The sequence below is a fragment of the Chenopodium album genome, chromosome 8 (assembly GCF_948465745.1).
Source record: "Chenopodium album chromosome 8, dcCheAlbu1.1, whole genome shotgun sequence".
NCBI classification, from domain to species: Eukaryota; Viridiplantae; Streptophyta; class Magnoliopsida; order Caryophyllales; family Amaranthaceae; genus Chenopodium; species Chenopodium album.
Window position 1 is genome coordinate 71,167,742 of NC_137841.1, and position 72,089 is coordinate 71,239,830.

Consider the following 72,089-nt stretch of genomic DNA (forward strand, 5'->3'; position numbering starts at 1 on the left):
GAAAAATAAATTTAACAACACAAAACACAAATTAAATTAAGATTTTTAAAGAGTTTATCGACAAAAATAAGATTTTTTGGGCTGAATGTCGCCGGAGTTTATTTTTTTTACCAAATTGTCGCATATAGTTAGCTTTTTTTACCAAATTGTCGCCGAAGTAAGTTTTTTTACCAATTTGTCACTAAGGGTCTTTTTTATTTACCAATCTGGTCAATTGGCCTAGATATGTATAACACTTAAAAAAAACATAAGGATCAGAGTAATAGAGACTCATGTATCTCACGGGTTTAAATCTTGTATAAAAGTGTGAAACCCATACTCTCAAATTAAATAGAGCCAAACTTAAGTTTTGACTACTCAAAGTTTCTATCGCAATCCATAAGTATGTGTCTCATATCTGATAGAGTTATGGGAAAGAGAATGTTGGAAAACTTAATTATATTGATGTGATTCCATGAGTATATATAGTACATGATTAAGCAATATAATACGACTAGATACATTGGAGTACTTGTCTAGGAACATTAGCTAAGAATAAGGGATATCTTTGACTATCAATCTAAAGAGTAAATCAAGGGATTGCTAACTATAAACAATATCAATAAATATGATTTGATCAAATCCTTTACACGCCCCCGCAAGATGGACGGCCAAAGGGAAAGTACAATCTTGTAAAATGAATGTTCTTCTTGATTGTTGATTGCCACTTCAAGATGTTGGTGTTTCTTCAATTGAGAGGTGTATGTACCAAATTGATGGGAGGGAAAAAATATAGAGGTTCCGATCCTTCACCACCATTGAAGGCGAGATAGAAAATATTAATGGTGGTGATGGTGGTTTAGAACAGAATGTTATGTTTCTCCATAATGGTTTTGGAGAGAATTTCGTATATGGTAACACATGGTAGGTAAACTACGGGATATCGAAAAAGGTTTGTTTCTCCATGTGAGGGGTTTGGAGAAAAAAAAAATATATCAATGGCATCTCTTGGTATATGAAATACGGGGTGCCAAAAAGAGTTGAGTGAAAAAAGTGATTTTGGTTTGAAGCTTTCCGAGAAGAAAGTTTGATATGGTCACCATCATTTGTCGGCGTCAACAAAAGGTTTTGATAGTGTAACCATGGTAGTAGCGGAAGCAAGAAAAGATGGATCAAAAGCTCATGATACCATGATAGATTTATGGGAAAGAGAATGTTGGAAAGCTTAATTATATTGATGTGATTCCATGAGTATATGTAGTACATGATTAAGCAATATAATACGACTAGATACATTGGAGTACTTGTCTAGGAATATTAGCTAAGAATAAGGGATATCTTTGACCATCAATCTAAAGAGTAAATCAAGGGATTGCTAACTATAAACAATATCAATAAATATGATTTGATCAAATCCTTTACAATATCATAGATAGGAATAATAAAAATCATTTAAAAGAATGGTTAATATGGACTGATAATTTTTCCATGTATACGTATATGATGGGGTCTTGCTAATTCGTGAAACACGATTCGTCAATGGTGCCAAACATTATTCATATGGATGTACTCTTGCTAATTCGTGAAAAACGATTCGTCAAATCCAGATAAGACATGATATTATGACTGAAAGATCAAAATATATATTTAATGGACCCCAAAATGCAATGGCAGAACAACATTAGAACATGGGAGATGTCTCCCCAATTCCAAAAAAAAAAAAATATTGTTGTGTAAAAAGTTTCAGTAATAACGTAATTTCTCAGTTCTTTTTTACTTGATCCGCTTTGACTTATACACTATTCATCACCCTTCTTTTGATCGTTTTTTGTAAATAATATGCAATGAAAAATATATTCATATAAGATCTTTTTGAATTCGTCTCAATAAGTACTATCATAATATGTAAATTTTAAAATTTCTACTTATAAAGAATTAAATTTATTGATCGTTAAAGTTTTGTATTGGCAAGCGTGATAAAAGAAACAGATCAAGTAAAAAAAACAGAGGAAGTATATATTTATTATACATACATTATTATAAGACAAACATATATTAAAAAAAAAAAAAAAAAAAAAAAAAAAAAACATGGCCTGGTGGTTGTTGAGTAGAGATTAAGGTTTTTCCCTCTCTTATTGGACGCTTACCTCATTTTTTTTTCTTTTTTTTTTCCATTTTGATTTTGATAATCTAACTTTAACTTTCTTATTCTTGTTTTGCTTAATTTTTTTAATTAATGTTTTTGGATTTCATTAAATAGTTTATAGTTCATATAAAGTTTTTTTTTTTTTTTTTTTTTTTTTTTTTTTTTTTTTTTTTTTGACGAGAGTTCATAAAAAGTTTTAGTATAAGTCTGTTTTCCAAATATATATATATATATATATATATATATATATATATATATATATATATATATATATATATATATATATATATATATATATATATATATATAATTTTTTAGGTCCCTATTTGACGGTCATTTATCTATCTTTTTTTTTTTTTTTCTTGAAGCCGGCATTTATCTATCTAATTAAGTATCACTTTTTTTTTTTTTTTTTTTTTTTTTTATCAATCTTTTTAATTATGTGTGCCTTAATTATATATACTTTTTTTTTATTATTATTAATAATATATTACCACAAATTACTTTGAGACTAAATTTCAAATTTCATTAATATAAATTACATTATAATAATTTCATTAGCTAGTTAGTTGCATAATTTTTTTTTTTTCAAAGGTAATCCAAAAACCCCTCATACCTATCATTATTTTGTTCAAAAAACAATTATTATTTGATTTTATGATAGGGTAATTGATTCATACTTATCAATTATTGGATTACATACATAACCTAGAATTGGGGTTTACAAACAAACATCTATTCCTTTTGTTGGGTAATTTTCTTGATATGCAATGAAACTCATATCAACTCTTCTTTTGTTATGCATGTAGGAATAGTTGTCAAATGCGATTCAAATATATACTCAGTAATAAACAAATCATGCGAGCAATTTTTGTCTTAAAATTTGTCGAATTATAAACAATTGAAATTTGTCTCCCCGAATTCAAAATCCTGGCTCCGCCACTGCCAAAATGTGTGTGTGTGTTTTTTTTCCTTTCTAATAACTGGTCCTGCTCCCTCTTGTTTGAACGAAAATAATTGGTCCTCCCTTTATGAAACACATCCCGTGAAATAAAAAATAAATAAATAAAACATTCAAAATTCAATGCTAGTGCTAGCTAATGTAGGGGCAATAAATAAAAAAATTCACTCTTGACTATAAATACAACTGATTAAGAGCCTACTCTGATTTATTGAGATGAGCTGTGCTGAAAACAGCACAGGTCCTAAATTAAGCCATAGAGTACTATAATACTGTTGTAGGCACACAGTACTTGTAAGAGATTTTTTTATTAGCTAAGCCCTGGGAAGTCTTAGCCACTGTGTCATTACAAAGCAAGTACATATTGATGGATTGGTATTTCTAATTTCTATGATCATCGTATTTGTACCGAACACGCAATAAACACTGGTATTCCTATTGATATTGAGTACTTTGATATATATTTTGATTACTTTAGTTTTTTAATTTTTAAACAAACTTTGCTTCAAATTTATTATATTGATAAATTTTTGAATAATTTTTTCGTCTTTTAAAAATGTATAAATAAAGTAAGATTTAATTATCAAATTCTACTAAAAATTTCATATAATATATATTTTTTTGGAATATATATGTATTATACTCGGTGCCGTAGATACTAAATTAGCCATACTCATCCCCCCCAAAAAAAAAAAAAAATTAGCCATACTCGTAAAACAAAAGAGATATTATAAACGACAGATTCACGCTTGTACCATTATGAAAAAACAAAAGGCAAATCTGTAAAAAAAAAAATTACAAAGGAAGCAAAAAATAACTCTTGGATGGAAAACAAACACAATACAAATATTATCGATACAAGATACAAATCTCTCACAAGGAAATTATGAAAGAACTTATTCATCTAAGCAAAATCCAGGAAATAAAAACATAATACTGCATCTGTTAAGCATTAGTTATAATTTTGAAATATTTTATATTTCACAAATAATACCTAAAGTTGCATTTGTAACTAATAACTTAACGAAACCATTTAACATATCCGCTCACATAATACTAATGTATTCTTGAAATTTTAAATTAGATTGCACGCACACTCTAACAACCACAGTTCCATCGTCTTTTTGAGTAATAAGAACATCACCATCGCTTGCATAAACTAAAGGAGGCCCCATATGAAACTCCTTTCCCCATCCAAAGTCGATGCCAAAACCTCCAAGATTCAACCAACTCACAACCTCTACAGTTTGGTCGTCATCAAGTATCGAAAGACATTCAACTTTTCCTAGATCATCCATGAATTGATACTTGGTTAAACTCTCTTGATTCTTGAAGAACTTTATGTAATCCATCACATACTCGTTATTCACCTTGCTCGTTTCTTCCCTTATCTTATCACAAGCATAGCTTAGAGGTTCCGAAATTAGGTCCTTCACGGTACTTGTTACCTCTACGTGAATCGCACCATTTCCGAAGTAACTGTATTTCATAATCAAGAATAAAAATTGTTATAATTATAGCTAATATGTAAAAATAAATTGCATCCGTCCAATAGACAAGACCTGACCTAAGGTGTCATGTTTTTACAGCGGTCATTTGACTATATTATTTTAATGATATATAATATGATCATTTTATTTTTTCACGTTATAAAAGGATCACAATTAGTCTTTTAGATCTACAATGCAAATATAATTTTGAAAATTTTAATCCAGATAAAATAATTATTTTTCAAAAAACTATAAAATAACAATAAAAAATTACATAAATGAAACTAAAAATTTGATAAATCGCTTTTAAAAAAATTGATAGATCAAAAAAATATTGATAATAATATTTTATATAAATAAAATAATACTAAGTATAATTCATTACTTGGAGAAAAACAAGTTAATTATATGGTTTCAAAAAAAAAAAAAAAGTCAATTATATATAAACTACATAATCATTAAAACATTAGAAAAGTCATATTTTAAACGACTAATTATTTATGAAACAAAAGAAGTATTAAATTTTCCTTAATAAATTAAAAAGAAGAGGATACCGAATGTACGTACCTTGATGGTAATGGCGGATCCAAACGAGGTCGCGTATCAACGGAAACTACTAAGGTAGTAATGTCCTCATCGTCAAGCTCCCGCGCCTTGGTCACACATCTCCAAACATGAGAGCTAATAACTTCAAATCGACTATATGGACGCTTATTATTTCCATTTTCTATGATTTTCTTATTAGTAGCAACCTTTTTGAGCCGTTCAATTTCATCCTTTGTTAAAAATAATAAAGTAGGAGTAACCTTTTTATAAGTGTCAACCTTGTTATAATTACTATTAGTGTTATCACCCTTTTCGTTTACACAAAGCTGACTAAAAATGCTCAAGTTTTGGCCTTGTAAAACTTGTGCTTTTGTTGTGCACTCATCATCCACATTTTCAGCTTGTAGGACTCGACGGTCTAGCAAAGGTTGCTTCTCTAGTGGCTCGCCTCGAGCAAGCCTAGCCCATTCCTCGGTGAAATAGAATGCACTCTTCCCGTCTGCAACTACGTGGGACATGCATATCCCTACACTAAGCCCGCCACAAGCAAACCTAGTGACTTGTACCGCAAGTACGGGGAGTTCTTGTATTGGTTTTTTATAGTAATCTAAATGAGGTTGTAGATATCGGAATTTTTCACTACAAGAATATAAATCGCCTAAGTCGGCTATTTTCTCACTAGACTCAACCTCAATGAACTCCGCGCCCATGCCATTACACTCAAGCTTGAGTCTTCCTCCCCCGACCCAACTCAACCGCCCGGCTAAAGGGTAAAATGGGACTAACACACGGCTTAAGGACTCTTTAAGGGTGTCAATTATTTTGTTGTTTGATGGATTTACCCATTTTTCTTGGGTTGGTTTATTATAGAAATATATATGTGATGAACTAGTAACTTCAGCTATTTGATCAAGTACTGATAGAGGCATAATGCCTCTCCATGTTTCTTCAGCCGGTTTCACTATTTGCTTAGAGATTATTTTCATGGTAATATTTTTTTCCCCTCTTTGTACTAATAAACTCGCATTCCATCTACTGGTATTTATAATACTCATGATATGGTTTCATTGGGAAGGAGGGATATCTTAGTTGATAATTATAAGAGTCTTTCTTCCGGTTTCAGGGGATCCTAGGATTGATTATTATAATTGGCTCGATATAAAATAAAAAGAAAAGTGTTACAAGTATATAAGGACAGCCACATATAAATGAGAAAATGTGTTTTAATTGAATAGAAATATAGAATATACTAGTTTGGTGCTCCGATACGTGCGATGCCCGGGTTAAACGTAGTGTTGCTGTCTCGTGGTCTTGCTAAACTTATAATTTATTTTAATTTGTACTAATAAATAATAATATTTTATCAGAAATAAGGACATGTTCACATTTACTGATTGGAGCTGAACTGAACTGAGCTGAAATGAATATTTTATGAGAGAGGGAAGTTAGCAGTTGAATTGAACTGAATACATTTGAGCTGAACTGAACTGAACCAAAACATGCCTTAAAACTCTAAACAAATAATTTTATCATATAAATCTATCTAAATTTTATTGGAAATAAAACTCTAAACTAATTTTTTTTATCCTATAAAATTTATCCAATTTTTTATCCTAATAAATAAAAAAATATATTTACAAAAATCTTATGTGTCATAGTAACGTTTAATTATTACCTACTTAACGGGACACTTGACGTTTCATACAATATGATTTTACATATATCATACATACAAATTCTTAAATGGACCTGGTTCACACTAATTTATTGTGGACCACTAACATTAGAGAAAGTATGGTTGTTTTATTAACAAAAAAAAAAGGTCACTATAATTTTAAAAAAGGTCACTATGTTGAAATAAAAATCATTTTGGTAATATATAGGCCTAAGTGGTTATTTTTGTAATGAAATATTTTATATACTGATCAATATGAATAATAAAGGCCACTATGCTAAAATTAGGGTAATAGCGTCGTATTTCAAGTTCACAATATTATTAAACGTTGTAGTAGTTTTAATAAAGGTTACTATATTAAAAATAAGGTTACTATGTTAAAAATAATGGTCACTATGTTTAATATAATGTCAGTTGCGTGTGTATAGACTTCGGGTCCACAATAATATTATTGTGAACCAGGTCCACGCAAGTCTTTTTGTATCATACAACCTGTAAATGTGTAAAATAATAAATACGAAGTATATAAATTCGGAGTATGTAATAATCGTACGGAGTCAAGCATTTTGTATGGTCCATAATCTGTCGCGTAGTGTGCCTCTATTTCCATCTAAAAGCTGTTAAGAAACCCAAAAAATCTTGTGTGTCATATTAACGTTTAATTGTTACCTACATGACACTTGACGTTTCATACAATATGATTTTACATGTATCATACATACAACCGGTAAATATGTAAAATAATAAATACTCCGTATATAAATTCGGAGTATGTAATAATCGTACCGAGTCAAGCATTTTGTACGGTCCATAATCTGTCGCGTAGTGTGCCTCTATTTCCATCTAAAAGCTGTTAAGAAACCCAAAAAGAAATGGACCAACATGTTGGGTTATTGTTTAAAAAAAAAAAAAAAAAAAAAACACTACAAGAAAATAATCTTTTCGTAGCGATTATTTTAACCTTTAGTATCGATTGTAATTGCAACAAAAAACTTTCCCAACGAATGGTCATTCGATACAATATCTCCCGTTGCCTTACCCTTTAGTAGTGATTTTCAATATCGTTGGGGTTGGCCTCAATAGTCGATACGAAAAAAAAAAAAACATGTGTATGATCTTTACAAGATTCAAATATGCAACCTCAAACTCTTATATTAAATGTTTCACCAATAAGTTATGACATATTTTATGTATTCTTTGTCAAACAATATTTATATATCTAGTGTTGAAAAGGCTTTTCGTATCGATTTTTAGGATTTAGTGGCGATTGTAAATGATGCGATTTCTCAAAACTATATAAATGTGTAAAAATAGTTTTGATATGTATTATTATGTTTTCCGTATCGATTTTATATGGGAAAACCATGGCGATTGTAAAAATGATACGATTTCTCAAAATTATATAAATGTGTAAAAATAGTGTTGATATGTATTATTATGTTTTCCGTATCGTTTTTATATGGAAAACCATGGCGATTGTAAAAATGATACCACATCCTTAATTATTTCACAAACATACTTCCATATTATAGCGAATGTACAATCGCTACGAAATAATCCCTACGAAAAGAGATTTTTCTTGTAGTGCATGTTGGGTTATCATTTTATCATAATTTTATCACAGCCATATATCTATCTATTATACTATACTAAACCCAAGTATATCTATCTATGATAAAATTATGATAAAATGATAACCTATACCAACATGTTGGGTTATCATCTTCCGGTTTCAGGGGATCCTAAGATTGATTATCATAATTGGCTCATAAATGAGTTATAACGTTGTAGATCCTATTGTAAACATAATTTTTCCTAGGTTTGCTCATTTGGCGAGGCTGCATTTTTGTTATATTCTAACCATATATCTATCTATCTAATCTATCTATTTATTAACGTATACTAAAAGCGAACCTAAGATAACACATGTCACAATGCTATCAACATCAGTAGCAGAATCGGATAATATAAATAAGGAAATTTGCAAAAAACTACCTTTTGTAAGCATTTTGTTTGCAAGAAACCACCTTATAATTTATTTTTGGCAAAGACACACCTTTATCAAATTTTTTTTTGCAAAACCATACCTTTATGCCGGAAAATAGAGTCAAACCCTGTTTCCCGGCGTTGACTACGCCATCTGCACCCATGAAACTGACAGTGGAGGGGAGAAGGGTGGCTAGGGCTATAGAGGAGGGTGGTCAACGTCATTAAAGTGGTGTGTTTAAGGTGGTCAACGCCGTGAGAGGGGGTGTGTTTATGGTGGTCAATGCCATGAAAGGGTGGTTTTGTGGGTGGGGCTGGGGAGAGAGGTGGTTTCGTGGGGGGGAGGGGGGCTGGGGAGAGAGATGGTTTCGTGGGTAGATTGGGGTAGTCAACGCCGGAAAATGGGGTCAAATCTCATTTTTCGACATAAAGGTATTGATTTGCAAAAATAAAAATTGATTAAGGCGTGTCATTGCAAAAAAAAAAAATCTATAAGATGGTTTATTACAAAAATATGCTTATAAAAGATGGTTTTTTTTCAAAATTTCCAATAAATAACACTTTGTATGAAATTACCTTCTCAAAGATCGATCCTATCAACTACATACTTTAAACAAAAATAATTTTGCGAAAACAATCTTACCATACATTCTAGCTTAGCATTGACCCACCCGTTCTAGTCACGTGACCTTTATAAATTCGATTTCCACCCTTTCTTCTAGTAATTCTCCATTAATTTCCAATGCAAGTTTCAATTAAAGTATAAGTTCAATTTTTATCTTTGGATAACTTTTTTCTTGCTTCACTCTACCTCCTTCCCAAATTCACACACTCTCTTCATCTTATACTCTATGATCCTCCCATCAATTCTTAGTTGGATAAATAAAATATCAAACCTACCAACATTGCATAACAAAACTTATAGGAGAATTAGTAAGGTGGGCAATAATAAAATAAGGGTATTATTTATTTATTGTTCAAGTAGGCAAAAGAATAAGACTCTTATTAATACTAATTGAAGAATAGTAAGGGGGTGTTGGTATCCTATTTTGTAGGCAAAGGAAGGACCCTTGGTAGGATTTAAGCAACTTCTCTTCTATTTACTTCTTCCACCCTTTTTTTTCCTTTATTAAATATTGGAGTAAACAATATTTTTGGTACGAGCACCAATCGACACATGCAAGTCAACGTCTAAAAATTGTCGTTTAAGAAAGTCAACCAATACACGAGACCATTTTTTAAACCATACACGAGACCATTTTAGGCAATAGTGTTAATAGTCTTAGTCATGCATTCCACTCATGTGTGCACAACAACACTGTTGGGTGGCCTGGGCCTTGCTAAATGTCGATTCGCATCGTGATTGTGCGGCTGCTATCGTGGAATGTTGGTGCACACTATGACACAAGGTTTGTGGCATTGCTATGGTATGATGTTGCCTCGATTGGGCCTATGAGAGCACCTCTAATGGCAAGCTAATTGTCAAATTAGCTTTGCCATGTCACATAAGCTTTTAAGCTACTTGTCATTTTAGCTCCAATGGCTAGCTGCTAAAATATTTATGAGAGAATAGCTTGAATTGTATTGATGATCTTGACTATTATTTATAGCCTACAAAAGATAACCTACACAATATAAACTCTATCATATAAACTAGGGCTGGCAAAAGCTGACCCGACCCGACAACCCGACCCGAACCCAACCCGAAATAAATGGGTTTTGAGAAGGATTTTCAACCCATTTATGTAATTGGGTCAACCCGAACCCGACCTGAAGTTAAACGGGTCGGGTTCAGGTTAAAAATCCCAACCCGAAACCAACCCGCCTAAACCCGTTTAAGTAATCGGGTCAGTTTCAGGTCGGGTCAACCCGAACCCAACCCGCCTAACCCTTTTATCAGCCAATAAGTTTACATAACCTAATTTTTAAATATGGGCCAAGCCCAATTCATCAAATGACAAAAAGTAAAAAACCCTAGCTAATTTTACACCCTCATTCACGCCGCTTCAATGCTTCACCTCATTCTCTTTCTCTCTCCTCTCTCTTTCCAGTTTCCAGCCTTTCCTCTCTCTTCTCCTCTTGTTTTTCATTTTTTTTTCATCAAAAATCCCTAATTTTACACCCTAATCTGCTAGTGAATCTTCCATCTCCACATTGTCTAAGGTAATTTACTTGCTAATCTATTCACTTTACCTAACTTTGCTTTGTATTTAGGCGTTTAAATTCTTTGATGTCATCTTAACTTGTTTGCGATTTGAGTTCTTGAATTTCATATTATTTAATCTCGTGTTTTTGTTTGAAAAGATCTGATTTAAGTTCATTTGTTATTATGTGTTTTGTGTATGCAATTATAATCTGAATTTTTCAATTTACTTCTTTTAATCTGAATTAATTATGCGTGAGATATTTGCTTATGAGTTCATGAGTGCTTATGTGACCAAATGTGCACCAAATTTGCGTTTTGTTCTAATAAATCTGATTTTATGAGTGAGGTTATGCTAATTTATTTGATTTCTTCATCAATTACAACTTTCTAAGTCGCATAAACAACCCGAAAGTCCAATATATGGATTTTATATATAATAAGTCTGATCTAATAAGTCGCATGTTAATTTTGTATATAATGTTTTGGTTGTAGCTAATTTATTTGATTTCTTCATCAATTACAACTTTCTAATATTTCTTCTATAATTACATGCGTTTTATTTCAGCTTGTTTATGAGTTTATTTCATTCTCTAATCTTTACTTAGTTTTGTTGTGTTTATGTGTTTTGTTTAGTTTCTGCAATTAGAAGATCTATGTGGAAAAGTTATGGGATGAAGATGAATAATGAAGCCGCCGATACACCGGAGAGTCTACCTTAAGTCCAGCAGCATTGCAACAGCCAAACATGTTCTTTTAGTTTATATTTTTAAAATTAGTTGATGTTGGAACTTTTAGGAAGTATTCTGGACATTATTTTGAGTTTATCCTAGCTTAATTATTTATTTGACACCTAATTAGGACTATTGGAAGTATTTTGGACATGTTTCCTACTTTTTATTGTTGTATGAACTATGCAGTAGGATTCTACTTTGACTATGCTTTGATTTTGAAGTGGAAATATGTTTGCTAATGTTGATTACACTTAAATATTCACAAGATTTAATGTTTGCAGAATTTAACAAATTACAAGTTTATTAATAAAAAATAAAAAAAATAATAAAAAAAAAACAGGTCAAATCAGGTCGGGTTCAGGTTGAATTTTTTGACCTGTTTAAGTAAACAGGTCGGGTTCAGGTTGGGGGGGTCCTGACCTGTTTAAGTAAACAGGTCGACCTGAACCCGACCCGACCCGACCTGTTTGCCAGCCCTAATATAAACTTCCATAAATCTATCTTAGAATATCACTAAGATATATTATTATCCTAAATATAATATCATAAGATCTATATGGAAAATATATCACAATAATATATTTTTCTATATTCCTAACACCCTCCCGCAATCGTAACGGCAGTAACACGAACGTTACGATTGGAAATTCGCACTTTGTTAAAGTCGATCGAGTTGCACCTCTCTTTTGATGTTGCCTTCAATTTTTTTTTTATTATTATTAAAAAAAACGAACTTTTGAATTGCTACCACGGCCCTTTGCTGGTGTCCATGGTCTTCTGTCACGACCCTTTGCTGGTGTCCATGGTCTTCTGTCACGGCCCTTTGTTGGTGTCCATGGTCTTTTTTTCACGGTCCTTTGCTGGTGTCCATGGTCTTTTTTTTCCATGGCCCTTTATTGATGTCCGTAATCTTCTTCTGCCACGGCCCTTCGCTGGTGTCCGTAATCTTCTTCTGCCACGGCCCTTCGCTGGTGTCCGTAATCTTCTTCTGCCAGGCCCTTCGCTGGTGTCCGTAATCTTCTTATGTTAGGCCCTTTGCTGGTGTCCGTGGTCTTCTGCAAAACTTTTTTTTTTTATATAATAAAAAATACGCCAAACGTGGCTTTTCTTCATCTCCATGGAGATGCAATAATGGAGGAAGCACACTCAAACACTACAACCTAACCAAATCACATATGATCATTCATATTGATCACATACACCAATAATAACCCACGTATCACATGGTTATTCCATAAAAAAAAAAAAAAGATTAAACCAAAAATAGAAATTTCAAAGAGTAATACTATTGCATAGCGGAAGCAAATTTATGAATCCCACCGGTGGGTTTAATAAACTAACCCACCGGTAGGGGGAGTATTTGTGTGAATGGTCCCAAGATTTTAACCTGCTCTTGATACCATGCTAAAATATTTATGAGAGAATAGCTTGAATTGTATTGATGATCTTGACTATTATTTATAGCCTACAAAAGATAACCTACACAATATAAACTCTATCATATAAACTTCCATAAATCTATCTTAGAATATCACTAAGATATATTATTATCCTAAATATAATATCATAAGATCTATATGGAAAATATATCACAATAATATATTTTCCTATATTCCTAACACTAGCTAATAGCTTACTGTTTAAATGGACCACACCTCCATATACGTTGATAAATTTCATTTTATTATTCTAATTTGTTTTATTTTAGCAATTCGCAAGTTTTTTTTCCAAGCTATTAGCTTGACAAAGCTAATTTGCTTGACCAAGCTAATTACATTTTCAAACTCCAATAATAAAGCTAGTAGCTAGAGATTATTTAATATTGCAAGCAAGTTCCTAGCTACAACCATTGGAGTTGCTCTCAAAGGCCTTACCTTGGCATCTAGCCTATGATGCGAGGCTATAAGCCATCGTTTGTGGCTGTGTGTGTCATCAAGCCATACGATCTCTCGACTCGTATTTTGACATTGGGATTTTACTTGGAACATCTAAGCCCAACGTCCAATGCTTTGCTCATGATATTATTGAACAAAGTATTTGCCTAATCCGTTTAATTGATCAATTTGTGCTTTAGATGTGATTCAATAGGTTGAATTAAGATTACATAAGTTGTGATGAGACTAACTAAATAATGTTCTCATGCATCAAAAGTGGTCGCCAACTAGGCATTTGGATAAATTGATCTCATTGAACAATTAGCTCCATAAACATTTTAACCAACTATTAATCTATTATGCCGAAGGGCACATTGTCTTCACTCCCTATGTTTATTTCTATTAACATTATTCATAGTTTTCGATGCGCATATAAATGAAAAAATATTTTAAATACATGTTATTATAACTCGTTTATTTAAGGTCATATTGTGAAACTGCACTATGAGGCAGATTAAACGATGTCACACATAATAATATATTTTATGTACTTTGGATTAATGTATTTTAATTTGTTGTGGAATATATATAAAGATTTTTAAAAATAAGACAACAAAAAAGAATGGCATAATTAATGTTAAACAATACAAAATTGGTGTAAAATTGATATTTTTGTGAATTGATAATCTCATTTATAAGAAATAGGTACGTAACATGTATTTATCAGTAAACATCAAACTATAGCTCATTCATAACCTATTATATGATTTTCCTAAATATAGCGTATAAAGGTGAACATTGTTATGCATGCATTGAGTTTTACGGGGCGTTTTTGTATCAAATTAGTATAGGTAACGGATAAGGTGCACCTAATAAGTCGGGCTTTTAGAGTCACTTGTACATGAGGTGCGACTTACAAACCTATCAAGTCGCCTCATACTTATTAGGTGACTTGTTAAGTTGGGGGTAAAATCAACAAAGCACCTAACGAGTTGCCTAGTATATATGAGGCGACTTGATAGGCTAACAAGTCGCTCCATTTATCCATGCGACTCTATAACCCAACTTATTTGGTGGTTTAAATTAGATATTCAAAGTCACTTGTATGTAAGGTGCGACTCGAAAACCTGTCGAGTCGCCTTATACATAGTAGGCGACTTAATAGGTGAGCTTTGATAGCTATAAATCTCACCTAATGAGTTGCCTAATATGTATAAAGCGACTGAATAGGTTAATGAGTTGCACCTTATATACAAGTGACTTTGAAAATCTAATTTAAGCCACCAAATAAGTCAGATTATAGAGTCACATGCATATATGATGCGACTTAACCTATCAACTCACCTCATGTATATTAGGTGACTCGTTAGGTGCTTTGTTGATTTTAACTCCAACTTAACAAGTCGCTTTATTAGTATGAGGCGACTCGATATGTTTACAAGTCGCACCTTATATACAGGCGACTCTGAAAAGTCCGACTTGTTAGGTGCTTTATTATATGGCCACTACCTAATAAGTCGCCTAATACGTAAGACACGACTCGATAGGTTGATTCTTATAATATATTAAAAATAGTTACAATATCATATATACATATAAAGTAACTTTGGCACAATGGCAAGAACTTCAACCTTCCAGGCAAAGAACCAGAGATCAATCATGTTAAGGCCCTGTTATTTTGAGCTTCTGGGCAGAGCAGAGCAGGGGTCAGCAGAACAGAGCAGATATTTCAACATTATTATTATTATTATTATTATTATTATTATTATTATTATTATTATTATTATTATTATTATTATTATTATTATTATTATTATATCTCAAAAACAAAAGTCATACGACCTACAATAAATTAGTGGGAAGCCGAGATACAATCTGGGCCCCCACTCCTCTAGCTATTGCAAATCCTACCCTATTATTATTATTATTATTATTATTATTATTATTATTATTATTATTATTATTATTATTATTATTATTATTATTATTATTATTATTATTATTATTATTATTATTATTATTATTATTATTACTACTACTACTACTACTATTACTACTACTATTACTACTACTATTACTATTATTATTATTAATGTTGTTGTTGTTGTTGTTGTTGTTGTTGTTGTTTTTGTTGTTGTTGTTGTTGTTGTTATTATTATTATTATCAATGTTATTATTATTAATGTTGTTGTTATTACTATTACTATTACTAAGTGCATATACCATTGATTTAGGTGAGTGAAAACATAAATATATGTATACCATATTTAACATATGTTAATAGTAGAAAGATAAAAGACAACGGTTTACTTTTATTTATTTCACCAAAGTTTTAAAATAAAATGATTTAATGAGTAATAATGATTTTACTTATAAATTTGTTTTAATAACATATTTTTAACCATAAAAATAATAATGATATACAAAGTACTACTTGAAAACAACCTCTGATTTTTTTTTTTAATTCTTGAATTGTATGGAAAGATTTGAAAAATAATTCAACTCAATGAAATAACAATCAATACCCACATACATATAATGTTTCTACACATTGTGAATATAATATCAAATGTTTATAAAAGAAATTGTTATTAATTGTTATTATTATTATTTATTTATTTGAAAGAATTGTTATAATTATTAGAAATTATTAATAAATAATATTATTAAATATTAATTCTTAATAGTTTGAATTATTAAATATTTATAATGATAACTATTATTATTAATTATTATTATGATTAATAAATATTAATTATTATTAATATTAATAATTATTAAAATTATTTTTAATATTAATAATTATTCAAAATAATAAATTATTATCATCAATACAATACTAATTATTATTGTTATTATTAATTATTATTTGAAAATAGAGCAGAGCAGTACATAACAGAGCAGATTTCTTTTGAGCAGAGCAGATCAGATTTGATTTGAGCAGAGCAGAGCAACTTTAAAGAACGGGGCCTAAGTGTCATAAATATTGACATTATATGAGCTAATAAAAGTATGTAGTTGGAAAAAATTGTTGATTTTTTACGTGTGGCCTCTTTCAACACAAGCGACACCATAGATTAACCTATTAAATCGCCTCCTTAACCACAAGTGACACAATAACTTAACCTATAGAGTCACCTAACAACTAATAGGCGACTTATATAAAAGCTATCGAGTCGCCTTTGAGGCGACTCCTAAAGTTGGAAGCTATCGTGTCGGTGGCTGTAGAGTCGACTCGTTAGGTCATTTACAGGCGACTCAATAGGGATTTTTTGCAGTAGTGATGCTCATACAAGGTCTTTGTTTAAGGTTATTATCAAATCATCAAGTCAAGTCAAACAATCACTCACAATCTATTATTGTGTTGATTGTAATACAAGGTCTTAGGGTTATCAAATCACTAAGAGTCTTATTTTAGGATCGGATTTTGAAAAACTATTTTTCTTTAACAATCGCCTAAGACATGTAACCTTCTTTATACGAGTATAATGACAAAAATGTACTAATTAACAAAAAGACCGGACCATATGTCTAAACTTATAGTGATTTATTAGTGATTGTAATTTTGTTTATTTTTAGACGTGATTGTTAATTTTTTAGGGAAAATTATGATATTTTTTGTAGACAAATAATGCATACAATAGAGTGCCAGGCCAATTTTTGTTTTAAGCAGAAATTTGATTGATAATGGTGGATTTTATTTTGTTTCATCATTTGAACAAATTGAAGTGAAGACAAAACTTACCTTTAAATAATATCTTGGCCTAAAATTCATCTAACAAACAAAAAAGGCTGGAATTCATCAATCGATAAGATTCATGTTCATTGTAATAATACAATAGAATTAAAAAAAAAAAAAAAAAAAAAAAAAAAAAAAAGGTTTGATAAAATAGTGGTATTGAACTATTATTTAGGGCTGGCAATCGGATCAGGTCGGGTCGGGTTCGTGTTCGGGTCAGTTGATTTCGGGTCAGCTACCCCCTGACCTGAACCTGATCCATTTAACATTTCGGGTTGAAAACCTCAACCTGAACCTGGTTTTTTCGGGTTCGGGTCAACCCGAAAATGACCTGATTTGACCCAAAACTTTTTTAAGAACTTAAAAAAGGTTGATTTTATTTGGGTTGGGTCACCCAGCCAATCTGATTTTTATTCATTCAAAAGGTTTTTTTTTTTTTTTTTTTTTTTTTTTTGCAGTTCATTCAATTGCATTTTAAATTCTCAAGCAAAACAGCTATTCAAACCCAAACAAAATTGTCTAACAAAACTACTTAATAGATTACAAACCAAGTAGTCTACTTAACAAATTACAAATTGAATTTCAAAAGCTATAGCGATTTAAATAAAATCTTCAATTCTCTTGATTATGCCCACCCTCCCTAGTGGAATGAATCTTCTCCTCTCTGAAAGAAAGATGGATTTGAGTGGCCGCAACTCGCTGCCATTAAAAATAACACAAACAATAATTAAGAACAAAATTTCAGTTTGTAAAACCGTATAAACACAACAACTATTAATATTAATTAGCATGATAAATTCGTATAAAAACATGCAAAACAACAATTAACAACAGAAATCATAACAAATCAACAACAATTTAACAGAAAATAACAACTATTATTAGCATATAAAACTATACTTTAGCATGACCAAACCGTATTTCTCATAAAACAAATACATATAAAACAAAAAATACCTTGGAATGATGAAGTAGATGTTGAGAAGAAGGTGAAGTGTTTAGCAGGAAACATAGATTGATGAAAATCCAAGGATTAGAGAGGAATTTAGGGGTTGAAAAAGATTAGAGAGGAGTTTAGGGATTAAAGAGAGAGAAATTTTAAGAGGGGGGAAATTTTAAAAGAGAGAAATGGTGAGAAGCGACTGAGTGAAGGAAAAAAGAAAGGAGGAGTTTAGGGTTTTTGGTTTTATTAGGATGGCTCATTTTGATTTGGGTTGGGCTAAAGGTTTTCTTTGGGGTTTTTTTTTTTTTTTTGGTTATTTTTTTTAATAATGATCTGTTTTCGGGTTATATGGGTCAATTTCGGGTTAGGATTTCCAACCTTAACCTAACCCATTTAAATTTCAGGTCGGGTTCGTGTCGACCCATTTAAGTTTTCGGGTCGAAAACCTCAACCCTAACCCGCTATTTTCAGGTCGGGTTCGGGTCGTGTTTTCGGGTCGGGTCAGCTTTTGCCAGCCCTACTATTATTGGTTAATAATTGGGTCGAAAATATCAAAATTAACAAGTCTATCAATATAAGTGTCTAACTTGTTAATTACTCCGGCTATATTTCATTTAGTAACTCTACAAGTATATAAATATCAACTACAAAATATCAAATCGTGTATGCACTCCAAGTGGTTAAAACTTCTTTTCTGATTTTGGAAGATTCTAGGATCAATTCTCATCATCCATCTTTGTGTCTCTCTCACCAAATAAAAATAGAAATAAAATTAAAACAAAAAAGTATGTTATATTGATACCTCTTTGTCGATCTTTACTCTTTAAATTTGTGATGTGTCTAAATTATTGTAATTGTTAATCTTCTTAAAAGCATACAAGTAAATCACTTTCAGTATTTTTTTTCATTTGAATCACTTTGTCATTATACTATTAGGTGATGAAAATTCTTTTTCTTTTTTAAAATAAAAAGGCTAACAATCAACTCCAATCGATCTCGAGATTAAGGAAAAAAAATCATCTACCTCATTATTTCCTTGATTTTTAATCAAAAAAATGTGCTAATATATCTATCAATAATAATGTTGATCTATTTATCCAAGCATTAAGTCGCTAATTAAGCTAGAAACTGAATCTTAAACTTGAACAAGCTGCTGGATATTCATAGGAACGCAAACATCAGAGCCACTAATACAATGAGATGCAATAACAGAATATGTTGCTTGAGTTAGATGATAGCCATCCCAAAAGTAGTTTTCGTCAGGGGCTGAGCATGGTGCTTCCACCGGTATGCACGAGAATGTACCATTTCCCCATGCTTTGCAACACGGATTGCTACTATCACTTAGCCCTGCAACATTATTTGTACATGAGTCACTTCGAGGTCCATATATTTTAAATTAGTTGTCAATTATAAGGATTGGTCTATTGGACACGTTAAAACTTATTGCATACGAAATATATGAAAAGGCTTAGGGCCTGTTCACATTTACTGAATTGAATTGAACTGAACTGAACTTAACCGAACTGATTGAAGCTGAACTGAACTGATTGGAGCTGCACTGAACTGAACTGAATATTTTATGAGAGAGTGAAATTAGGAGCTGAACTGAACTGAATGGAGTTGAATTGAATTGAACTAATTTGAGCTGAACTAAAATTAAGTAAATGTGAACAGACCCTTAGAAAAATAGTGGTGAGTTTGGATGGAAAGGATTTGACCATGAGTGAATGTTTTAAGTACCTAGGGTCGATCATCCAGAAGAATGGTGACATTGATCAAGACGTGACCCACAGGATTAAGTCAGGGTGGCTTAAATGGAGAGCGGCCACGGGAGTGCTATGCGACCGCAGCATTCCCTTAAAGTTGAAGGGAAAATTCTACAGGACTGCCATAAGACCAGTGTTGCTCTATGGTACAGAATGTTGGGCTTCTAAGAAAGAGCATATTAAAAAGATGGAGGTTACGGAAATGCGCATGTTAAGGTGGATGTGTGGAAACACTTTAAGAGATAGAATCAGAAATGAGGTTATTCGCAAGAAAGTAGGTGTGGCGGGCATTGTAGATAAATTAAGGGAAAATCGTCTGCGTTGGTTTGGACATGTAAGACGGAGACCCGAGGGTGCACCGGTGCGAAGAGTGGAAGAGTGGGACCATGGAGGGATTAAACGAGGAAGAGGGAGACCAAAGATGACTTGGTTGGAAGGAGTGAGGAAGGATATGAAGTGCATGGATTTACGTGAGGATGAAGTTTTGGATCGTAAGGGATGGAGGAGAAAGATTTATGTTGATGACTACACGGAATAATCAAATTTGGTTCATGTTAGCCGACCCCACTTTTGGGATTAAGGCTTTGATTGATTGATTGATTGATTGATGACAGCATCATATCCTAGTCCATGTGCTTTTCCGATAATAAAATGTGAGTCTTGGAGAGTAGAAGTTAAATTCTTGAGCAATAATGCAAGCTTAGTGTTGAACATATTAACGATTTCATTTTTATTTTCATCGCATTTTCCATTTAGCTTTGAACTCCTTACAATTGATGGAATGCAACCAATTGGACCTAGCTCAAACACCACAATCTTCCTTGCTCCGAAATTATAAAGTTTCTGCAATTTTAACAAGAAAATTGTACGTATCAAATACTATTAATAATCAAAAGCTAATTTTTAAAATGATGCAACAGTTTTTCCATACATTCAGATTCACTTACAGCATACATTCATTTATAATGTTAGTTAGTGAAATTTAAACTATAATTTGATAATAAGTAAATAAAGATTATTCTAGACTTTGGTAAATATGTACACAATGTTGTTCTCAATTATAATCTCATTATAACACAAATTAAATGAAAATAACAAATCTATATAAAAATTGATAAAATAAATACCTGTAATTTTAGTGATAATGTATCAACAAGGAGTTGTGCGAATTGTTGAGGATTATACTGTTTTCTTGTCTGAAAAGGACCAAAATAAGTGTTGATGTAATCATTATTTCCCACTGAGAAAATGAAAATGGACTTGGCCATGTATTGGGAAAGCTCAGCCGAGTTTTTGTATTTTGAAGACAACTGTTTTTCCACTGTCTCTTTGAACATTCTCATTTGTTCATCCAAATTCAAGCATTCACCCTGCAAAATAATATATCTAGGGGTGTCAAAAACTTAACCGACCCGAAAGGTTTACTTGAAACCGAACTGTTTTCGAACTTGTTGGACCCGGATATATTTTATCCGAATTCGATCTGGAGTCGACTCGACGTTATCTCGAAACCGACTCCACCTGGTAATTTATGATCCAAACCCAATTTGAAATCGACTCATATTAAAACCGAAACCAATAAGACCCGATAATATAAGATCTGAATTCGATCTAGCCCGAAATGAAATCTACCTGTAACCATTTAGACCCGAAAAAATACAACTTTTTACCCGATCTTTAATTATCCGATTTAAAACTTCCTATGACCCAATTAAAACCGACACGAAATTACTCATAATTCAATTAAACCCAGCTTGCTTTTAAACATATATAACTTTTTGTTCTATCTTGAAATCAAATTCTTTACCACTATACATTTGTGGTAGAGAATGGTTGATGGCTCAACCTTAGAATCATATATCCTTACATTTGATTTACGTTGTTTGATGAAGTCTTTCTTAAGTCAACATTCAAGTTGTGAATTATAGAATTTGTAGAGAGAACAAAGAAGGGAGTCATAAAAAAAAAATGATAATTGATTAATTGATACGGAGTACTATAATAAAATGGTAAAAGAATAAATAAACAAATGAATAGTAACAATTGAGATACCACAAAAGTAACGCAAAGCAATAAGTATATGTTTGAATCGAGTCAACATTATAGGAATAGTACATTGATCGATATATTAGTGAATTAATCCATGATTTTAGCACTCTAAAGTAAAAAAATCCAATATTATCATTATATACCATAAAATATACTTCCAATGTATAAAATTTGAAATTTATAATATAAATATATATTTATGATATATTAATGTAATTTGGTGTGTTATATTCACCTGATTTTGACGAATATGTATTTATTTCAGCTTAATTGAACTTCTAAATTTATATAAAACAATTCTAAATTTATTTGAATTTATATAAACGTATCTAAATTTATCTAAACTCATACTCTGTATCAATTTGAAACTATCTGAATTTATTGAAGTTAGCTGAAATTATTTGAATTTATAAGAAAATATCATAATTATATGAAATAATCTGAACATATATTAATTCATCTTAATATATATGAAATTATTCAAACTTATCTGAATTTATTTAAACTAATGTGAATTTATCTGAACTAATATGAATTTGTATAAAATTATCTAAAATTATATGATATAATCGATCTGAACTTAGCTAGGGCCTGTTCACTTCAGATTAATTTCAGTTCAGTTCAGGTCTAATCAGTTCAGCTCCTAATTTCCCAAATTTAAATTATTCGACCCAAAACCAAAACTAAAGTATTATAACTGAGATTGAGCTAATAATCGAAGCAACCACATTCAAATTTTAATCAGAACTGAAGTGATTTGAACCAAGATCTAATCGAATTCGAAATAACCCGATCCAAAGTCAAATAAATTCACTTTGACCCAAATAAACCCAATAAAATCCGGATCCGAGTTCATCTTAACTCGATATGACTCGACTTGAATTTGACTCGACCCAATTCGATTTGTATCCGACCATACTTGAACTCAACTTTAACCCGAATCTGATGAAGCTCAACCCGATTTGATTTGGTTTGTAAGATTAAAATGACCCATCATTACCCGACCCAAACGTCCCGACCCATCGTGGGTCAACCCAAACTCCATCTGGGTACCCGATTTGACACCTCTGAATATATCTGTGTTTAAACATAAATATCTTTGTCTATATGTTACGGAGTTATAAAATTTAATACTCGTATTATACTTCCTCCGTTTTTCTTTAGATGCAACACAACCTTTAGCGCGGTAATTAAAAAAGGCGGGGTTTACATGAAATAATAAAATAGGATTAGTGGTTATCAGGAGTGTAATTTAGTGGGCCATGTGCTTTAAACAAGGTAAATAGTATATTTTTTCCCTAAATTTCCTTTTATAGTGTGTTGCAAGTATTGTGACATTTCCTTTTTAGGGAAGTATTGCAAGTAAAAGAAAACGGAGGAAGTAAAAACCAATTTGATTAATTATCTTGCAATTATATTTATTTCTTTGTGTATTAACAAATATAAAAGTTTTAAACGAGACAAACGATGGATTTTTTTTTTACTACCTTCGTTTTATATTATTTATGATATAATTTATGAGATATAGATATTCTAAAGTTGTAAATAATAAAAAATAAATAAAAAAATGGAGGTAGTATTTAAAAAAATAATAATAATAAAAATAAAATAAACTTTTAAAAAGTCAGATTTACAAATTCTATGATAATCATGGGCCATGGTCCCATGGACATTAGAGATTGAGAGACACTACACTTATATCATCAGAACTTTCTTTTACACTTTTTTCGCTCTTATTTTTTTGTTACTTTGGAAAACGTGTGGGCCTCACTTTCTTGTAGCCCATATGAACACTCTTTGGGTCAAGTTTGACTTAAGTAGTTCACTTTACTTCTATAGCACTTCCCAAATTCCAACCCAAATCCAATTGGACTATTAGTCTTGCAACACATACACACTTTATCCCCAAATAGGCACATACATGGCTTGAGTAAACAAAATTTAAAAACTAAATGAAGAAAAAGCTTACATACATTCGGGTATATTTAAATGTAAAATATTTAAAATAAGCAGGACATAAAAAATTTGGTTAGGACTTACGAGTCTATCCTGCCTATCTATTTGGAGTACCGATAATTAGAGACTATAAGTCACTTATAGCTTAGCTATTTGGGATGGAAGAAGTAGCTAAATCGATTAATCATATAGAATTCATGTTTATGAACAAACATATAATCCATGGTATATGTAGGGCGCAAAAAAGTGAATAACAATTGCCCTTCAATTTCGATGTCAACTAAGTAAATTCTTGAACATATGATCTCCAATAAAAATTATGATGTCGGAAGATCAAAAGGTATGATTTTTTTACTTTATTTGTTTGATTTACTGTCATAATTATATCACCACTAAGCCACTAATCGAGTAGGATAAGAGGTGGTATTATACATGTATGTGTACAATAGTTGAAAAATGAAAATTAGCCAAAAAATAAAGTAATAAAGTATATTACAATGAAGATAAGTTGGGCCTAAATGGCAATAATATATACATACAAGATACAACATACCCATATGCGTGTCAATGTTCCATATCAGTATATCACATTGAAATGCACAAAAATATTTCTAAGACACAATCAATGGCACCATATATTCAGCCTATATACTCCATATTATATTTTAACTCTTATTTTGTTGTATAGAGAGATCATCGATCCAAAATTATCTAGAATCGGGAGGGAAGTATTAACTAATTAAACTAATGCATCATATTGAACGTGTATAATGTACTGATGTACATGTATGTGGAGTTTCACAAAATCTAACATAATGAAAATTTTAAAAGCGACAATTTGAGTTTAAATTAGTATTGCTTACGATAAACTTTCCGGTTTCAGGAAGAATTCCGCAAGATCCAGAGGCATAGTTGTATCCCGTGTACGACGTTGGCCGGAATACGCTAACTCGCGGTGGAGGATATGGCACTCCAAGATAATCAGCTACATACATAGCAATATAGCAAACTCAAACCAATCAATTGAAGCTCAACCGCAAGAATTCCAAGGGAGCAAGAACTAAGAAATTAATGTTAAAAATTTCACTACGTAACATTAATTTGTACACGTTTATAAACTAAAAAAATAACCGAACAATAAGAATAAGTGTGCTATATAAAATAGAACATACGTACCTATAAAATCGACAACAGTTTTTCCATTAGTAAATCTTCCCGTAGGTAAACTTCCAGGAAAATTGAGACCATACGGAAAATAATTAGCCTTAGCCAACGTAGGCAATAAATTATTATTTCCACTATCGAATAATGAATCACCAAAGACATAAAACGCAGGAACAAGAGGTTGTGGTGAACTACATTTTGTGGACAGAAAATTTGAGAAAAATAAGAATAATATGTGCAAGAATATATTTCTTGGAACCATTATTTTCTGTATTTTTGGTAGAAATATGGAGCTTTTTTTATGTATTTATATGGAAAAAGATGAGTGTTCCGTAAAGCCTGGTGAAAAGATAGAAGGGGTTATCAAATACAAACAGTCGAACATGAAAGCCACATTTATATACGAAAATTAGTGGGAATTTATAAATTATGTTGCTTTTTAATTTAATTAAAGAATAAAGAGGGAAGAATATGAAAAGAAAAGGGGTTCAAGATTTAATGATGCAATCCGCGTCAATCGTCACGTTGCTTTCTTGCTAATATGGGAAATAATCATTTTTATTTTATTTGTTGACAATTTTGAGAGATTGTGTACTGTCTTTTCCATGAGAATGTCGTTTAATTTGGATAGATGATTAAGTAATATCGTTCTCTTGATACATGGCCTAAACTGTCTATCTAACAACTTGACGTACGATTGGTAAGTGTCTAATTGTATATGTAATTTTATTTGCATTAAGGTGTACTAGTTTCACTTAAAGAAAAACGTTGTAAAAATGGTTTATAATTAGGAAATGGCCGATGGTGAAATTTGATATTACGCATCATTTTGGATGGACGATTAAATGATTTTTATCTATACATGGCCTAAACTGACTATTTTATGAATAGATAAATGACGATTGTCAACCTTTCAAAAAAAAAAATAGACGATTGCCAAATGTCTAATTACATATGCATTATTAGTTTCATTTGTATAAAGTATTTTAAAATTGGAAAATGGTGAATTTAAGGGAATTTGTTTATAATTGACTTTTGAAATGATCAAGCATGGAAAGATTTTATTCTTATTTATTTCTCCATGTACTAATTCCCTCCCTAAAGTATAAGTTAGCTTAGGAAGTGTCCATATACACCCATCATTAGAAAAATCTATACCAGCTGAATAGTGTATATCATTAGTTTAATAAGTGCACGTCTATTCGTTATTCATTAGAAAACCAAACAATGATTAAAATAATCACTTTATAACAGATGTACCATTTATACATCTGATTTATTTAAAAGTTTGTCTTTATAATGTACAATGTGAAATTTGCAACATATATGAACATTCAAACATAAAGATAACTAATGCATACAGTAGAGTACAACATATCCAGTAGTTTTCTGTATTATATATAGAAAAATTATATTGATTCAAGATAATGATGGATTTTTTGTATTTTTATCATCAAGACAAATTCAAGTGGAGACATATCTCACCTTGAATAATATCTTACCCTAAAATAGTAAAGTATATCCTCGAATCTTCGCTTCAATATAAACTTCAATGTTCCATCAATAATTGATGGATTCAAAAATTTACAGATAGTGGTATGTGGTGGCTGGGTGTGAATTAGTTCAATGTTCCTCGAATCTTCGCTTCAATATAAGCTTGATTTAATGGAAAAGATTGCACCTTCCAATCTTGAGGTTGGGGGTTTAATTCCAATAAAAGACACTTTAAAGTTGGAGATCCCTTACCCTCTCGGCCTTACCTTAAATTTTTTAAAAAATATACTTTATTAATTTTAACTTTGTCTAATTTACCTTAAATCATCAACATAGCGACACTTTCCAATTCCCATCTAACACCCCCCCCCCCCCTCCTCCTTTTTTATAACTCTTTAGTCTTTACGCAGGCTCCATTCATTCTATGAGAAAGAGGCAAAAAGTCCTTTATTCCAGCTAGACAACTCACACTTTTAAGGTTTCTCAAGATATCCGCTATTGTTCAACGGTATTCTTAATCCTTTTGTTGCAAAAGTTTGCAACAGAAACTTTCCAGTCACTTAGGCCCCGTCTCTTCACCTTATTTTTTGCTTAAACTGAAATTATTTTTACTGAAATAAAATTATATTTGCTGAAATTAATTTATTTTTACTGAACTTAAATTAATTTTACTAAACTGAAATTATTTTTACTGAATTGAAATTATTTTTACTGATTTCCTATTATAATTCTTCTTTAAGAAAACTGAATTTTACTGAACTTATTTTTACAGAACTGAAATTATTTTTACTGAACTGAACTTAATTTTACTGAACTGAACTTATTTTTACTTAATATTATTTTTTTTAAGGTGAAGACGTCTTAGTATTAATTAGTTAATTTTCTTTATTTTCTATTTTATTTTTCAATATATTATATGGGGTATTTGAAAATAATCTAACGTCCAACTTTGTTATAACTTTGCACTTATACTATACATGAAGTACATAGAATGACATTTGTAAGATACACTCTTAAAATTAGCCTAAAGGGTGAACTGTAAGATACACTCTTAAAATTAGCCTAAAGGGTGAACTGGGTAGTACACCCAAAAAAAATACTACGTATATGAAATACTATTTTTATATATTACTCTCTCCATTTTTAAATACTTGCTTCATTTCTCCATGCGCGGAGTTTTAGAAGAAAGTGGAGAAAGTAATAAAATAATAAAATATGGAGTTTTAAATACTTGCTCCATTTCTCCATGCGCGAAGTGATAGAAGAAAGTGGAGAAAGTGATAAAATATGGAGGTAGTGGGGTAGTTGAGAGAATAAAATATTGTAAAAAGCAAAAGTAGTGGAAGAATATGAGGAGAGAGAGTATTATGTTGGGTTCATTAAGTGTGAGAAATGATTTAAATATTGTAAAAGCTTTCCAAAAAAAAAAATGGAGCAAGTATTTAAAAACGGCCGAAAAAAAAAAAAAGTGGAGCAAATATTTAAAAACGGAGGGAGTATATGGTTGGATGGAATATTCACATGGCAGCTGATTTTGTTGATTTGAACCTAAATTTCAGTATGATGGACTAATGAAGAAGTATCAATTCTTGGAAAACTGTATGATGGGTATTTTATTGGGCTTCTTGTTAATGGGCTTTATTGATTGGCTTGTCATAGCATGTTTTGGGCTCAGTACAAGGCTTACAATCCATGGTGTCATCCAGGACAGCCACATTGTGTTTTCAAGCTTATTAAGTTATAAGTAGGGCTGGCAATCGGATCAGGTCGGGTCGGGTTCGTGTTCGGGTCAGCTGATTTCGGGTCAGCTATCCCCTGACCTGAACCTGATCCATTTAACATTTCGGGTTGAAAACCTCAACCTGAACCTGAATTTTTCGGGTTCGGGTCAACCCGAAAATGACCTGATTTGACCCAAAACTTTTTTAGGTCTTAAAAAAGGATGATTTATTTGGGTTGGGTCAACCCAGCCAATCTGATTTATTCACTCAAAATAATATTTTTTTTGCAGTTCATTCAATTGCATTTTAAATTCTCAAGCAAAACAGAGATTCAAACCCAAACAAAATTGTCTAACAAAACTACTTAATAGATTACAAACTAAGTAGTCTACTTGACAAATTACAAATTGAATTTTAAAAGCTATACTGATTTAAATAAAATCTTCAATTCTCTTGGTTATGCCCACCCTCCATAGTGGAATGAATCTTCTCCTCTTTGTAAGAAAGATGGATTTGAGTAGCTGCAACTTGCTGCCATAAAAAATAACACAAACAATAATTAAGAACAAAATTTCGTATGTAAAACCGTATAAATACAACAACTATTAATATTAATTAGCATGATAAATTCGTATAAAAACATGCAAAACAACAATTAACAACAGAAATCATAACAAATCAACAACAATTTAATATAAAATAAAAACTATTATTAGCATATAAAACTGTACTTTAGCATGACCAAACCGTATTTTTCATAAAACAAATACATATAAAACAACAAATACCTTGAAATGATGAAGTAGATGTTGAGAAGAAGGTGAAGTGTTTAGCAGGAAGCATAGATTGACGAAAATCCAAGGATTAGAGAGGAATTTAGGGGTTGAAAAAGATTAGAGAGTAGTTTAGGGATTTAAGAGAGAGAAATTTTAAGAGAGAGAAAGGGTGAGAAGCGGCTGAGTTAAGTGAAAAAGAAAGAAGGAGTTTAGGGTTTTTGGTTTTATTAGGATGGCTCATTTCGATTTGGGCTGGGCTAAAGGTTTTCTTTGGGTTTTTTTATATATAAATAGATATTTTTGTTAACTTAAATGAGTTTGGGTTACCTATAATGATCTGAATTTTTTTTTTTCGGGTTATATGGGTTATTTTCGGGTTAGGATTTCCAACCTTAACCTAACCCATTTAAAAATCAGGTCGGGTTCGTGTCGACCCATTTAAGTTTTCGGGTCGAAAACCTCAACCCTAATCCGCTATTTTCAGGTCGGGTTCGGGTCGTGTTTTCGGGTCGGGTCAGATTTTGCCAGCCCTAGTTATAAGTAAGTAAAAACACATACGAAGTAGATTTTCAGTTATGCTTCAATTGAAATTATTGTCCATTATAAATTCGTAATACAATGTCACTAGAACTTGTATGTAAGTTAATATACATCTTTGAAATTTGTATATAGCTCTATGATAAGACCCTAAATGTTCTATGATACTAGCAAAATAATAAATGTTTAGTAGCAAATGTTCTATGATAAGACCCTAAGCTTGTAAATGTTCTATGATAAGACCCTAAATTTGTATATAGTTCTATGATAAAGCCCTAAATTCACAATTTACTAATTAAGGGTTCGTTTGGCATCACTGTAGTTTTCTGTTTTTTGATTTTTTGTTTCTTTAAATCATATGATATATATCATATAATGAATAAAAAATTAGTTAAACTTATTAATATCATAATAATTTTGAAAACTGACAACCAAAAAATGGAAACACCTTTTTCCTGTTTCCTGTTTTTGGTTTTTAGTTTTCAAAAATACAAAAAACTGAAAACAAAAAACGATACCAAACAAGCCCTAAGTTCTATGATTATAAGACCTTAAATGTTTAAACAGTTTATGATTTTGAGGCTAATTCATTTTTTTCTTTTCAAAATTGTGGTTTTGAAGGGAAAGATTAACCTAAACTATATTTAGTATTGATATCATACGTTAAGCTAAGGCTAGGAACGACAGTGTTAGCAAATTTGTATCCTACCAATACAGTGATACACATACACCCACTCCTCACGGCGGTTCACTGCTTGCTTGCTGCCTCGGTGAATGATCAAGCCGGTCACAATTAAGTGTACAAGTCCTATGTAGGAGTTCATGTACTTGTGATGCTTTACATCAGTTATTGCCTATTGGTGCACTGGTAGTATCAGAAAACAAACAACAATTAGACTTAGATCTCTGACACTAAACCATAGATTTATCCCCATTCTAAATCAGTAACTTAAAATATTTAAGAAGTGTCAGTCAAATGTAAGGAATTAATCATATATGCTAGAGGTATATGGTATGATGGTACATGATCTATTGATCTGTCATCAACAAGTACATAAATAGAAAATTGAAGATTAGACAAAGTTGAAATTTGTTGAACTATAAATGAATCACATCCAATACATAGCTTCTAAGATTAGACATTATTAATTATGTAATTACTAATATGAACTTTTATCTCTAAAGCACGAAGATGAGGAATTCGGGTTTCCATCAACAACTTCAATAATCACTTCCCATGTTAAAACATTGAATCGGACTTACTTTATTTACTACTCCGTATAAACCTCTTGTCCCTTAAATATACGATATCTAAAATATCGTATTTTCAAATTCGGATAATATATGATGCACGGGTCCATTCCATTCCATTATGGACTATTACCCCTCCTCCACTTGGACTAATTAACACAAGCGCGTCAATTTAGTTGTAACTTGTATGAGTTGTTTGTCTCCTAAAGCAAACATCACTTAGCCAATTCCCTCTTTTTCTTGCTCTATATAATTATTCCTCTTTCATTTTTGTATTCTTTATTAAAAACAAATAAATACTCCGTATTTTCTACCAACTCCATCAAGAATCAGTCCAAGTCTTCTCTCTTTAATCGTCTAAACAACTACTACTAAACCCACTATAATTTTGATTTTTGGGTTTGCAAAGCTACAATCTTTCTGGGTTTTCATCTTGTTGCAATAAAAGGGTAAGTTCTCTTTAGTGATCAACGATTATATTTTTGAAAATTATGCAATTTTTCATAATTTCTGTTGCAATTTGATGTTAATTTTGTTGTTTGCGCAAAACCCAGTTCATGAATTTATCATAAAGCTTCAGGATTTCCATTAATTGTTTGTTTTATGATATTTGTTTGTTGTGTTTATTTGTGAGATTTTGTTGTCTTGGTTTAATTGTATGATATGGCAAAATGGTGAATGATAATTGCAAACCCTAATTTTATTTGTATGATTGTTTATGTAAATAGTTCCAATGAGAAGAATTTGTTGGTATTTTTAGGAATAGCATTGTCATGTTAAGCAGTGAATAACTATTTTAGGGTGTTTTTAAAAATCTCTGTTATGCAAATGCAATCAGGGCTCACCTTTGAATCTTAAGAATAAGGAAATTTTAGGATTTGCTTTGTTCTTCCACATTTGTTTGTATTGACTCTAAGGTTAAAGAAAAAAAATGTTAGAAGGGGATTTTGCTTTTTTGAAGGGAAAATTGCTGATGCAAAGCTGTGCCTACATCGGTGCACATTAGGCCATCATGATGATAGTCATTGATTCATCGCGTGTTGTCCGGTCCATGTTAGGCAATCTTATAGATTACGAATTTAGGTTCAGGTTATGACAACTTGGTAAGGCCGTGTCAAAATTCAAAATTTTGTATGCAAGGACATTATAGATCATCTATAGACTATTTTAGCTAGTGCTATACTTTATTTAGGGCTGACATTGCCCTTTTTTTCCGCTGTTTTCTTTGATTTAAGTCCATTTGAAAGTTTTATGACTTGTCACTTAATCCTAATCAGAGTAATTCAATAGATGAGTTAAGTGCCCTTGAGAGTTGAGACTATAATTGGGGCATGTGGAGGCAGACTGTCTAGGTAAAAAACATCGGGTTTCAAGTAATACTAAGTTTCCTTCCCCGGACAAAATTGTACAATATGTAATGTTTAGAATTTATGTATGGAACCATTTGCATAGTGCAACTCAAATTTGTTGTTTAATTCTCTTTGTATGGATACATAGTGGTCAACAAGATTAGCTAGCTGCAACCTGATAGATTATAGAGTTTCCCATTCATATGACAGTAGATGTAAGGGCAAAAGTTTCACAAGATTTATGTGTTTTGCTTGCTCAGTTATTAGTGTTGTTATCCTGGCTCTTCTTGACGGTATTAGTTTTCGTAGCTCAATGATTATAAGGCTTGGGCAGTCATGTAAGAATAGAGGCAATCTGGTTTTATATTTCAAGGAATTGATGTTCAGTTAAACACTACCTAGGTTGTATGTTTTGTTTTCAATCAATTATTTGTAATTCACCTCTTATCTAACTTTGTTATGCAGTCAGCTCAAAAGAAGTTTAAGATGCTCTCATTGCCTACATACATAAAGAAATCAAAGCATGGTTAACAAAACTGAGTTGGCCATTATATGCTCCTCTGCAGGAGTTTTGTTAGGCATTTTCATATCGTCAGTGGTATTTTTCTGTTTTAGATGGTACAAGAGGCGCTCAGATTTAGAGAATCTTGGTATATCAAATCGCCCGATCCGCAAGAATGGCTGTGGCCTGGGACTAGACTCGAGTGCCTCGATGTCAGAATCTGTTGTTGTCCCTCTACCAGATCTCCCAGCCAAAAGCTTGCCACCCTTATGGTTGAATCATCATAATAAGGATCGAACAACTTCAGTTTCAGGCATACCAAAATACTTGTACAAGTAGGTTTTCTATGGCCTCAATTGGTGCTTTACGATGTTCTGCCTCTTGATGCTTCTCTCATTGAGTCATAGGGTATATAGAGAAATACTAGTATAATATATCAGGAAGGGAGGGTGGGGGTAGGTTTTTTTTTTACCTTGGTCATTTATTTGATTTCTGCCTATCTATCTGAAAAAAAAAAAAAGAAGAAGAAAAAAAAAAAAAAAACTCCTATATTGTTCCCTTATTTTTTTATTTTAATCAAGTAAATGCAAATTTCAAGTCCTGAAATCATGATTATTTCAAGATGACCATGCCATAGTGTTGATGGGGTAGAAAATGAGCCAATGGCAAATACCTTGGTTCTAGTTGTTCATCATTTTGACATAGGTTTTATGCATATTATTTTGCAGTTGTGATTAAAATATTGTTGGTCAAGCTACTTAACTTGTTTCTTGCTGGGTCAATGCATCTACAATTTATAGGTCAACTCGCAACTTGTTTTGCCTGTATAAAAATATTGGGGGACAAGTGGACAATGGTTGCTTACTGTCATTTCATAATGAAACAAACGAACATGGAGAACCATCTTTAGTGACATATGTTGTGATAAATTTTTACAACACTTTTGAATATTTGTAGAGAAAGGTACCTATCATCTATTTAATATCTTGTACTATTGAGTATTGACAAGATGTTAGTGATGATGCAATTATGCAAATGAACATCTAAGAAAATATAAATGGATAGTCTTTGGGCTGATTTGGAAATTAAGTTACTCTGACACTTTCTCTATTATGATACTTGGTTCTGATTCAGGATTATCTGAAATGTGTCTTTGATGTCTTCAATTTAAATTAAACAGACTCTTCTCTTCCTTTGTCCAACTAAAGAGTAAGGCGATTCTACCAAAACAATGTTAGGTCATATGTTGACCTTATCACTCTGCTAGCAACAGAATAAATACTGGCTTATTGTTGTAATAAGACAAGTTTAGGTGTTGTTTTGGTTTACATGGTCAGTGTCTCTTGTTTCTGACTTTATTGATGATTTGGTGTCAAAGTAGTCTTATGATAGTGATTCATACTAAGGAGATGTTTGCAATTGCTATTCTAACAGGTCTATTCTAATGCCAGGGATATTCAGAAGGCTACTCAAAATTTCACAAACATATTGGGAGAGGGATCGTTTGGCCCAGTATACAAGGCAACAATGCCTGCGGGTGGAGTGGCAGCCATCAAAGTACTAGCTTCCAACTCTAGGCAGGGTGAGAAAGAGTTCCAGACCGAGGTAAAGATTCGATCTATGACTTTACCTTAAAAGCATTCAGGCCTATTCTTTAATCTAAATAGACAGAACAATGTATAGCATTTGTCTGCAGCCTAATGTGCAAATATTTGATAACAATATTATCTAAAAAATGCAGGTATCTTTGTTAGGTAGACTGCATCACCGAAATTTAGTGAATTTGGTGGGCTACTGTGTGGATAAAGGGCAATACATGTTAATTTACGAGTACATGAGCAATGGCAGTTTGGAAAAAAGATTATACAGTATGTGCTGGTCCTTCCATCTACTCTCTTTTTCAAGTTTTTTATCATCCCAAATTGGGCTCTTGCATTATTTACTTATGTTGAAGGCCTTAAAGCTAAGGTTTTGTATCAATTTTTTTTTTTTTTTTTTCAGCAGACGTTATTCTTGCTATATACAAAGTATATATTTTTAATTTTGAAACCATATACGAAGTATTTTTTTTCTTCTAAAAATTAATTGATGGATTTAAATAATGGCAGGTGAAGATGATACATTGACTTGGGATGAGAGACTTCAAATTGCTCTTGATATTTCTCATGGAATTGAGTATCTTCATGAGGGGGTATGTTATGTGATATCTACCAATTTCTGTAATAGGCTGATTTTCTAGCTTAGTATTCTGATTTAACAAAGCAAACGAATAAAGATGAATAAATGATAGCTTGATGTTTTGATTGATAATGGCGGAAAGCTTACAAAGGTAGTAGGTTTAGCCTACAAATCTCCTATACAACTTGATGTTGCTATGTTCCATTTCCAATAACCCTATTCATGCCTACTCTTTTCTTTCCCCTCCCTCTCTATATATACTAAGGACTATTAACCTAGTGAACTAATACTACTAGAATACTCATACTACCCCTCCTTAGGTTAGTCTATTACAATTTCTAGTTCTACCATACTCTTTTTGCTCAAGTTTTCTGATTATGACAGAGTGTTGTGCAACAGGCAGTTCCACCAGTTGTACATCGGGACTTGAAGAGTGCTAATATATTACTGGATCACTCTATGAGAGCAAAGGTAAGCATAAAAGCTAAGAAAAAAAGTACTCTCTGGCACTATATATTGGATTTGTATTCCATTGATCCCTTATTGAATAAACATGTGAGTTTACTCTACAAAACAAACATAAGCAGTTTCCTGAAAAATGACTATGTTTCCATCAAGCAACGGGCCAATGCATGAGATATGTTCATATGAGATTTTGGACTGCATGCTGTGGTGGCTATGTTTACAGTGCATAATTAACAAAATTTGTTTGAAGTCATTAAACAAATGACTTCAGGCTTTATTCAAAGTATGTACAAGAATTCTAGAAACAATTACTCTCATTCGCTTGATACAAATTGTGCATTTGTTGTTAGGTCGCTGATTTTGGGCTTTCAAAGGAAGAGGTTTTTGATGGGCGTAAATCAAGCCTGAAAGGTACATATGGTTACATGGATCCTGCATATATCTCTACAAGCAAGTCCAGTTTAAAGAGTGATATCTACAGCTTAGGGGTTATCTTTTTTGAGCTTATAACTGCCATACATCCACACCAAAACTTGATGGATTATGTCAATCTTGTGAGTCTTTTCCTTCCACGTCTCTGAAACACTTGATATTCTGCTAGTTCTTTGACAGAATTTCTTATTAGAGGAATCAAATTCTATTTTAGAATCTTGTAATCTTGACAGAAATTGTCTTTTATTTTCTTGTAAAGGCGACAATGGACCCAGATGGAGGAGTTGACGAGATACTTGACAAGCGACTGATCGGGAAATGCAGCTCGGAAGAAGCGAAGAGTTTGGCTAAAATTGCTTTCAGATGTTTACATAAGACACCAAGGAAGCGCCCTAGTAGCGGAGAAATCTCTCAGGCTATAGTAAAGATAAAACAGAGACGTCTGCCTAAAGTTGGAACAATGTCATTTGCTGGGGATGATCTTAACCGATTAACAAGTATGATCGAAGACCAACAAGTGGAGTTGAGTAAAATTTTGAGCCGGAATGAAAATTAAGTTCATCCTAGTCCCTTTTTTTTTATCCCACAAAGCACAGTTGTAAATACTAAATACAATCCCTAAATTGGTTCGACATAGAATATATATAAGCAGCAAATTTCAGGAAGAAAAATTGTGTTAAATTTGTACTATGTACAATGTACATCGTAGTGAATGTAAATACATGGAACATAAGAAACTAATGCAGGTAGGACTTACAACTCCTCTGCGATAACTATACTCACGGTGCTTGGTTGTCATGAGCTCTGAGCGAGGACAGAAAGAATGCCCACAGGATACTACATCACACCATGTTTGGTTCTCAAACGAGAAACAATAAAGAATTCAAGACGTACAAGATGATACAAATATTGTATATTCATAAAACAGTAGCAAAGATCTACTAAGTATGTATGTAGTATGACTGTATAGGACGTTACGTAAAATACGAAGTATACTGCATACATACTATAGTTGCAACTAAATACACAAGTATAAAACAACATTATCCCACTGTATTTGATACTCCACCCATCCCTTAAAGATTGCGAGGGACAGAGAGGAGTAATGAACATAGTCATCCCTTGGCACAACCGCACAAGGAAGATCTACAAAAGGAAACACTAGAGGTGTTGTTTCCATAGGATTGACAACTAGAACTCGCAAGCAAGCAAAAATATTTACAACAGCCCTGTTTTCAGTGACATATACGAAGCTGAAAAAGAACCTAAGATCTATATAGCTCACTCTAGATTCTTATTTTTAAACCTCGTACCCATAACTTCCGCAAAGTAGGGCTTATTAGAACTTGCATGAAGTTCCAAACCTCGGCATAAGCCTTTGACCCGCCCTCCCTGCTTTGTGATTCACAAATGTCGGGCGCAGGAACTTCTGGAAGTTATCAAGAAACGCCAGCCATTCTTCTTCATTCATATCTGCCAGATTTACAAAACTTGAACTTGAGGAGAAAAGCTCATTTGCACTTTTGTTCATTGGTGTACCATTAAAGCATCTTTCTTGTTGTATTGCTTGTTGTTGTATCCAAGTGTTGTCCCCCACATCGCCGATTCTGCCTTCTTTGTTCTTGGTACCAGTAGCTGTGTCTATCCTCTTCCCTTCTTCAGAGCCCTCTTCAACTTCGAAAAGAAAATCCATACCATTTTTCCCAGAAGTCTTTTGAAATGATAGTTTGTCTTCTAAAGTTCTGCTTAAATTCCCATTAGAAGCCTCACATTCCAAATCAAATAGAAACCCATCCTCATCTTTTGGACTAGTATTTATCCCCATCTCACTCCTTTGCAAGAGTGATCTGGCGTCGATGCATAGGAGCTCTAGCTTACTTGGCTCCTCTGCATGGCCTTTAAACTCCCTACTCATCATCTCACCAACCTCAGCAAGACAAAGCCCAAAAGATGCCGCTTCCTTGAGGAAAATTGTACAAAGGATCAACACCCGGAGGCAAGCCTCATGAATCATCGGTAACTCCACCCTGAGCAACTCGGAATCATAAAAAGGATCAAGATTTTCTATATACTGAAGTTCATCTTCAGAAAAAGGGATTGATGCCTGGGGCCAGTGGATCCATTCAAAATAAGGGTCTTCCAAACTTTCTGGGAGGCTAAGGCCATGATCAATAGGAACCAAATCTACCTTGTTGAAACGCCCATCCCCATCATCAAGCTTCCTGACCAGAAGGTTTCCAGCATGTCTGTCTGTATTTAGCATGCGAATATCAAGAATTCCTATCCGATGCACAACAGAAACAGGAAAGCTAGAGGTCCCATAATCACTAGCATCACAGTCATGATGAATATACTGCTGAAATGAAGCAATTTTGCTTATATGCTCTCTTTGCTGGTGGCCATTCCCATTTACCCCGTCATTGTTTACATTGAAAATTGGATGAGTTACCTTCACAAGAGCAGTTAAAGGCACATTGGCAAAACCATCATAGTCAAGAAGGTAAGCTGCTACTTCTCTGAAACCCGTTTCCCCCACCCGAACTGAACATTTGAGTCCCGGTTGACCAAGAGCTTTTCCGATAAAACCTTTAGGGTTATTTGGAGCAAAAGGCTCCTCATCAGTTGGCTTAATGATTGCAGCATTTTCACCATTAGAATCCCGGAAAAAGTAAGCACCGCCAAGACCACTACGCACAGGCATAGGATCAATGCCATTCTTCAAGGCCTCCACAATATCACTCACCAGTTGCTTTATCCCAAAGAAGTTACTTGAGCAACCAATGACTTCTATTGGGCTGCTTTGATCTCTTTGACAAAGATCCTTAACAGAAGGAGAAAGACATGGTGTAGATGAACTTCGGTGCAAGCAGTTTCTAGTCAAAAGAAGCGGTGAATGGTTTCTGACGGTGCTAAGATCATTTTTTAAAACTGTATCCCCACATGTCAATGACGTCTCCTCAGTCGGGACATTGAGAGAAAGCTGCAGTTTTTTCTTCACAGTACGAGCATTTTCACATCCATCCAACTCAATTCCCATGACACAACCACTTTCAGTCTGGACAAAGACACGTCTTCTTCCTGCCTGATCACCTTCCATTGTCTTACTGTTAAGGCATGATTCCCCCCTCAGAGGCCCTCTCACTGATGCTGCAGCCATTTAGTTCTGTACAAAGCTTACTAATTTAAGAAACATGAAAGGAAGAAAGAAATGGGAACCTTTCAGCTTCTGCTGTGGCAACTGCAGAAAGTTCTCCGGAGCACAGACCAAGCCCCCGTGCTGGCACTGACTTTGTAGATTTGATGATTGGAATCCAAATGATCATAGTTAACATAGCCAGAATCAACTTGCATCCATGGATCTCAGTTATGACTGATTCAGTGTCAAGACTGAGTCTGAACTACATTGACAAAGCTGACCACTACGCTGGGATACGCAAAGTTCAAACATTTGTAGACAGATTAATATTTTTTTTAGCATTTAAAAATAAACGGACAATTATGTTACTTAACGACAAGAAACAAACAATATCAAGAATGCACATACATATCCTGATCAGAAAACATAAGACATTTCTCTGTATTCATAAACTCAACATAAGTGCAACAGCTTGCAACTTCTAGCAAAAACCAAAATTTAGATTAATCTGGAAACAGCCGCCTTAAGCTAGTTCATAATAGGTCCTGAGGATAGTGAGGCAATACTGATATACATTTAAAGAACCAATTCTATGAAGTACAAATCCATATATATTATATAAACTTCAAGAAAGTTTTAACATACAATAAGAAATGGCCATAATATAGTTGCACAAAAACTTTTAGGTTTCTCATGGGGGGTATGGTTTAGATGTGTAAGCATTGTTTCCTACATAGGCAAATATTAACATCTTCTGATTACTAACAATTTTGAAGCACTAGAAGCGCAAACTCATCATGGCAAACTTATAATTGATTTTCACTACATTTGTGGCAGAATCCTTTCCCGCACAGGCATTAAAAAATATTGTCTAACTAGATTAGAAAAAATCATTAAAAGTGTAAATCAATAAACATAAAAGGTTTTTTAATATAAAATTGTGCAAGAACGCCACACTAATTTCTAATAAATTAAAACCCAACATAAATTATCCCCACACCTAAAATATGTTAATATAATGAAAGGAAAATAATCCCACTCTTCAAATCTCCTAGTCCTCAAATACATTTAGTGGTACAGTACGAGAATTTGGAAGTATAGTCATTTGATTAAGATTGCATTTATACTAGTTATGGTTGATAGGCTAATACAGGATTTACAAATTGACTTGTGGTCCTTATTAGACCCCAGGGAAAATAAAAAAGCATCCAACGTGGAAAATCAAGATGTATGTAAAAGCCTAAACAATGAATTCATTTGTTCTGACTTTGACATGCAGAGAAGCTATATGGACACGAGCCTAACATTAAAACCATATACACATATCGCAATCATGGCCAAACATACAACTATAAAAGTCCCAAATTTGAAAACAATATCACCAATGGTCACCGCTTTCATTCATACTTTTCAAACAAACATACATCAACAGTCGTCTCTTTCTATAACACATTCAAACAAACAGACATACTAGTGCAAGGCCACCAGTCTCTTCAATTCCTGAGGTGACGGCATGACCTCTTAACTACCAACTTGGTCACTCCAATTTTCGACTAATTTCATAATATATGTAATATGTGTTTTATACATACTAATATCTGTCCAACAACATCCAGCTATGCAAGCAAGAATAACACAAAACTAAGTACCAGAGCCAGACTTTATTCTTCTTCACCAACAACAAAAGAATCATATGAAACATATGATAAATACTCTATGTCCTAACTCAAACAGCAAAAGTAAACATTCTAATTTTATCCATTTTTTCAATCTATTTTATCTCTAAAAGTTGAGTCCGTTTCCAACCAAAAAAACACCCTTGCCAAACATCATCGGCATTAAACAAAAGCCGTGACCAATTGAGTATAACCTAAACCAATACGGCGACATTTAAGCCTACTTTTATGTAATTACACAACAAGGGGTGTCGCGTATTTTGTATACCACAATTGCAAATGTGCAATCTTTAAATAAATCCTTGGTGCAAAATAAAATAAAAAGGGTGTGCATTCTTTAATACACTCCATTATCCGTAACAATGTCCTTTTTCTGTGTGTGCGTGTAAGGGACGTTGCCAAATATTCTTGAAAGTGGTGTAACAATCACAAAAACTCCTAAAAGCCTAAAATCAATAATGAATTAATCATACATCAATCCTTTCAAAGTATGAATAGTGCATGTAACAAAATTTTGTACATCAAACAATTTTTAGAAACATTAGGTGCACTCGGGGATATAATAAAATGTCTAAAAGTATATACGAGTAACAAAGATTTTTAGCTTGAGAAAAATCCTAGATCATGCAATTTTTCTACCAAAACACACCGTATTAACAGGGGAAGATCAGCTACATTTTTCATACCATATAAATTTTTTAACCAAACTTGTAAAAATTACACCAAATCAATGAAATTTACATAATAAACATCAAATATGAACATATGATCAACATTGCAAAAAATGGGACTTATGAAAATAAAATCAAACATGATCAAAGAAAATATCACATAAATTCTGAAAACCCAAATCACCCAATTCCATAAAAACTTCAAAAAAAATGATATTTGATTCCAGAAATTCAATAACAACTAGAAATAGAAACTCACCGCCGGAAAACTGACTGCCGGCAACAAAACACGGCAACCGGGGAAAATCAGCGCAATGAGAGGAGAGAGATCAGCAACGGACGGTTGAGATTTAAGGGGTTTGAAGGAAATCAATGCTGATCTTCCGATTAATCCGTAGATTTGCCACTCTCTCTCCTCTCTTCTCTCTCCCGCGAATCAAATGCGAGTTCCAAACGCCCCTTTTCAAAAAAGGAAAATCTAAAGGTTATTATTGTAATTTCGCAATTTATGGGAATATTGCAAAAACTCGGATTAGTGTATTTGTAACAGAATTATTTATTACGTGGCATTTGTGAGAGCTCCACGTGGAAGTGGTTCCGTGATTTAAGGTGTTTTTAGTGACGTGGCATTAAATGTTGCAAAATTTTGGAAGATTTTTTTAAAAAAAAATTATATAAAAGATTTTTTTTATAAAATTTTATTGTGTCTAGCTCTTGACCTAATTGAAGGTTTGGTTTGATTTTCCTATTTTGCCCCTTCATTGCTACTATTGAGAAAGTTCTGGAGAGAATAAAAGCTTTAATTTACCATATTGTCCTAAGGTAAATTTCATGTCTTCATTTTTCCTTGATTTTGGAAAACTAGGCCCAATGAAATAAACCATGATAGGCCCATTGAATTGACTTTTAAAGGGATAGTTCTAGTCAATTCAATGGCTAATTAGCCAATTAGGTCAATGAAAGTCAAGATGGGTAATTTATATGTTAATTAAAGGTCGATAATTTATTGTGTTTTATACGGAGTATTATTCAAATAACAAGGCGCTTAAATGAGTGACAGCTTTCTTAATCTTTAAAGGGACTCAAATTAAAGAATACATCAGCAAAAATTCAAGGCTATTTATCGTCAACCAAGCAACAAGCACATAGTATCTTACTCTTTTCGTCTTCTTCTCATCAATCTAGGCTTAACAACATCATAGGCTTTGAATAGTAGTCTAATAACTTATTGTCGGTTATATTTAATTTCTGCAACGGTTCTAAAGTATTTACAATTATACATAATGGATGCATTGGCTGACCGTACAAGATTTGATCAATCATACTCTAAGTTAGGTACATGATGGAAGCACTAACTTCAAATCTTCAATACAACAAGGTCTCATTTCAAGATTAAACATACAAGATTTAATTTTGTGACTACAACTCTACAAGCACTAAGAGGATCATACTCTTCTAATTCTAAAATGCACAATGAGAAACTTATGTAACCTTAAAACGTTACTCCCCATTTAAACCCACATAATTATACTAATATAGAGCAATTAGCACTATCATAATAATGAAGCACTAATAGAAGATAAAAGTGGTGTTAGTTTTAAACCTATACGTTTTGCTTAATAAAGTAGAAATTGAATTTCATGTTTGCTGAAAGGGAAACTAAAAATAGTGTTCCCAATAAAAATGTGTGGTACAGTAATTACTTTCCACCTACAATCTGCAGCTAAGTTGATGCAATTGGAGAAAAACTATGAAAAAGTAGGTGGATTATTTTCAAACTTATGAACCAAATATTCTGCACCAAATTTATGGCAAATGCAACATTTACGGACTATTCTCTCCATTTGGCTTAATCTATTACACCACTCATTTCTACTATAGTCTATAGCTAGATTAGCTACATCCTATATCTTCGGGTGGTAGTCTTGTAGATACCCCGTATACACATATGTAGTACTCCGTGTGTAATTATGTATAATACTTCCTTGGTCTCGGTAAGTCGATCCCGTTCCCTAAGGCTCCAAGTATCCTCACTTGACAAGATTTGAACCCCAAAGCTATTTAAAATCTGAGATAAGAAGTCATGATTTGTGTTACGTAAGAGATTACGGCCTTGCAAAGTATTTATTGATAAAAAAAATTGATTGAATGATTTATTTTAGATTGAATGCCAATACAAAAATAAAGGTATTAACAATTGAATAACATTGTAGAGCATGGGGGAGTAGGGCTGAGCAAAACTACCTGAAAAACTGAAAACCCAATGCGTAACCATTCTGAAAATTAGGGAACCCGATTCAATAACGGTTCGGGTACTCGTTTTGATAATTTGTTATCCCGTATGGTTATTGGGTATCATTTTAAAATTAACAGTTATCCGATAAGCAATTTTTTGTTTATTTATCCTATTTAAATCTATTTTTCCAAAATCTAATCTTATATGTCTCTTCATAATCACTTTATAATTTCAATGATTAGTAGCTTTATTAATAATTTGGTCAAAATCATGTGGTATTGATGTTAGGTTAAATAATATTTTATAATATAACTACATTATTAAGTTTAGTTATCATCGCTGAAAATCTTATTGGGTACCCGATAACCGATCCGAAAATTTGGGTACTTGAAATTCGGATACATAAACTCATTGGTTCAGTTTTATGGATATCACTTATACTGATATTGGTTATAACCGTTAGTACTAACTAATAGAGTATAAAACATGTACTCTGTATTTGGAGTTCAACCATCAGCCTAAACTTTTAGCTGAGATGGTCCACTGTCATGGTACCGAAGCTATGTAACACAAAATGACCTTTCAATATAGAATATTAAGGGTCTGTTCTCTTCCGTTAAAATTCAATTCAGTTCAGTTCAGTTCAGTTCAGCTCTTAATTTACGTCTAATGATATTGCTAATGATATAAAGCCAAATTTCATTCTTTTAAGCTCTTATTACAACGACGACGACGACGACAACAACAACAACAACAACAACAATAATAATAATAATATTAATATTAATAATCAATAAGTAATAAATAATAATAATAATCATCAATAAATAATAATAATAATAATAATAATAATAATAACAATAATAATACTAATAATAATACTAATAATAATAATAATCAATAAATAATAATAATAATCATCAATAAATAATAATAATAATAATAATAACAATAATAATTGAAATAATAATAATAATAATCAATAAATAATAATAATAATAATCAATAATAAATAATAATAATATTATTATTATTATTATTAATATGTACATTTGTATATACACATATGTATAGTAATAAATAATCAATAAATAATCAAAGATCACTAATTCGTAGTTAAAAATCACTAATTAATAAGTTCAGTTCAGTTCAGTTCATTTCAGTTCAGTTCAGCTGAGTTCAGTCAATCGAAACAGCCCTAAAATCCGTTTTACCATTTTGTGACCATCTTGACGGGGGGGAAGAAATAATTTAAACCCAACTTTATTACTTTACTTCACCTCCTTAGATGTCAGAGTGTTGCTAAAGTGTTATTTACTTTCCCTTTTTTTTAATCAGAAAAAATCCACCCACTCCACCTTTACTAATTATTTTTTCATTTTATTTGAATTAAATTACCAAGTATAAATACTACTGACATCCTGTACTTGTATTTCTGTATAAGTTTCTTCTCCTAGATTCATTTTCTCTTACCACCGATCTACCGAACTTTACAACTTGTTATACATCTGTACTTAGAAGTTTTCGTTTTTTTTTTGGGAGGGAATAGTACTTGCAAGTTTTTATTTATTTTTTTTATTTATTATTTTTTTTTTAACGAGGAATAGTACTTACAAGTTATTCCTATAAGTACAAAACTGTGGTAATATTTTTTTTTTTTACTTTTTTTTCCAAATTATACTGTAACAGTATAACATCAGTAAAAAAAAAAGAAAAGAAAAAAGAAAACTACATGATTTGAACTTAGGTAATTGCTAGTTATGCAAGTGAGGCCTTAAGGTTGGGGGGAAAGAATAAGGAATAAAAGCAAATTACTCCATAGTAATTGAATTACTCCTAATCCTAAAAATAAACAATAAAAAAATTATTGTATTACTTGTATGAATTATGGAGTATGATTTATGAAGTATCTATAGTCTCCCACTATTAAATTAGCATTGTAAAGTTTTTTTTTAAAAAAAAAACACTATTCATATATTAACTAATGTGTAGTCAGGGCGTTAACTCCGCCAGTGGGTTTCCCGCTGCCAGTCCCAAGCCTGGATAAAGGAGGAGGGTTACGGTAGGCCAGTGACAGCCAGTCTAAAACTTCGTCACATCCCATGACATGAGCCAAACAGATATTTTCGTGGGGGCGTTCCCTACTCAGCGACGCGCTGCACTTCCTAGACCCGGGTGTAGTGATAAGTATGCAAGGGTTGCTAGGTCGTCGCCCAGAAGCGACGCGCCACATTGCCCGAGTGTGGTGTCAAATGAGCAAGGGCGTGCCATTGGGGCGTTCCCTACTGAGCGACGCGCTGCACTTCCCAGACCCGGGTGCAGTGATAAGTATGTAAGGGTTGCTAGGTCGTCGCCCAGAAGCGACGCGCCATATTGCCCAATTGTGGTGTCAAATAATCAAGGACTTGGAGTTGGGATCAGGAGGGAGCGTGGGAGAAAAGAATTTAGTTTGCGGATTGGTTCTTGGAATGTGGGGTCTCTTACGGGAAAATCAGCAGAATTGGTAGAAGTAATGAAAAGACGACGCGTGAACATCATGTGCCTCCAAGAGACAAGATGGACAGGAGAAGGAGCTCGAGGCTTGGTTTTGGGGTATAAGGTATGGTATGTTGGGCAAGAAACGAGCCACAGAACAAGGAATGGTGGAGCTAGGAACGGAGTTGGTGTGGTTCTCGATGAGAGGTTGGCAAAAGAGGTGATCGAGGTCTATCGGAAGAACGATAGGTTGATAAGGCTGAAGTTGCTATGTGGCAAGGAGATTGTGAATGTTATCAGTGCTTATGCTCCCCAAGTGGGTTTAGATGCAGAAGAGAAACGACAATTTTGGGAGGACCTAGACGAGGTGGTGCAGGGTGTCCACCACTCAGAGAAGTTATATATTGGAGGGGATCTAAATGGGCACGTTGGGGCGAGCCGAGATGGCTATGAGAGTGTCCATGGAGGCTTTGGGTATGGGCAGAGGGACGCCGGTGGTGAAGCTATTATGGATTTTGCCCAATCATATGATTTAATTTTGGCTAATACTTGGTTTAAGAAGAGGGATTCACACTTGATAACTTTTCGGAATGGAGCAAATGCAACTCAAATAGACTTCCTGCTCACAAGGAGCATAGATAGACAAAGTTGCATAAACTGTAAGGTTATCCCAGGGGAGAGTGTGGTCACCCAACACCGGCTATTGGTAATGACTATTCGTCTGAAAGAGAAGACGAAGAAAAAAGTTAGACAAGAAGAACCAAGGATAAGATGGTGGACCCTAAGGGATGCAAAAGCTAAGGTTTTTACAGAAAAGGTAATTGAAGAAGCGGATTGGGATGGAGAGGTGGATCCGGACATGACCTGGTTACGAATGAAGAACTGTTTCCTAAGAGTGGCCAAAGAGGTCTTAGGGGAAGTAAGGGGAAGAACTTCGGTACAGAGAGATACTTCGTGGTGGAATGAAGAGGTGAAAGCAGTAATTAAGCAAAAAAGGGAATGCTATCAAGCCTTAGGAAAATGTAGGAGTGATGAAACCTTTGCAGCGTATAAGGAGGCTAAGAGTAAGGCAAAGGCAGCTGTTCGCCAAGCAAAAGAAAAGGCATATCAGGAGGTTTATGAAAAGCTTGATTCCAAGGAGGGAGAAAGGATCATTTATAAGATGGCAAAGAGAAGACAAGAGGCAAGGAAGGATATTGGCATGGTGAAGTGTGTCAAAGATAAGAACCAAATGGTCCTAGTGCAAGAGGAGGGCATCAAGGACAGGTGGAAGGGGTACTTCGATGAATTATTTAATGGAAGTAATGGAGTTGTGATAGGAGATACCTCTATGAGTGATGAAGAAATCAACATGGAGTATGTGCGAAGGATTAGGAGAGTAGAGGTGGAGATTGCACTGAGGAAGATGAAACCTAAGAAGGCGGTTGGCCCTGATGGGGTACCGATAGAGGTGTGGAGGTGTTTGGGTAAGATTGGTATTGATTGGTTAACAAACCTTTTCAACAAGATATGGACGGCTACAAGGATCCCACAAGATTGGAGGAAGAGCACCTTGGTCCCGGTTTATAAAAACAAAGGAGACGCTCAAGATTGTTCTAACTATCGAGGAATTAAGCTTATGAGCCATACTATGAAGTTGTGGGAAAGGGTGATTGAACAAAGGTTGAGGGCATGCACAAGCATTTCAGATAACCAATTTGGTTTTATGCCTGGGAGATCTACTATGGACGCAATCCATTTGATAAGACAAATGATGGAGTTTTATAGGGTAAAGAAGAAAGATCTTCATATGGTCTTTATTGATTTAGAGAAGGCATATGACAAGGTGCCAAGAGAGATACTTTGGTGGGCAATGTTGAAGAAAGGTATCCCACGAAGGTATGTAGACCTAGTTAAGGATATGTATCGGGATGTGTCAACAAATGTGAGGACATGCGGAGGGTTGACAAAAGATTTCCCTATTACAATCGGATTGCATCAAGGGTCTGCATTAAGCCCTTTTCTTTTTGCAACGGTTCTAGACGAATTAACTAGACCAATTCAAGATGAGGTTCCATGGTGTATGCTGTTCGCAGATGATATCGTTTTGGTGGATGAGACTAAGGATGGGGTTAATGTCAAGTTGGAGCAATGGAGGCAAAGGTTGGAATCTAGAGGGTTTAAGCTAAGTCGGAGTAAGACTGAATATTTGGTATGTCGTTTTGGCACTCAGAGGGGGACAAGCAATGAAGTGGTGAGTTTGGATGGAAAGGATTTGACCATGAGTGAATGTTTTAAGTACCTAGGGTCGATCATCCAGAAGAATGGTGACATTGATCAAGACGTGACCCACAGGATTAAGTCAGGGTGGCTTAAATGGAGAGCGGCCACGGGAGTGCTATGCGACCGCAGCATTCCCTTAAAGTTGAAGGGAAAATTCTACAGGACTGCCATAAGACCAGTGTTGCTCTATGGTACAGAATGTTGGGCTTCTAAGAAAGAGCATATTAAAAAGATGGAGGTTACGGAAATGCGCATGTTAAGGTGGATGTGTGGAAACACTTTAAGAGATAGAATCAGAAATGAGGTTATTCGCAAGAAAGTAGGTGTGGCGGGCATTGTAGATAAATTAAGGGAAAATCGTCTGCGTTGGTTTGGACATGTAAGACGGAGACCCGAGGGTGCACCGGTGCGAAGAGTGGAAGAGTGGGACCATGGAGGGATTAAACGAGGAAGAGGGAGACCAAAGATGACTTGGTTGGAAGGAGTGAGGAAGGATATGAAGTGCATGGATTTACGTGAGGATGAAGTTTTGGATCGTAAGGGATGGAGGAGAAAGATTTATGTTGATGACTACACGGAATAATCAAATTTGGTTCATGTTAGCCGACCCCACTTTTGGGATTAAGGCTTTGATTGATTGATTGATTGATTGTAGTCAGGGCGTTGCACCAGTTGCTATCTTAATTAGACCTTGTGATTATTAATTATATTCATTTATTTTCATTTTTTTTTTAGTGTTTAGAGAGCCACAAGGGCGGGGTGAAAATCGATCCCAAGATCTTTTCGAATTGGGAGGGAAGCTCTAACCACTTGAGTTATTCCTCACTCTCTTATTTTCATGTTTATTACATAGCTTATGATTGGCTTAGATGGTTAAGTAACTATCTTTCTTATAAAAGGTTGGATGTTCAAATCCCCTTATAATTCAAGAGGTGGTCAAATTTCAGTGTTTGATATGTGTGTGAGTGTTGTTGATATATGTATCACTCAAACTGATATTTGTGCGTAGATACATATGTCAGTTCAGTTGCTAATTTTTTTCTCTCATAAACAATTCAGTCAGTTTAGTTCAGCTTCAATAAGGGTCTGTTCTCTTACGTTGAAATTCAGTTCAGTTCAGTTCATCTCCTATTTTCCTTCTCTTATAAAATATTCATTTCAGTTCAGTTCAGTTCAGCTCAGTTCAGTTCAGTTCAGTTCAGTTCAGTTCAGCTGAGTTCAGTCAATGAGAACAGACCCTAAGTTCAGTTCAGTAAATCAGAACAGACCCTTAATGACGTAAATAAACCAAGATTCAATTACAAAAAATCTCAAACCAACAACCTAAATCTCATACTCGTATAGTCGTATCACATTCGATCATTCTAGAAGTTGATCTCGAGTTGAACAACTTTCAAAACCCTAATTTGTACACAAAATGATTATTTTTACTGATTACGACTTAAATCGATTTTCTTTATACAACCAATATCTCCAAGTACTTTAACCCAAGGAACACCCATAAATTAGCAATGAGACATTAAAGACGTATCATCTCACGTGGCAAATCTTCTCACTTGATTACCCCTTTGACTCCTCTCTCTCTTTCTTCCAACCCAAAACTCACCAACTCTTTATTTTTTCAATTTTCTTCTTTCCCCATTTTTTTATTTTAAAAAAACCTTAAAATTAATCTAGTACTATACTGTCTTTGCTTGTACTACTGTTACTTCTTCAAGTAGATTTTAGAGAGAGAATTAACGAGATCATCGATCAAAGATTTAGCCTTTCTTTCTTGCTTAATTTGCAAGAACAAAATCTGGGTTTTTAAAGAAAACAAACAAAACAGAGGAACCCATATTTATTGGGAACAGAGAAGAAGAAAGTTTTCTTCTTTTTTCTTTTACAAATATTTTATTTTTATATACTTATTAATTTCTTGCTTTCCAATTTTATAATATGATATAAATTTGAAATACAGAAACCCAAAATCAGACACCAGACAAAGAGACAGCCAGAGTGTTAAATTCTCCGTATTATTATACAGTAATAATTTATAATTTCTGGGTTTTTTGATGCAAATTGAAGGAATTTAGAGAGAGAAAATGGGGGATCAAGTAAAAATGGTGATGAAGATGAGATGGGTATCGAATTGGAAAGGTGCAGGAGAATCAAAGAAAGGAAGAATGAAATGGGGTGGTTTTGTAATGATTCTCTCTCTAACTATTTTCTCTCTCTTCACTCTTTTATTGCTTGCTAGATATACTGCTAAACAACATCACTCTGGTTTTGATAATTGTGGTGGATCTTCTTCTTTTTCAATTTTTGCTTGGAAACCCATTTTTCGTACTTCAGATCTTCCCAGAAATGTAATGTTCTTTCTTTACTCTTAATTTTATTGATTTTTCGTACTATTTTATTGCTTGAATCTGATGTATTTTTGTTTCAATTGTTTGCATTTTGTGTTTATGTATGTTTGATTAATGTCGTGTTCGAGTATGGAGGAAGAGATGGTCGTAAAATGTTGGTTCATGTAGTCGACCCCATCGAATTTGGGATTAAGGGTTTTACATTGTTGATTATATTAATTTTGATTAGGGATGGATTTTGAGGGTTAATTAAGTAAATATGGTAGCTTTTTAGCTTTAATCCAATTTTTTGAAAAAATTATTGAATTTTCAACGTAATGATGAATATTTGAACCTTAAAGTAATCCCCTTTTTGTGTCTGGTAGTTTGAGTTTTCAACTTGCAAGTAGTTTCGTTTTCATGTTTTGTACCTTTAGATGGACCGACCCTATACTTTAGATAATCTTTAGCAAAATAAGCTAATTCTTCAAGATGATTGGTTTTACGGGTATTATAAATTTATAACCATCGGCCTTAAAGTAGGGCCGATGATTAATACCCACAAAGGGTAGTAATGTACCCGCGATTAATCTCAGGTCATGAGTACCACCCTTCAAGATATTATCCAACTTAAGTAATAGTATTAAGATCATAAATGAAATTCATGTTAATTGTCCTTGTTTGTTTGGGTATTAAACAGAGTCCCCTGCATAAAAGGCTATGGGGCCCAGTGAGGGAGTTGGGATCTCTGTATCCACATGCAAATCCTCGAGGACCCTATTCTGGTCAGTGAATTCTTCTCTTTCTTTGCCTTTTTTTTCTTTGCTTACTATTCTATGGTGTGGTATGGTCTGTTCTTCATTTAGTATTGGTTCTGAAAATCAGATAAGAGTTAGGTGACTTCTTTAATTACATAATTTGCTGTTACTAGTATCTTTTGTGTTTTGTTGTTGAAAAATGTGTGTATGATTGACTTCGTAGGGGTATGACTTGTTCGGTTGTAGAAAATGTGTTTGAAATGAGCGTATGATCTATGATGGGTTGTAATTTCTTGTTTTAAATGTCTAAGCTATCGTAGGAGGTATGACTTGTTCGGTTGTAGAAAATGTGTTTGAAATGAGCGTATGATGGGTTGTAATTTCTTGTTTAAAATGTCTAAGCTATCGTAGGGGGTATGACTTGTTCGGTTGTAGAAAATGTGTTTGAAATGAGCGTATGATGGGTTGTAATTTCTTGTTTAAAATGTCTAAGCTATCGTAGGGGGTATGACTTGTTCGGTTGTAGAAAATGTGTTTGAAATGAGCGTATGATGGGTTGTAATTTCTTGTTTTAAATGTCTAAGTTATCCATGTTCCGTAAGAAAAGTTAACCCCTCGGGCGTTTGCTAGAGGTCACTTACACGTTATAACTGTCGCCTGAAATTTCATAATACTCCATCGAATCTTATTGTACTACGGGCTTGGCGGTCAAGTAATGGTATGGTTTGGATGTTGATCTAAGGATTTACTATGAAGCATTTGAGTATAGGCTTGGCAAAATTGATCCGACCTAGATATGGACTATATTTGAAACTAGATAACCTGATTTTGACTCGGTGTAGAAATTAACAATGTTAATATTGAATGATTTTTTCATGCTAAATTATTTTTTTTTAACAAATACTCCTTGTGATGTGATTGAAATAAATGCCTCATTTCTCGAATTGAACATAGACTAATCTCGGTCAAAACAATCCATTGCCACTTTTAAGTCTACACTATCCGGGTATCATATTGCTATAAGTCTATACTCTCTAAAGATTCTCAAACGAGTGATGATAAAGGGTTCAAGTAAGATAACAATGCAGTGTATGAAGATATATATGGTTCAATTCCATCCCCTTAGTAGTATTAACATGCTAACAGGCCTAGTCATTTTAATTTTAGATTTGAGTTTGGCTTGCCTACATCTGCTTCTCTTTTCAAGTTGTACAGTTCTTGACTTGGTATGCTGTCTTGAGATTGTATTGTCTTCCTAACTTGTTACAGCTCCCAGCTTGCAATCAACGGGCTTCCTTTTTGTCAGGATTCGAGGTGGTTTCCATGAGATCCGGAATGCAGTAAGACCACCACTTCATTTGGTATATTTATTCGAGCCCTTTTTTTTTTTTTCTCTATCTTTTCTAATGGCTCATGGTTGGTTGTAGATCGCGGATGCTGTTGCAATAGCACGGCTGATCAATGCTACTCTCGTGATTCCTGAAATCCTCTCAACCACCAGTAGCAAGGGAATTAGGTGATTGATATTCTTTATGGCCCTTTCCAATCACACCCGTGTCTTTTGTTTCTTGCCAAGAATGGTTTTTGAAAAACATTCATCACTTAACTTGATTGGGTGATTCAATATTTGCAGCTCCGAGTTTAAAAGTTTTGCTTACTTGTACAATGAAGATCAGTTCATGGCAGCATTAGCTAAAGATGTCAATATTGTTAAGACTCTTCCTAAGAATCTTAAGGAGGCAAGGAGGAAGAAGGCGATCCCTTTATATAAGGTACCGAGCTCAGCATCTCCTTATTTCTATATGCATCAAGTTTTGCCAACGTTGAGGAAGCACTCAGTTGTCGAACTTGTTGTCTCAGACGGTGGATGCTTGCAGGTGATCGCCTTTCCCCTCTCCTATATCAATTTCTTACTTGTATTTCTTAAAATTCTTGCAATGCAAATATTTGTTTGAATTCTTGTCAAGTGTATTATGATTGTTGGAATATATGCATGCTTGTGTTCAAATACACAAGATTTGTGAGAATGTATTTATGGGAGCACATTTCTTTTGCTGATGATCTCACATCTCAATTTACGAAAAAACTGCATTTTGATTTTCTAAATCACTTGACATCGTCTCGTTGTATCTGGTGCAGTCAAACCTTCTTCCTGATCTTGAAGAACTTCAGAGGTTGAGATGCAGGGTTGCATTTCATGCCCTACAATTTCGGCATGAGGTCCAAGAGCTTGCCACCAAGATATTAAGAAGGTTCAAGTTCTCTAGCTAATAGCCTCCCTTTTTTTTAATAAATGTGAAACGTCGCTTATATTTAACTCTCCTTCTAGGTTACGGTCACCTGGTAGGCCGTTCATTGCATATGAACCAGGGATGACCAGAGAGGCTTTGGCATACTATGGCTGTGCAGAGCTTTTCCAGGTAATGACTCAAAAACTTGGTCAGTGCTTAATAGTAGATCCACGCAGAAGCAAGTTGATTGATGTCAAGGTTGTCTTAAACTTCTGAAGGATGTGCATACCGAGCTTATTCAACACAAAAGGTCGTGGATGTTGAAGCGGGGAATTGTGAAAGGAAAGCTTTCTGTGGATTCAGCTCAACAAAGGCTCAATGGTTCTTGCCCCCTCATGCCAGAAGAGGTTAGATATTTGTCAAGTGTCAACATATGTTGTAATCCAAAATTACTCAATTATATCTTAGTTTTATTTGCCGCTCTTTCATCATGATTGTGCAACTGCGATTTTTAAAAAAGTAGAAGATGTACACGTTTACATGGACCATGTCCTGGTATATAATTAAACTTTTCCGCGTTTCATTTTTAAAAATGTACAAGTTGAAATACACGATTACATTAAAAAAATCAATTTTATGCAGAATTACAAAACAAAAAAGTTTTATTTTTCCTTGTTACATTGTAAAGAGAGGATCTTCAACTCTTTTCTTAGTATTTGAACCTTGTGATTATTCAGATTGGTATCATTCTCCGTGCATATGGATATCGGTCAGACTCAGTGATATACATCTCTGGTGGAGAAGTCTTTGGCGGTCAGAGATTGTTAATTCCTCTGCATGCCATGTTTGATAATGTAGTAGATAGGACTTCCCTCAGCACAAATTATGAGCTGACTAGGCTATACGGCCGTGAGGCAAACTTTGTTGACCCTCCACCAAGAGCGCCCCCCTCAGTTGTAGAAGAAAGGAAGCTTGAAGCATGGAAAAAGTCTGTCCCACGACCTCGTCCATTACCACCTCCTCCTGCACGGTCTAAGTATCCGTACAATATTGAAGGGTGGTGGGGTTGGGTAGCGGAGAGTGATAATGAGCCTGAGAGTACTGTGATGGAGCTTAGAACTAATGCACATAAATTGCTTTGGGAAGCCATTGATTATATAGTTTGTGTTGAAGCTGATGTTTTTATTCCGGGATTTGATCGTGATGGTAAGGGACGCCCAAATTTTGCTAGCTTGGTTATGGGGCATCGGTTGTATCAGTCTGCTGCTTCTGTGACATATAGGCCAGACAGGTAATCTTTTCTCTTTTCTGTGCTTTGAAATTTGAATCTGTCATGTTTGAGTTTCTTGCTGGTGTTTTACTATAAACTTGTACTTTCTTATTTAAATATAAGTTTTTTTAAAAAAATGAATAAGTCGGTACTTTTTCGTTGCAAATGAGGGTGGTTTATATTGGGACTTGAGAGGTAAACAATGTTAAAAGTGCCAAAGAGGAACAACTAAGGGCCTGTTCTCATTGACTGAGCTGAGCTGAAATGAATATTTTATAAGAGAAGGAAATTAGGAGCGGAGCCGAGCTGAGCTGAGCTGAACTGAACTGAACTTCAACGTAAGAGAACAGGCCCTAAGTCTATAACTGAATCTGATTTTCTCTCTACTTGATTGCTGCAGAAAAGAAGTAGCCAAATTCGTAGATGATCTCCGTGAGGGCATGCACCCAGCTAACCGAACATGGCTTTCATCAATTCGCAAGCATTTAAGAAGAACATTGCTTGATGGTCCCGTGGAAGCATACAACACTTCAAAACCAATCTCCTTTCTCTCACATCCTGTTCCTGAGTGTTCTTGCTCGAGGGGAAAAACTAGTCCTTCTTCCGGTTTCAACCCTCAAGCTGCTTTTAAGGTTCAGCATAGTTGCCCTTCTTGGATGGGTGTTAATGTTAACTCGAGGCTAAAAGAGAAGGAAAGTGATGATGAAGTTTATGTGGATGATGGCTTTATTTCCTCATTTTTCTTTGGACATGGCTCGGAAAATCAAGGGGCGAGTAATGTAGTTAATGCCAGTCGGGAGGAGACACACTTAGAGGACCAAGAAGACCTTGAAGCTAGTGAAAGATGACAAATAGCTTATCTTTAAGATCATGTACATAGAAAAAAAATCGGAGGGGTTGAAAATTCTTCGCGCTACTGCTTTCAAGTGGCACTTTCCGATTCTTTGGCTGATTGCTTCAACTTATTTAGGTCCAGTAAGAAGCATTTGGCTGCGCCTCAAATAGATTAGAAATACATGGGTGAAATTTTATTGTAAATCCATTCACCGACGAATTTTGTGCTGTATTAACCTCTAGATTGGTAGCTTTATTTAAATTATTGTGTATGATTAGAAGGAACACTTTCAGGTTTTGAATAATATTATGAATTAGATGGTATACATATAATTTTTGTTAGAAATTATTGATTCATCAGTAACTTAGACAGAAGTCTTTCTAACATTATGCTAGATGTTGTAGTATTAGAAATTTTTGCCTCGCTATTATCTCTATACTTTGTAGGTTGTTGTAACTTTGTATCTCTCTTGTTTTCTTATATTAAAACAGAGCAAATTATGTTAAGTAAAAGGAAAAGAACAGTATGTTATCACATTAATCCTGTACTTTATTGATGTACCATTGTTAAAAAAGTTGCATTATGCTTGTGATACTTTTAAGAAAGTTGTGGAGGAGAACAAACCCCGAGTAATTCTAACAATCTAACTACACAGTCACTAACTCACTATGTTGTGGTTGGCCATAAAAATAATTTTACTACAAAGTTTATGTTAAGTGAAATTGATAGTGTGTGGATTCTATTATTCTATATATACTTGGATGTATCTAAAGGATTTTATGACGTGTGAATGAAAATGAAACATGTTAGCACTATGTCACTATGTGTGTGACTTTTAAAGTAATACATGTCCAATGTACACTAAGCACATAAGAATTGACATGCGCATCAGAGGCGGGTCTAGGATTATTAAATTGGTGGGACATTGCTAATTGCCAATTCAACACAGTATATACTTATTATTATGTATATCTTTTATTTTTTGTTTTCAACGCAGGGATTTTTTAAAATGGTGGGGCATGTGTCACCCAAGATTCTTACTAAATTCCCATATGATATATTGTGAATACATTTTACACGTATGTAATTATGTAAGTAAGACAACTGTAAAGGGCAAATCCATAGTATTTGTCATTCAACAAAAGCATTCCTAGTCCTTGCAAGTGATAGAGCACTACCAATTACCAAAGTTTCAATACATTTCTCACTACCTCGCATAGTCACATCCAATGATATTTCTTGAGTATAAAATATGATTTATTTTGCTCAAACGCTGTACATTAGATTACTAGTCAAAATTCAAAGTCATGCATGGGTCCAACTTATTCGTATTCCCCAAGCTAGCTTCTCTCTATTTAAATGTGAGAACTAGCAACGTATTGCTCAAAATCAATCTTGTTGTGCTCTTTCTTAAAAAATTATTGACATGTTGAAGGTCATAAGTAGTAGTTGGTACTTGGTGTTTTTACTCAAATCATTATATGCATGTTTTGGTGCTTCTTCTCTAGAAGAAGTTAGACGACCGGTACCTACGGTTACCACCACGACGACAACACTTAACACCACTGATCAAGGCCGACTTCAATTGGTGGCTGCTTCTAAGCACTTCTCCTCTGCTCATAATCTATGCTTTCGCTCATAGGATTGTGTTTAAGGCTAGATTAGAGGAGGATCAATCTTACACAAAAGGGCCGTCTTCAAGAGTTGAAAAGTTTGTTTTCTTTTGTACTACATATGTAATGACTAACTTGTTTAATGCTTATGTTTCCGGTCTCTTTTGAGATATCCTATAAAATTGGATCGATACAGGAACGACAAGCATGATCTCTATGTAAAAATTATATTACTGGTACAAACGAATAGAGAAAAACTGATTTTGGCTTGAGTGAAACTAAGATCAATTTTTAATTTTTTTTTTGGAATAACCCAAATATATAGTTTATATATTGAGAGTTATATCTATGAATTTATGATTAAGTAATCAATTAAGATGGAAAGAGTTACTAGCTAGCTAGAGTGACTAGAGATACATATGTTAATACTTAATAGTATCTACTATCTAGCAAGAGTAAGATGAAAGTAGGTTGTAAAAGTTTGTACTTATAGTATACAGTACATGAGATTCTCTCAAGGACCAAAATACAGTTTTTTTTTTATATGATCAGCTCATATATATTGATCTTATAATTTGATCAGCAAAATCACTAGTAGTTGCTAAAAAAGGAAGTTGATTTTTCTAAATAAATTTACCTACCCCAGGATTCCATGTCAAAAAGATGTGACCATTAGAGAACGAATCTTTTGAATTTTCAAAGGAGGGAAAATTAAAAATAGAAGACTGAAATTATAGTTTACGCAATAATCTTGTATGAAACGATATCAAATTATAGATTAATTAACATTTTTATGTTCGAGTGACTTTGAGATTTTTTTTTTAAGGCATTAACAAATGAATAGGTATAGTTAGGGAAGTTCTAGACATTCTTACCTTCTCTTTTGGGTTTAGTTTACTTGTAAGTGTGTGACTGTGTGATACAAAATATGTTAGCCAAATAGCCCGTTGACTCTTGATAAATTAAACCACTCAAAGATTCTAAGCTAACAAATTATCCACACTTTTTGAGGAATTTTGGATGTTACGGGGTCCGGTGGATAAAAGTTTTGAGGCCCTAGGGGATACATCTCATGATCATATAATGTCGTTTGAAACCATATATGACCATTATATGTTGTCATAAATGTCTGTGATAGGCTTAAGTTGACGAAATCGGTGCAAGTTGTGAACGGGTAAACTAACTGTTTTAAGGCAAATTGGATGGTTCCACCCATCTAATTGGACTCTTGGAGGGTATTAGAGGCCATGGTAAACATCCCGACAATTTTTATTTCCAGGCGAAAAAAGGTCTAAAAATTCCAAAATTGAAGGCTATTATCCACGCTTTTTGAGAAATTTCGGAGGTCACGGGACCCAGTGGCAAAAAGTCTTGAGGCCGTATTGGGTACATCTCAGGGTCATATAATGTCGTTTGGAATCATATATTACCATTATATGTTGTCATAAATGTTCGTGGTAGGCTTGAGTTCACGAAATCAGTACAAGTTGTGAACGGGTAAATTGACCGTATTTTAAGGCAAATTGGATGGTTTCCACCCACCTAATTGGACTCCCGGAGGGTATTAGGGACCATGGTAAACATCTCGGAAATTTTTATTTCCGGGCGAAAAAAGATAAAAAAATTCCAAAATTGAAGGTTATTATCCACGTTTTTCGAGGAATTTCGGAGGTTACGGGGCTCACTGGCGAAAATTCTTGAAGCTCTAGGGGATATATCTCAGGGTCATATAATGTCGTTTGGAACCATATATGACCATTATATGTTGTCATAAATGTTCATTGTAGGCTTGAGTTCACGAAATCGGTGCTAGTTTTAAATGGGTAAATTGACCGTTTTAAGGAAAATTGGATGGTTCCACCCACCTAATTGGATTCCCGGGGGTTATTAGGGACCATGGTAAACATCTCAGCTATTTTTATTTTCGAGCAAAAAAGGTTAAAAAATTCCAATATTGAAGGATATTATCCACGCTTTTTAAGGAATTTCGGAGGTTACGGAGCCCGGTGGCGAAAAGTTATGAGGCTCTAGGGGATACATCTCAGGGTTATATAATGTCGTTTGGAACTTCATATGACCATTATATGTTTTCATAATATATCCGTGGTAGGCTTGAGTTCACGAAATCGGTGCAAGTACTGAAAGGGTAAATTGACTATTTAAGGCAAATTGGATGATTCCACCCACCTAATTGGACTCCTGGAGGGTATTAGGGACCATGGTAAACATCCCGACAATTTTTATTTCCTAGCGAAAAAGTTCAAAAAATTCCAAAATTAAAGGCTATTATCCACGCTTTTTGAGGAATTTAAGAGGTTACGGGGCCTGGTGGCAAAAATTCTTGTGGCCCTAGGGGATACATGTCAGGGTCATATAATGCCGTTTGGAACCATTATATGTTGTCATAAATGTCCGTGGAAGGCTTGAGTTCACGAAATCGGTGCAAGTGTAAACGGGCAAATTGACCGTTTTTAGGCAAATTGGATTGTTCCACCCACCTAATTGTACTCTCGGAGGGTATTAGGGACCACGGTAAACTTATCGGCAATTTTTATTTTCGGGAGAAAAAAGGTCAAAAAAATTCCAAAAATTGAAGGCTATTATCCATTGTTTTTGAGGAATTTCGGAGGTTACGGGGCCCGGTGGCGAAAAGTCTCGAGGCCATAGGGGATACATCTCAGGATCATATAATGTCGTTTGAAACCATTTATGACCATTATATGTTGTCATAAGTGTCCGTGGTAGGCTTGAGTTCACGAAATTAGTGCAAGTTGTGAACAGGTAAATTGACCGTTTTAAGGCAAATTCGATGTTTCCACCCACCTAATTGGACTCTCGAAGGGTATTTGGAACCATGCTAAAAATCTTGGCAATTTTTATTTTCTGGCGAAAAAGGTCAAAAAATTCCAAAATTAAAGGCTATTTTCAACGTTTTTTTGAGGAATTTCGGAGGTTATGGACCCGATGGCGAAAGTCTTGAGGCCCTGATTCAATAGAGGGATGAAACACGATACTGTGTTTACAACTGCTATGGATTTGACTTCAACACACATAAGTCAATAGAGGGACGAAACACCGTACCGTGTTTTAAACTTTTAGGAATTTGACTAGTTGTGGCATAAGTCTTTAGAGGGTCGAAACACGGTACCGTGTTTTAAACTGTTATGGATTTGACTGCAACACGCTTAAGTCAATAGAGGGACGAAACACGGTATCGTGTTTTATATAAACTTCTGGGAATTTTACTAGTTGTGGCATAAGTCAATAGAGGGACGAAACTCGGTATTGTGTTTTAAACTTCTAGGAATTTGACCATTTGTGGCATTAGTCAATAGAGGAAAGAAACACGGTACCGGGTTTTAAACTTCTAGGAATTTGAGTAGTAATGGCAATAAGTCAATAGAAGGACGAAATACTGTACCGTGTTTACAAATGCTATGGATTTGACTTCAACGCGCATAAGTCAATAGAGGGACGAAACACCGTACCGTGTTTAGAATTTCTAGGATTTTCACTAATTGTTTCATAAGTCAATAGAGGGACGAAACATGGTACTGTGTTTTAAACTTCTAGGAATTTAACTAGTTGTCGCGTAAGTCAATAAAGGTAGGAAACATGGTAATGTAATGCTGTTTGAAACCATATATGACCATTAACTGTTGTTGTAAATGTCCGTGGTAGGTTTGAGTTCACGAAATCGGTGCAAGTTGTAAACGGGTAAATTGACCGTTTTAAGAAAAATTGGATGGTTCCACCCACCTAATTGGAATCCTGGAGGGTATTAGGGACCATGGTAAACATCTCGCAAATTTTTATTTCCGCGTGAAAAGGGTCAAAATTCAAAAATTCAGGGCTTTATCCTCGTTTTTTAAGGAATTTTGGAGGTTACGGGGCCTAGTGGCGAGAATTTATGAGGCCCTAGCGGATATATCTCAGGGTCATATAATGTCGTTTGGAACTACATATGACCATTATATATTTTCATAAATATCCATGGTAGGCTTGAGTTCACGAAATCGATGTAAGTACTAAACGGGTAAATTTACCATTTAAGGCAAATTGGATGTATTCACCAACCTAACTGAACTCCCGGAGTGTATTAGGGAACATGGTAAACATACATCTCGACAATTTTTATTTCCGGGCGTAAAAAGGGCAAAAAATTCCAAAATTTAAGGCGAAATTTAAGGTTATTATCCACGATTTTTGAGGAATTTCGTAGGTTACGGGGTCCGGTGGCAAAAAATTCTTGAGGCCCTAGGGGATACATCTCGGGGTCATATAATGCCGTTTGGAACCATTATATGTTGTCATAAATGTCCGTGGAAGGCTTGAGTTCACGAAATCGCTGCAAGTTGTGAACGGGTAAATTGATCGTTTTAAGGCAAATTGGACGGTTCCACCCACCTAATTGTACTCCTAGAGGGTATTAGGGAACATGGTAAACTTCTCGACAATTTTTATTTTCGGGAGAAAAAAGGTAAATAAATTCAAAAATTGAAGGCTATTATCCACGTTTTTTGAGGAATTTCGGAGGTTACGGGGCCCGGTGGCGAAAAGACTTGAGGCCCTAGGGGATACATCTCAGGTTCATATAATTTCGTTTGTAACCATATATGACCATTATATAATGTCATAAATGTCAGTGGTAGGCTTGAGTTCGCGAAATCGGTGCAAGTTGTAACTGGTATATTGACCGTTTTAAGACAAATTGGATGGTTCCACACACCTAATTGGACTCTCGGAGGGTATTTTAAGACCATGTTAAACATCTCGGCAATTTCTATTTCTGGACGAAAAAAGGTCAAAAAATTCCAAAATTTTATTCACGCTTTTGAAGAATTTCGGAGGTCACAGGACCCGGATGCAAAAAGTCTTGAGATCCTAGGGGATACATCTCAGGGTGAGTGTTTATATTTTTTTGAAAGGATGAAGGATAGTGCATTTTTATTAGATATAAAGTGTATTAACGAGTAAGTAGAAAGATGCGACTTGTTTAACTTGATCTATTCCAACATTGTTTAACTCTAAAGTCTAGACGACACTAACTTATGCAAAAATCTGAAATAAGATGGACTAGACCTGTAGGCAGTGGGAACAATTGAGCAATCCTGGGCCATGGCCCATTCGACTATATCTCTCACATAATTCGTACATGTTAATAGAAGTAATAAATGAGTAAATTTGTTTTAGTATCTAAATGTCTCCTTCAACATCAATTAAGGGAATGTGTCAAAAAAAAAAAAAAAAAAATCAATTAAGGGAAGCAATTATGAAGCAGACAAATAGGCAAAAAGTGTAGTGTAATTACGAGAAATTGACAACAACCTTTTTTCAAAAAAAAAAAAAAGAAATTGACAACAACCTAGTATAATTTGTTGATGACTTTGTTTTATTTTCCATTTGGCTTTTTAAGTTTTTATGTTGATAATTTGATAGGTATTATGACAACCTATTTTTGGGCTTGTCATTAATAAAGCTTCTTTTGGATCGATCCCAAAATTAAGGGATTCACATATATCTGCATTATTTTGATAAAAATTCAATATACATGAATTATTACCTCGAATGTATAGCTTGCACCGTGTTGCATATGAGAAACTTGTAAATCACTAAGTCGTAGTTGAGAGTTTTTTGAATAATGAATAGTATGGACATAGACCCTCAAATCGTCAAAAGATCATTCATTTATTTCTCTTTTGGACCCCTTATTAAGCTATTAAAATACTACGCATTGAAAATAACTCTAAACCTTACTTGTATTATATTTTTCTACCAGTCTACCGAGAATTCTATAGAAATTAGAGAGAAGATTACTTAATTCACATAGACTTAAAGGTATTTATAGCTAAATACAAATTAGGTTAGGCAACTAACAAAAGCTATTAAGTAGGATACTTATCCTTAGAGCTATACAAGATATATACACTTAACAATATCAATAGGATAAATATCAAGTAAGTATTATCCTTATCACGCCCCCTCAAAATTGACGGTTAAGAGGAAAGGCCAATTTTGTGGACCAAGGAGGTGTAAGTAGCTCGTGGAAGCGGCTTCGTTAACGCATCAGCTAGCTAATCATTCGTGGATATGTAAGCCACTCTTAGCAATCCTGATTGCACATTCTCTCGGACAAAATGATAATCCAAACCAAGGTGTTTCATTTTTTAGTGGAAAACTGGATTAGCACTTACATATGTTGCCCCTGCATTGTCACAAAATATCACTGGAGCTTGCTTCAACTTGCATCCTAACTCTGTGAGTAGATTACGAACCCAAAGAATTTCAGCCGTTGAATTTGCAACTGCCCTGTACTCAGCTTCGGTTGAGGAGCGAGCTCTAGTACGTTGCTTCTTGGAGGTCCAAGAAATTGCATTTCTACCCAAGTAGACAATGTAGGCTGTTGTGGAGATATAATCGTCCTTATCTCGGGCCCAATCGGAATCAGAATAGGCATGAAGTGTGATAGGAGATTCTTTATGTATAATAAGACCCATGTGAGAAGTACCATGGAGGTAACGAAGTAGCCTACGAAGAGCTTGCATATGATCTTGCGTGGGTCGCTGCATATATTGGGCAAGTTTATTAACTATAAAGGCTATGTCTGGTCTCGTTAAGCTCAAGTATTGTAGACTACCAAGTATAGTTCTGTACTCCGTGGGATCTTGAAGGAGAGTGCCATGAATACTCAGAGGAGGATCAACTGCCATTGGAGTTGCTACAGGTTTTGCATCCTCCATGTTAGCTTTGCAGAGTATATCATTAATGTATTTCTTTTGACTGAGAAACAAACCCTTCGGATGCGGCATGACTTCGACACCCAAGAAGTATGATAATTCACCCAAGTCTTTGAGAGAGAAGCGGGATGCAAGCCTTTGCACAAACTGATCAAGGACTTTAGGAGAGTTGCTAATGACAATAATATCATCTACATACACTAGTAAATATATTATTGCACCATTAGAATTAAAAGTAAATAAAGATGAGTCTGATATTGTATTTTTGAAACCCATATCAATCAAGTGTTGTCGCAGCTCTTTGTGTCACGCCCTCGGAGCTTGTTTTAAGCCGTATAAGGCTTTATTTAATTTGCAAACATAATTGGGAAATTTCTGATCAACATACCCAAGGGGTTGTATTGTGTAAACTTCATCTGTGAGGGTTCCCTGCAAAAAAGCGTTATTAATATCAAGTTGGCGTAACGACCAACCTTGACTGACTGCAAGAGATAACACTAGCCTGACCGTTGCTGGCTTAACCACGGGACTAAATGTCTCACTATAATCAATTCCTGGTCTTTGATTAAATCCCCTTGCAACATATCTTGCTTTATATTGAGTGATGTTTCCCTCTTTATCTTTCTTTATTCTGAAAACCCATTTGCAGCCTACTACATTATGTGAGGTTGAAGGTAGAACTAAATCCCATGTTTTGTTGCGAGTGAGAGCAGCTATCTCCTCATCCATAGCCTTCCTCCAAACAGGACTTTTCAGAGCTTGGGCAATGGTTTTTGGTTCGGTTTTTGTGGTGTCAACTATAGCAGTTAGGTTGAGTTGATTAATAGGTTTCCTAATGCCATTTGTAAGTCGAATAATATGATGTGGTTGGGAAGGAGGGCCAGGTTGCAAGGGAGTAGCTTAGTAGAGTGGGTAGGTTCAGATGAGGAATTTGATGGAGTAGGATGACTATAGTGAGATGATGAATTTGTTGGAGTAGCGGAAGCAGGTGATGACGGAGGATTTAAGTGTATGGTAGAAGTGGATAATTGTTGTGGTTGGGGATTTGACGTGAGAATTGTAATTGATAGTGGGCACCACTCATCAATTAAAGTTGGATGGGAAGTAGTAGGTGATGAAATGTCAGAGAAAGGGAATTTATTTTCTACAAAATGAACATGCCTAGAGCAATATATTTTGTTTGTCTTTGGATCAAGACAATAGTATGCACTTTGGGTTGAAGAGTATCCCACAAATACACAAGGAATGGATTTTTGATCAAGTTTATGGGTTGTGTATGGTTTTAGCCACGGGTAGCATAGACACCCAAAACTTCTTAATTTAACATAGTTGGGCTCAACCCCAAAAAGCTTAGAGTATGGAGACACATTATTAAGAGTAGGTGTGGGAAGACGATTGATTAGGTAGACAGCACTGACACATGCATTTGACCAAAACTCTAGAGGCATAGAAGAATGAGTGAAAAGAGTAAGCGTCGTTTCAACTATATGTCGATGTCGGCGTTCACTTAGACCATTATGTTGAGGGGTGTGAGGTGGAGTGGTTAAACGAGAGATGCCATGAATAGAAAGATATTCCTTTAAGCTTTCATATTCACCGCCATTGTCGGAGTAAAGTGTTATTAATGGTTTTTGAAAGAATTTTTCGACTAATGCTTTAAATCGAATAAAGACATTTTTTGTATCTGATTTTAATTTTAGAGGATATAGCCATGTATATTTGGAGAAATGATCAATAAAGATTACATAGTACTTATAACCATCATGAGAAAATACTGGGGATGACCATAAGTCAGTGTAAACATATTGTAGAGGAGCATTAGAAGTGATAGAAGAAATATGAAAGGGAAGACGTTGACTTTTATTGCAAGCACAAGCATGGAAATCTAAGGTAGAAATACTAGAAACATTAATATTATTTCTTGAAATAAGATGCCTAAAAGCTTTTAAGGAAGGATGTCCCAAGCGGTGATGCCACTCGAGAGACTCTACTTTTGTGCTTGTGAAGACTTGGGGAGACTGAGATGAGATTTCATAGACTCTAGAACTAACCGGACCCTGGAATAGAGATGCCCCCGTTTTGAGATCCTTCACAACAAAGGAAGAAGGTAAGAATTCAATAAAAGAATTATTATCATGGCAGAGTTGAGAAATTGAAATAACATTTCGAGATAAAGAGGGAACATATAAGACGTTAGTAAGTTTTATGGTGTGAGATAAATAAGAGATAGAAGTAGATCCTATATGAGATATTTTTAAACCCGTACCATCACCAATGATTAGCTCTTCAGTGCCATCATACGGGGTATGCAGCGAGAGAGTGTTAAGGTCATTTGTGACGTGGTGGGAGGCACCACTGTCAAGTAGCCAACCAGAAGAGGAGGAGGTGGAGGCAACATTTGCTACATTGACTTGGGCTTGGGGTTTTGAGGAGCGAAACGGGTGGTTGTAGTGTGAAGGAGGTGGGGGTGGTGTAGCATTAGGAAATTTTTGAGTGAAAATAGGACATTGAGATACAACGTGTCCTTGTTCTCGGCACCATTGACATTTACCTAGGTAGGGTCGAGGTTGGTGCTTGGGTTGAGAATTTGCATGAGGAGTAGGAAGAATTCCAAAGCTGTTGTTGCGGTTAAAGGGGCGAGGTTGGGTACGAGTAGATGTAGCAAATACAGAAGCAGGCTGAGTAGTAGGCTCCAATTTATTTTGTTGTAGGGAAAGTTCCTTGTTGATGAGCTTTTCATGAAGCTCTTCAAAGGAAATAGGTGTGTCTCTAGCATTGACAGACTCAATGACAGAATTATAAGATTCATCAAGACCAAGAAGAACACGATCAATGAGATCCTCATGCTCAATCACCTTTCCTAGAGCTGCTAATTGATCGGCACAAGCCTTTACGACTTGCATAAATTCCGAAATGGAACGATTGCCTTTGGTGGTTCGATTTAGTTGGTCTTTGAGTTGTTTGATATGACCACGACTAGGTAAGGCATAGGTCTTAGCAAGGATATCCCACAAACCTTTCGATGTCTTGGCAAGGGACACGAGAGGGACAAGGTTCTGAGAGAGTGTGCCAACAAGTGCACCAAAGATTAGTTTGTCCTGCCTAACCCAGAAAGCAAATTTCGGATTTGGAACTTCTTTCTCAGCAACAACACTAGTGGCAGTAGGACATGGGTGGGATCCATCAACATATTTAAAGAGATCGTGACCAATAAGAATAGCCTCAATTTGGATTTTCCATGACAAATAGTTTGTGGGTTGAAGTTTGATGGTGTTGTGGATGTTGAGAAAGATGAAAGGTTTGGTGGGGTCATTGCCATTAGGAATGTGAGACGTGGAGGCGGTGTTGGCAAGATTAGCCATTTGAGTGAAATGATTGTGTTTATTTAGGATCAAGAATCTGATACCATATAGAAATTAGAGAGAAGATTACTTAATTCACATAGACTTAAAGGTATTTATAGCTAAATACAAATTAGGTTAGGCAACTAACAAAAGATATTAAGTAGGATACTTATCCTTAGAGCTATACAAGATATATACACTTAACAATATCAATAGGATAAATATCAAGTAAGTATTATCCTTATCAAATTCATCCCTTGTTTATGTACTTATGTATATTAGTTATATCTGGAAGAATATCAATGATAATTTAATTCTAATTGTAAGCTAAGCGAAAAAATTACAAACATCGTACAAGAACCCTACTTCTCCACTAGTCGATAATTTGATATATATATATACAACCTTATTACCCTATGGAGTGTACGAGATTTATGTTGTTGATAATCTGTCACAAATTCATCATCACTACTACAATTTATCATCTAATATGTTTTATACTCCATCATTAATAGACTTAACTATTGTTTAATCAACAAACATAATGTAAATAGATACGTGCTTTACAATATTTCTTTTTTCTATAAAACGTTATCCAGAAAACTAAAATTGAGATTGATACCACTAACGTTTGATAGACAGGCCCGTCGCTGACCCAGGGCAGCCGGGGCACCCGCCCAGGGCCCACGGATAGAAAGGGCCTCATTTCCAACTTTAAGTCTAAGAGTATAGTTTGTTTAGTTTAGAGATGCTTTTGTCAACATCACTATCTCTGTAGCTTGGTGGTAAGGAATGGTTTGTGAGTACTTGTTGTACTCCTAAGTCAGCGGTTCGACTACCCATAGAGCTCTAATTCTCTCTTTTTTTCCTTTTTGTTTTTTAAATAAATTTTCTATATGTGTAGTATATATATAAACCACTATAGCTTAAATTCTTCTTATTAATCTTATTATGATAAAAATATGTGTTGTTATGTTCCTAAAAAAATAATAATTTATATATGGATTTAGATTAAGTATTTTTTTCCAAAATTGATAAAATGATTAAAAAAGCAACGAGTGAGCTACTGAGCTATACTCTATCTTTCCTTCAAAAAAAAAAAAAAAAAGCTCTATCTTTCCTTAAAAAAAAAAGCTTCGAGTGAGCTAACATGCTATATTTTTCTTGGTTAAGCTGTTTTTTTTACACTTTCCATCCTGTCATGCATCATATTTCTTTTGTTAGTGAAGAATGATTAATTTTATTCGTAAGAGAGAACCAATCGTAATGTTTCATATTTTTTTTACAAATCATATAGTTGTAGTAGTATATAGAAGTATTTTTTTTACATTGAGTTTAATTTATTATAAGTGTTTTTTTTTTTTTTTTAAGAATGATAATTTGTTCATATTAAATACATATATAGAAAAAAAATACCTCTTCTATATTAACCAAAAAAATTCTAAATATAATAGGGCCCCGGTTTATTCTTTTGCCCATGGGCCCCCGAAATCTCATAAACGGCCCTGTTGATAGATCTGAACCCATAATGTGTTGGAGCTTTTTGTCTAGTTGCCCACACCTTTGCCACGTGATGTCATTTATAATTCTTCATCAATGTGCATGCAGATCTTTCATCAGAATTGAAGTATATACTACGGAGTATGATAGTAATTTGATTAAACGAACTTCCATTACACTCAAAGTGTTTACTTCAATCTATTCACATCTCAGGAGAGGTTCAATCCCTACTACTCTGCTATTAATGCTTTAGGTCTGAGTTGAATCGTGAGAGGTTCTTATCTAATGGTATTTTTCATCTTACAATACTTACCTACTAAAAAAATGTTGTAATATATATATGTACATTACATACGTCGTCATACATCAATATAAACGAATTTGGCCATGTTGGCATCAACCATTATTTGCATACCTCTCCGAATCAAAATTAGTCTTTTGGAATCATTTTTTTAAGCCTAATTTCTCTCCGACATCATCCCCACTAGAATTTCGGGCTAGATTTAGGGTAAAAAGTTTATTCTTGGTGGTCCAACTCATTTTTGTGCATTTAAAGATCGTGGTGATTAAAATAAAAAATAAAAAGCTCGTTTTTAGGCTTACTAACCACTAAGAAATAGTTAAAGAGTGGTCTAAGCCTTTTAGTAATACAAGGTAGGGCAACTTTGAAGTCATACATTCTTTTTCCTATACGAGGCGAGGTGAAAGGCCATCCTAGCTGGCTAGCTACTGTATTCAAAAGCATGAACCTTACTAAACCATTCTCCACAACATAGTGAGACTGTGATACATAGTTGCTAGTTGGTGACTGGAACAACAATCTCTTGTACTCTGTCTATGAATGTATGATACTCATACCATATAAATTCCCTAGTCAATTACGTCCAAATTCAACCTGACTCGCCAGTGTATTACTTATTAACACTCACAATGATTAAATTTTATAACTAAGCACTAGACATATCAATTCTTAACCCGACTTAGGAAATTAGGGCCGGTTCTCTTCATCTTAATTTCAGTTAAGTTCCTAATTTCCTTTCTCATAAACAATTCATTTTAGTTTAGTTCTGTAAATCAGATTAGGCCCTTAAATGCCTTAATAACCTGATTTGAACACAAACCCAAAGTATTGAGAGCAAATCGAACCTGACCTCAACCACACCAAAATAATCTGAACTCGTTTAACTCATTTATCATATTTTAAAATAATACTCCGTATTAGAGATTTACACTGTTTAAGATTTGCACAACCCAAATTTTAACTCGAATCAAATCCATTAACCCAAATTGACAGGTCTACGGGAGTACACTTAAAAAAAAAAAAAAATTAAAAAAAAAAAAACCCACGTAATTTTAAAAATGTTTTTGGTTCACCGGCTACGCGCACTATAGCAAAACCCCATCTCTCTCTAATATCTAGGGCACCATCTTTATCTCACCCGCCATTACTGTAATTCTTGAAGCTTTTCTCTTTCTTTCTTCCTCCATTAAAATGGTGAGGACTGTACGACCTCATCATCAGCCTCAGGAAGACGAAGAAGACGACGCTGAAGATGTTGCTGCTGGTACTGACACCTCTTCTCACCGAGGTCTTTTTCTTTCTTTCTCTCTCTTCTTTGAATTATCATCTTTAATTAGGGTTTCTTGAATTGTGATGTTTGTAATTTGATATGGATGGATTGAATTGCTGAAAATGTTGGTGAATTTCACCAATTCAGAGGGGAAAAGCGCGGAGCAAAAACCTAGTAATTATAGGTCGAAGCATTCGGAAACTGAGCAGCGTCGGAGGAGTAAAATTAATGAAAGGTAATTCAATTAGGGTTTGAATTTCGTTATTTGAATTTAATCTTGATGCTTTATTCGATATAATTTCCCCCAATTTTGGATTTGCTTTTGTTATGCTTGTTGAATTGCTTTGGGATTTATGATATATGTGTTTGGGTATTCAGAATTTTGAGAAAATTATAACTGTTAACTGTTAACTGTTAAGTTTGTGTGTTTTGATTTTTTGTGAAAATGATAAAGATGTGGTTTTGTATTGGATTTTTTTTAATGATTGTGAAGAATGAATGTGTAGGCTAGTGAAAAATGTTGGTAAATTTCACCAATTCAGTTTCTCTCCGAGTCTATTTAAAGTCGTAAAAGGCTGGAATTGGGAGGTTATATGAAAACCTGAGTAGGATTTGGGAATTACTCTCCAATTTCTGTACTAGTTTAATGCTACTGCATCTTTTGAAGGAATTGTACTTAGTCTCAAGGTCATTTTGTGCGGGGAATTCTGTGAATTAAGTTCTAATTAGAAACAAAACAGATGTTGGTGCAGAAGCTTAATATGTAGTAATGGATAAAGTTTCGTTACAAATCAAAGTTCACTTTTCCTAAACTGTTTTATCTTTAAAAATAACATTTATGCTGTTTCATTGCCTCTAAAAGTGAGCCATTATTGTTCCTATTTCAAATTTATGCCCTAGCAAGGGCTTCAGAGGTCTATTTTTAGCGGTATGCTACAACAGTCGTTTATGACGGTTTATTGTTTTTGTAACATATGCAACTTGTGTTCTAGTTGAAGACCGCATGGTTGCTATCTTTTCTGTGCTCTACATCCTGGACCAAGATTCATTTCCTTCATTTCTCCCCCTCCTTTAACACCCATATCTGTCTCTCGCTCTTATTCTAAAAGTGGGAGAGTTCTGGAATGAATTGTGTTTTTGACACATAACATGTATCTACAGGTTCCAGATATTGAAAGATCTGATACCCCCAAATGAGCAAAAGAGGGATAAGGCCTCGCTCTTACTAGAGGTGAATAATTCATTTTGCATGTTTTTGCCCTTTTTTAACTATTATACTTTATCTCTTTATTTCCATTTTGGTTCCTTGAGGGACCTTCTCTCTGAATTGGAGGTGACAAATTGTACAAACTTTGAAGGTTATAGAGTACATCCGATACCTACAAGAGAAGTTGCAAGTTTATGAAGGACCATATCAACAACAAGCATGGCCTCAGGAGGCCACCAAATTAATACCATGGGTAAGTTAGTGTTTGCACCTATTCTTTTGAGTTTAAAATCTAGCCTACACTTGATATTTTTGAGTGTGCTTAGATGTGTTCCTCTTATTATATGTGTATGGAAAAATAGCTTTTAAATTCTTTAGCTT

At 34.1% G+C, this 72,089-nt stretch overlaps 4 protein-coding genes, 1 long non-coding RNA gene and 2 pseudogenes across 10 annotated transcripts in view; 4 read left to right on the forward strand and 3 right to left on the reverse strand.

Annotated features, from left to right (window-relative positions):
• Positions 1–3,906: 3,906 nt before the first annotated feature.
• LOC145556509 (spermidine hydroxycinnamoyl transferase-like) lies at positions 3,907–6,233 on the reverse strand. The gene is made up of 2 exons (XM_081618169.1): positions 5,144–6,233; positions 3,907–4,565 (listed from the first exon to the last, which is right to left on the reverse strand). Exons 1-2 carry the CDS (start codon positions 6,175–6,177, stop codon positions 4,133–4,135), a joined length of 1,467 nt encoding a protein of 488 aa, XP_081474295.1. The 5' UTR covers positions 6,178–6,233; the 3' UTR covers positions 3,907–4,132.
• A 4,522-nt stretch (positions 6,234–10,755) lies between these two features.
• LOC145556510 (uncharacterized) lies at positions 10,756–11,865 on the forward strand. The gene is made up of 2 exons (XR_014091875.1): positions 10,756–10,946; positions 11,563–11,865. It is a non-coding gene; the product is annotated as an uncharacterized LOC145556510 (long non-coding RNA).
• Positions 11,866–19,242: 7,377 nt separating this feature from the next.
• Positions 19,243–25,598, reverse strand: LOC145556511 (GDSL esterase/lipase 7-like; annotated as a pseudogene). The gene is made up of 5 exons (XR_014091876.1): positions 25,167–25,598; positions 24,854–24,975; positions 21,113–21,355; positions 20,549–20,828; positions 19,243–19,566 (listed from the first exon to the last, which is right to left on the reverse strand). The product of XR_014091876.1 is annotated as a GDSL esterase/lipase 7-like (transcript).
• A 5,611-nt stretch (positions 25,599–31,209) lies between these two features.
• Positions 31,210–36,637, forward strand: LOC145642220 (calcium/calmodulin-regulated receptor-like kinase 2). Of its 2 annotated transcripts, none has more exons than XM_081693326.1 (8): positions 31,210–31,382; positions 32,748–33,119; positions 34,236–34,389; positions 34,526–34,652; positions 34,893–34,975; positions 35,362–35,433; positions 35,778–35,981; positions 36,119–36,637. In XM_081693326.1, exons 2-8 carry the CDS (start codon positions 32,806–32,808, stop codon positions 36,413–36,415), a joined length of 1,251 nt encoding a protein of 416 aa, XP_081549452.1. In that variant the 5' UTR covers positions 31,210–31,382; positions 32,748–32,805; the 3' UTR covers positions 36,416–36,637. The 2 variants fall into 2 exon arrangements, with proteins under 2 accessions (XP_081549452.1, XP_081549453.1); XM_081693327.1 differs by having other exon boundaries at positions 32,898–33,119.
• Positions 36,638–36,757: 120 nt separating this feature from the next.
• On the reverse strand, positions 36,758–41,770 carry LOC145642219 (phosphatidylinositol 4-kinase gamma 6 pseudogene; annotated as a pseudogene). Of its 2 annotated transcripts, none has more exons than XR_014115661.1 (2): positions 41,602–41,770; positions 36,758–39,278 (listed from the first exon to the last, which is right to left on the reverse strand). The product of XR_014115661.1 is annotated as a phosphatidylinositol 4-kinase gamma 6 pseudogene, transcript variant X2 (transcript). The 2 variants fall into 2 exon arrangements; XR_014115660.1 differs by having other exon boundaries at positions 36,758–39,283.
• Positions 41,771–49,838: 8,068 nt separating this feature from the next.
• On the forward strand, positions 49,839–56,081 carry LOC145642221 (O-fucosyltransferase 27-like). 2 transcript variants are annotated; one of them, XM_081693328.1, is made up of 10 exons: positions 49,839–50,663; positions 51,343–51,427; positions 52,670–52,740; positions 52,828–52,916; positions 53,034–53,277; positions 53,540–53,652; positions 53,730–53,820; positions 53,910–54,038; positions 54,369–54,922; positions 55,302–56,081. In XM_081693328.1, exons 1-10 carry the CDS (start codon positions 50,400–50,402, stop codon positions 55,747–55,749), a joined length of 2,088 nt encoding a protein of 695 aa, XP_081549454.1. In that variant the 5' UTR covers positions 49,839–50,399; the 3' UTR covers positions 55,750–56,081. The 2 variants fall into 2 exon arrangements, with proteins under 2 accessions (XP_081549454.1, XP_081549455.1); XM_081693329.1 differs by having other exon boundaries at positions 52,677–52,740.
• A 14,230-nt stretch (positions 56,082–70,311) lies between these two features.
• LOC145556512 (transcription factor BIM2-like) overlaps positions 70,312–72,089 on the forward strand; it is a 6,476-nt gene continuing 4,698 nt past the window's right edge. The window contains exons 1-4 of the mRNA XM_081618170.1: positions 70,312–70,519; positions 70,649–70,736; positions 71,663–71,732; positions 71,860–71,961. Coding sequence (XP_081474296.1) covers positions 70,423–70,519; positions 70,649–70,736; positions 71,663–71,732; positions 71,860–71,961 — 357 coding nt within the window. The 5' untranslated portion in view covers positions 70,312–70,422. The remainder of the gene's footprint in view (positions 70,520–70,648; positions 70,737–71,662; positions 71,733–71,859; positions 71,962–72,089) is intronic.

What these genes read in the sequence shown, in the direction of transcription:
- LOC145556509 (XM_081618169.1), bottom strand. Translation starts at nt 6,177, where the DNA reads ATGAGTATTATAAATACCAGTAGATGGAATGCGAGTTTATTAGTACAA. An exon ending in GATCCGCCATTACCATCAAG is followed by an intron (nt 4,566 to 5,143) that starts GTACGTACATTC and finishes TATGAAATACAG; the next exon opens with TTACTTCGGAAATGGTGCGA.
- LOC145642220 (XM_081693326.1), top strand. Translation starts at nt 32,806, where the DNA reads ATGGTTAACAAAACTGAGTTGGCCATTATATGCTCCTCTGCAGGAGTT. An exon ending in TTGAGTATCTTCATGAGGGG is followed by an intron (nt 34,976 to 35,361) that starts GTATGTTATGTG and finishes GTTGTGCAACAG; the next exon opens with GCAGTTCCACCAGTTGTACA. An exon ending in ATCACTCTATGAGAGCAAAG is followed by an intron (nt 35,434 to 35,777) that starts GTAAGCATAAAA and finishes ATTTGTTGTTAG; the next exon opens with GTCGCTGATTTTGGGCTTTC.
- LOC145642221 (XM_081693328.1), top strand. Translation starts at nt 50,400, where the DNA reads ATGGGGGATCAAGTAAAAATGGTGATGAAGATGAGATGGGTATCGAAT. An exon ending in CTTCAGATCTTCCCAGAAAT is followed by an intron (nt 50,664 to 51,342) that starts GTAATGTTCTTT and finishes GGTATTAAACAG; the next exon opens with AGTCCCCTGCATAAAAGGCT. An exon ending in GCCACCAAGATATTAAGAAG is followed by an intron (nt 53,653 to 53,729) that starts GTTCAAGTTCTC and finishes CTCTCCTTCTAG; the next exon opens with GTTACGGTCACCTGGTAGGC.